Here is a 65723-nt window from a genome sequence, read left to right as displayed (position 1 = left end):
CAGTCCGACCTCAGGGGCGATTTGACAGACATCTTTGCGGGTTCATGCACAGATGTCTATACAAATCGCCCCCCCTGAAGTCGCCAAAAGCAGTACAGGAACTACTTTTAGGCATCGGTGCAGCGCCTTACCGTTTTGGACGATGCCGTTGATGGCAATAGCTGCCGATTTGGCATGTGATTTGACATGCCAAATCGGACCAATATGAACCTAGGCAGAAGTCCATGGTCCTCAAGTTGCACGAAAGTCGGACCAAAGTAGTGCATGAACTACTTTGAAGTTGCTGCAACTTTAAGGCGCCTATATGAATGGTTATCATTGGAAAACATAGGGAATGACTTTTGATGTCCAAAGTTGCATGACAAGTCGCACAAGTGTGAATGGAATCCTAAGTGTAATTTCTGTCTGCTGCCTCATTCCACTGCTATCAGCACGAGTCACTTCTGACAAGTTTTCCTGACATAACAAAAAAGTCAGTGATACTACCCATACATCACATAGAAAGCAGAGATCCCGGGTGCTCAATCCACAGTCACTGGCTGAGTAGGGAAATGAGGAAAAGATGATCCGCACTCTGGTTTTCCTGACACCAGGAGAAAAATGGTGACAGGGGAGGGACCTCCAGCAGATTGACAGCCTCAGCCTTGTTCCTGTGTGGAGGTTGGGGGGGAGGGGAGGGTATCCCTTCCCTCCAATCAGTTTTCGGCCCCTCTTTTTTTCCTGAATTCTCAGACAAGCTTTATAATTCAGCACTATGAATGGACATAGAGAAGACTGCAGATAAACAGGTACAACTTATGTAGGAGGATTTGTTTCATCTCTGTGTATCACCTGAGGCCGGTCGCTTCACTGGGTATATTTGAGGGTGTACAAGCACTTTAACTTTTGACTTGAAAAATTTCATGGTCACCTAGGGGAAAATCCTCCTCACTTTGTATCTGCCACCAGGGTCAGGAAGTGAGCAAATTCTCATAAATTAGGGCGTAGCCTTTAATAAAAGGAGGAAGGGTTAGATATTCAGTTGGATTTTTCATTGTTGTGCCCCTATGGGCAGATTTCCCTTCCAGCTGGGGTTCCACTTTAAAGATGTTCTCTACTTTAATCAAACCACAGGGCCCCTTATTGTACCTCTTCTTGCTTACAGTTGATTAAAAAAAAAAACTGCTGGTGTCATTATAAACATGGTGCAGTCTGAGCACAGCTGCTGCAGAGAGCACTGGATGATGAAGAAACAAAAACTTTTCAAGAGCATTTTGTAAAATCCCTTGCAGACTTCCTTCACTTCCTGTCCCATAGCTAAAACAGGAAGTGTGAGAAAATCCTGCTAATTAAGGGGATTTCTTGGGGCCTCCTAGGTCACCAGAACTCGTGTTCCCATCAGTACATTTCCCCATTAGAAAACAGGACAAATAGAGAGGGGGGATCTCCATAACTGGGACACAGGCAGCAATAAAACCTGACAGGGGTTCTCACCCCTCTCCACTTTATCCAAAACTAGGAAAAAAAAAAAAGGGGGTTTTACCTTAAGCCCTCGTTCACATTGAAGCGACTTGTCATGTGAGCGGGCAGGTCAAATCGTATCGTCAAGTCGCACCCTATTGGCAGCAATCGCACTGGTCAAATTGGTGCCGCCTCGATGTGAAGTAGTGCCTGCAACTACTTTTGGAGATGTCAGGGGGCGACTCGCATAGACGTCTGTGGATGAAGCCACACAGATGTCTGCCAAGTCACACTGACATGCGGCTTTGAAATAGCGCGATTTCAAAGCCGCAGTCAATGTGAAGGAGGGCTTAGTTACACTTTAACCACTTGCCCTCTGGAAGATTTACCCCCCCTTTCATGACCAGGCCATTTTTTGCTTTTTGGCATTGTTACATTAAATGACAATTGCGGGATCATGCAACGCCGTACTCAAATGAAATTTATGTTCCCCCCCCCCCCCAAATAGAGCTTCTTCTGGTGGCATTTGACCACCTCTGCATTTTTAATGTTTTGCGCTATAAACAAAAAAAAATCCCAATTAGGATATATTTACTGTATACTGCGCCGATGATGTCATGGGTGCCTGCGCTCTGAAGGAATGGCCGCCTGTGCCACTCCTTCAGGCGTCTGTGCCGTGACCGGCAGATCCTGGCGCAGGAGTGACATCACATGGCTCCGGCCAATCACACAGCCGGAGTCCACGGCCCCAGAGGAAAGACGGTTGAAGATAGATGCGGCCTGCAGCGGGCTTCGTTTGCAGGTGTCACATAATGTGCTAGTATGCGATGCATACTAGCACATTATGCCTTTACTTTGCAGAGAAGAAAAAAGGAAGAAAAACCCACCAGGGTTTACTTCCTTTTTAAGACGGCTCTCATTGCCTAAAATGGGATATCACATGTTACGCGACTTGGGGTTGCACAAGTCAGATCCAGAGTCACAGCAGTGGGAACCGAGCCCAATACAGTGATCAGTGCTAAAAATGTGCGCTGTCACTGTACTATTGACACTGGCTGGGAAGGGGGTTAACATCAGGGACGATCAAAGGTTTAAATGTGTACCTCGCCAGTGGTTTTGTACTGTGTGGGAGGTGCTTTTACTAGGGAAAGACCTGGATCCAGGTCACTGCTTTGCAGGAACAGAGGATCCATGCCTTCCCTACTGACAGAACGGCGATCTGCCCTGTTTACTTGGCAGACTGCTGTTCTGCCTCTGTACTGAATGATTGACAGGTGCCAGCGGACATGAAGTGATTATACACAGCTGGAGCGAGCCACCGGCGGTGCACATTTGCGCCTGCTAACCGGAAGAGCCGGATCCGGCACACAGCTGCCACCCAGCAGCAGTAAAACTATCAGGCGGACAGCAAGTGGTTAAGGTTCCTACATACACACAAGGTAGATGGAGGAATCCCTCCCTGTCAGGCTATTGTACTCCTCCCACTTTGTGTCTGCAGCTACTGATCAACAAGTTTTCTAACGATCAACTTCTATCAAACAGCCACATGCAGATCGAAATGTAGCCACTCCCTGCTTAACCCGGCACAATTCGAGTTCATTATGCCCAGCTTTAGTGGGATGTGAAAGGTGGAGAGCTCAAAGCAAACAAAGTTAGCAAAGCAGCAAGCGAACAATAACGTATACACTGCATTAAGAGGAGGTGAGTGGGGAAAAAAAAAAAAAAAGTGTTAAGTACAAATTTTTGAATTTAAAGGGACATTGTCCCTCCATAACAAACTGCCAGTGTCTGCACACAACCTAACCCTCCACACTCTCTCACCGCCACATTGCCAGTGCCTCAGCTAACACCGCGGGACTTCTGAGTATGGGTGAGCACATGATCTCTCAGACGACAGGGTTCTGGCTTTAGCAGCCAATCACCAGGGTGAAGGAATGGGGTGCCATGACTCTGTTCCCTTGTCTATGTTCTGACACCACCAACACTTACGCTTAGGCCTGGTTCACACCTATGCAGTTTGCTTTTGATCTGTTTCCGCAGTGCTTCTTGCACACAAGTGTTTGACGCATTTTTAATGTGATTTGCAATTTTCCTGCACTATTTTGGAGCAGATGCGATTTGAGCCATACAAAATGTATGGCTCAGATCACACTGCATTCCTGTGCACATCACATGCGAGGTCTGTGCGGTGCGATTTGAGCCATACATTTTGCATGGCTCAAATCACATCTGCGCCAAAAAACAAAAAATTCCTGTGTGAATCACATGCACATGTGTTCCGCACACACTAGTGTGAACCCAGGCTGAAGTCTGTTGAACCAAAAACGCACCATTTTGCTTTTAAAAAAGAACCTTCCCAAAAACGCAGTGGCTAAAAAAAAAAAAAAAGCATAGATGTGAATATGTCCTATAGGAAACTATGTTAAATGGACTGTAGTGCGTTTCTGAAAAAATGCATAGGTGTGAACCAAGACTTAAGCCTCGTACACGCGATCGGACTTTAAACAAACATTTCTGTCCAAAGGGCGTTGGCCGCGAACTTGTATTGCATACACACGGCAGGACTTTTTAGGCAACAAACACAAACGTAGCGACGTTTCAACGTACTGACGACACTTCAAAAGAGGAGGTTCAGTTCTCCGGCGCCACCCTTTGGTCAACTTCTGTATTGTTGTCCGATCTTTTGCATCGGTTCTGAGCATGCATATTTGTACTTTGGACTAAAGTCTAATGGCTCTGTGTACACACACGATCGGACTTGCCGATGTAGGACTTTTGTTGCCGCCGAGTTTGTCTGTTCGCACAGCCAACATTTCTCCGATGAAAACTGAAAAAGTTTGTTGGATGGAGCGTACACACGGTCGGATGTTGCCTTAAAACAGCTAATTTGCATGTTTGTTGTCAAAAAGTCCGATCGTGTGTATGGGCCTTAAGAAAGGAGAGGATACTGCAACAGGTAGGTGAGGGGGGGGAGCCTGGCTGAGGAATGGGGATATATCAGACACTGTCCTGGTGCCCGATCTCTTTGGTGGTATTACCCCCTCTGGAGCCAAGAACCACAACTGTACTTCCTATGTTCTGTGCCACTGCCATGTCCATTTCACACAGCAATGGCCGAAGAAAAGATAAAGGCTGAAAAAAGACCGGCACATTGGTGAAACTATACCATGGCGAGAAAGGGAAAAAAAAAAAAAAAAAAAAAAAAAAGCAGGGAAGGTACAGCACTAGGATCTCTGCAATTAATCTGCTGATGTAGGTAAAAGGGAATTAGAGGATTTTGACCAGAAAAATGTCAGATTTGAAATACAGAAAACTTGCAAAGGTGTTTCAATAAAGTCACAGCAATGGCATAAAAAGCATAAAACTTCACAGCAACCAATCAGATTTCACTTTCATGAAGGTGGATTGTTTTTATTGGTTGCTGTGGGTTACTACGCCCTGCATTGCTGACCACGTACCAACCTTATATCCTCAATTTTTATATAGCTTTATACCAGAAGATAATTTGGACCCATCATCCTTCCACTAAAGAAAAAAAAAAAAAAAAAAGTAAAAAATTGTAACCATGAAATGTATATATGACGACTATAAACTGTGACCTTCTAGTGCTGATTTAATGAATATGATGGGAGCAACTCTATTACCCCAACATATGTAAAAATTATAAATAACAGCCATTCCAAACTAGTCTGAGACTTGAGGCAGCCGTGTCCTGTTCCTACCAATTAAAGCTAAATTCCGGGAATTCAACAACTTTGCAAAAAGTGCAGGCACACTATGGGGGTTGATTTACTAAAGGCAAATCCACTCTGCACTACAAGTGCACATTAAAGTGCACTTGGAAGTGCAGTCACTGTAGATCGCTGTAGATCTGAGGGAAGCTCTGAAACGAGGGGGGAAGCTCTGCTGATTTTATCATCCAATCATGTGCAAGCAAAAATGCAGGTTTTTTTTTCCTTGCATGTCCCCCTCAGATCTACAGCGACTGCACCTCCAAGTGCACTTACAGTGCAAAGTGGATTTGCCTTTAGTAAATAACCCCCTATGACTCCAATTTGGTGCATGTCACCTCCAAGACTTATCTCTATTGCACCCCCATCCGGCTGTGAAGAGACAAGCACACAGAGCAGCTATACCCACCCCTCCCCCTCCTGCTGCCCATTCACAGAAGCCTTTGTATATTGAGAATGAGTTCGCATAATACAAAGGCTTCTGTGAATGGGCAGAAGGAGGGGAGGGACGTTCATAGCAGTTCCAGCAACACTGCGCTATAAGGAACTGAGACCACAGTGAGCAGCCTCAGAGCTCCAGAAGTTATCTTCCTATAGCACAATAAACCTGTTAAATGTGAATAATAGAGGCAAGCATCTTGTTTTCTTTGCAAAGTAGCTGAATTCTGCTTTAATGCAAAGTGTAATGCTAGTGGACCATTGATACTGACATACAACTTGAGTTTATGTAATAAAACACCATTTACAAAGATTTCATATTAGCATAATTTCTGGAATTCTAGACTTTCTAGTAAAGTGGAACTTAAACTGATGGTTCAAAATTTGCTCCTGTATTGCAGCATTGACATTCTGTATCTCTTCTGCAGTAAAGCATTCTTACTTACAATCTTCTTTCAATGCACAGCTCAGTAGACAATTTTAGCACCTGCTGGGATGAATGAACTGCAGTGCATGCGCAGGAGCTGCGTCATCCAAGCACAGCCAATCAAGACAGCCTAAGATCCTGAACGAGGCCTGGGTGTAAATTTCATAACTGGTGAGGGAGCTTGTGGAAGTTATTTTATTGGAGTGGAATATAGTTCAGTTTTAAAACCACTATAGTTGCCATCGTAAGTTGGCTGCTCTCCTCCAGGTACATGTATGATTTGATAATAGAAGTGTGCATACATGTTTAAGCAACAATTGTTGTCACAGTCGGTGGAAACCCCCCCCCCCACTCTCAGAGCCGACCACCATCTACAGTCTATGGCCAGCTGTACAGATGTGGTTTCAGGTATTCTCACACAGCATCCAGCAAATAAAATGAGATGACATGACATGCCTCTGGAGTGTGATTTTCATATGCACTTCCTTTTATAGATTTTAGGGTACCTCTAAACCAGGGATTTGCAATTAGCGGACCTCCAGCTGTTGCAAAACTACAAGTCCCATCATGCCTCTGCCTCTGGGTGCCATGCTTGTGGCTGTCAAAGTCTTGCTATGCCTCATGGTACTTGTAGTTCTGCAACAGCTGGAGGTCCGCTAATTGCATATCCCTGCTCTAAACCAATGCACTAAAAAGTATGTGCATTTTTACCCACTTACCCCAAACCGCCGTAGCTGTGCGTCGGTACTTTTGACGCAGAATACCGGGGTTATGGCAGCAGATAGCTGCCATAGCCCTGATATTTTCTGCAACGGCGGGCAGTCCTATTTGAGATAAAAGTGGTCTCTGCAGCGGATTCACCACAAGATCACTTTCATTGGCAATTCCTCTTTCTACCGGAGCCGCGGAGACGATCTGATGCTGTCCCCTTAGTAGCATGGAGCCGAAGGAGGGAAAAGATTCCCCCCATTCAGCTCCATAACATTGGATGACAGAAGCAACATCAAATGCCACTTCCGCTCAATGGTCTTAAAGGGGAACTTTTTTTTTTTTTTTTAAAGACATTTTTTAATTGCATTTAAGTGTAAATGTGAGATCTGAGGTTTTTGCTACAGTATCCAACATTTGCACTCCTCTTTAAGGCTGCTATGTTGCAGACAGAAGCATTTGTTGTTGGCATTAAATAGGACAGGCATGCCTATTTTCTATTTTGCCAATGCAAATTCAAGCTAATTCTATTGTAGATTTATCACGGTGTGCCTGAATGAGTAACTCAAGGGACATCTACAATAAATGTATTGTTGTGCCTGAACTCCATTTCACTGGGGCTCAAATGTGCAATAGCATAGTCAAACTAGGGAATGTATAATCTTTTTAAAGACATAGAGCAGCTCAGGCAGGTGGACCACCTCCAATGACTTTTACCAGTGTCTGCAAGTGGGGATAATATGATAAACTATATTAAAAAACAAAAAAAAAAAACAACGAATGAGCAGAAAGTCATTGATCCACAGATATACATCTCTTAGGACAGGAACTTCATCTCCCTCATCTTGCATTTCAATAAACATTTTTACATATTTTTGTAAATGTCAATTTGTTCTTTTGCATAACCCCAAGCTGTAAAAAAAGGTGTTTACAGGTCCATTAAAAAAAAAAATACCAACATCCAAGTAATCTTTCAGTTTGAACTAGCTAAATACATTTTAGATGCATCAAAACAAAAAAAAAAGTGTGCGAAGGCTTGTAAGTTTGCTTTAAAAAGCAGGCAAAGCCCGAGTAGAGAAGCCTGTCCCCCTGCCAGAATTCTGTACTAAAAGACCCTTGCTTTGTGTGGAAGGAGTGGTCTCTCTGCAGAGGTCCAACAACCCCCCTTCTAAATCAGAGATAGAGCTCTCCAATCAGCAGGGAAACATGAGCTTTGCCGATTGGAAACTCTAGTGCCGCGTACACACGGGCGGACTTTTCGACCAGACTGGTCCGACGGACTTTCCAACGAACGGACTTGCCTACACACGATCAACCAAAGTCCGACAGATTTGTACGTGATGACGTACGACCGGACTAAAAAAAGGAAGTTGATAGCCAGTAGCCAATAGCTGCCCTAGCGTTGGTTTAAGTCTGTTGGACTAGCATACAGACGAGCGGATTTTTTGACTGAACTCGAGTCCGTCGGAAAGATTTGAAACATGTTTTATTTCTAGGTCCGTCGGACTTTTGGTGGAAACAAAAAAGTCAGCTGGAGCCTGCACACGATCGAATTGTCCGCCGGAGTCCGGTCCGCTGGAAAGTATGCTCGTGTGTACGCGGCATAGCTCTAACTCAGCAGGGGTGGTCAAGCCTCTGCAGAGAGACCACCGCTTCCACACCAAAAGGAAGGGTTCTTCTCTGCAGCATGTTGGTAGGGGACAGGCCTCTATTCATTCTGCATTCTTAACATAAGAAACATCACTAAACAAAAAAAAAAAAAAAAAAAAAAGGAAGCTTTTTATAAACTTGCCCAGGTGGGATTTTTTGTTCTTGTTAATATCACCCATACACATGTGCATCTCTTTTTTTTTTTTTTTAAATAAACCCTAAATGAAAATTTAACATGCAACATAAAGTGCGCTGACCTCCAATTTGCACTGCTGCTATTTAGCAAAATACTAAACGCCATATGCTTCATCCTGAAATATTAATTCCTATTTCAGTTACATCATATAAGAATAGAGAGAAGTGTGTGAATACAGAAATTGGTGAAATAACTAGCATAAAATACAATCTATCGTAGTTTACTTTGCGGCATCGTACAACGACCATCCATCCTGACTACTGCAAGTTTCGTCAAGAGGGGGGCCGAACTCTCCACGTTGGCTAACCTGGAACAAGTAAGGTTTTCAGCCTGCCCAAGCTTGTGTCTGCACCGATAGAGGTCTTAATCTTCAAGGAATCGGACAGAGGAGTCTCAGATTCGTGGCGTTGTTCAGGATATTTTATAGTGCAAGAATTTGGGCAGTTGGAACAGACTAGCGGGTCAGGGAAGCTGTAGAGATCCAGTCCGGGAAAGGCACGAATGAATGGCTGGTTGGAAGTGCAGCGCGTGGCGTTTTTTTGAGCGCTGGGTGGTTTTGGTTTGGAGCAGTATGGGCAGTACCGGCCAGGGGGTTGTAATTCCTCGTCGTCGGCGCCGCCGGAGTCCTTGTAGGTAAGTGCGGTCAGCACAGAGCCCCAGAGATACAGCGCAGTAGCCGTAACACTTGACTTTCTCTCTGTGCACTCCTCTTCTAAGGAACATGGAAGAACAGTGGTAGGGGGAGCAGGGATTTCTTCAGCTGGAGCCGGAAAAAACAGAGGCACCGACAAATCTGGGGTTGGCTCTGTAATGGAAGGAAGCAGCCTTGTCCCGTTTATCTCCCAGGAAGCCTTGTGCAGGACGGCAACTGAAGCAAATAAAGTGGCAACTCCGGTTAAGTAGACCAAGCCAAGTATACAAGCCAACTGGAAAGGGAAAGAGAAAAAGAAAAAGGAGCTTTTATTCAACAATAGTTCAATTCTATAAAAGCATCTAAAAATGTCCTTTTTTAATTTTATTTATTACAGGTACTTGTATAGCACTGTCAATATACGCAGCGCTTTACACCAGGGGTCTCAAACTAGCGGCCCTTCAGCTGTTGTGAAACTACAAGTCCCATCATGCCTCTGCCTGTGTGAGTCATGCTTGTAACGGTTAGCCTTGCAATGCCTCATGGGACTTGTAGTTTCGCAACAGCTGGAGGACCGCCAGTTTGAGGCCCCCCTGCTTTACACATATGTATTGTACATTCACATCAGTCCCTGCCCTCAAGGTGGTTATAATCTAAGGTCCCCAACTCACATTCCGGGGTCAATTTATACAGCCAATTTTTTTTTTTTTTTTAGCATCAAACCCATTTCCAGATAGGGGAAGTTTACAGAGGTCAAGGTCACCAAGACATCAATATGTATGGCAGTAGATTTTTATTATGTATGGCAAATAATTGAAATTGGAGGTAGGACTAAAGACAAAACGGTTTCACTTTGGACAGGTAAGGAAGGGTTATACTCTCCATGAGGTTTTTTTTTTGTGCTCCCCCCCCCCATTGGGGAGATTTTCCTTCACTTCCTGTAACTTAGCCAAAACAGGAATTCAAAAGAAATCCAAAGTGGGGGAATCTCTTGGTGTCACCAAAACCAGTATTTCCAGTGGAAGATTTCCCCTCTATTCCTGTTCTGGCGACAACCCAAAATTTGTAATTTTCTTTCACTCTCTGCAAAAATAGTAAACAGGACAAATAGAGGTACATTTTAGGGACAAAGACACCAATAAAAACCTCACAGGTGTTCTAATCCCACCCCATCTAAAACTAAAGAGTTTTGCCTTTATGGGAGAAGTATAGACAAAGCTCATTTGGCTGTACTTGTCCTGTGGATCACAGGAGTGCAGTTCGTTCTGCACTTCTGTGACCCGTTTTCAGCAGAAGCTTAAGCCTTCTGTCGGCGACGTCACAGAGCCGGTCCAGGCTGGGGAAAGATCACGACAGTATGGTCAGGAAAAAAATCCCAAGCAAGAGACCATTCACACCTCTACTTGTTACTGCATCTAAAGCAATGGTCCTCAACCTCAGTCCTCAAGTACCTCCAACGGGCCATGTTTTCCTTTACTTTGCACATCTGCTTTAAATCAATATCAATGACATGGTATTGATCAGAGCTATTTTATCTAAGGGAAGTTCCCAAAACATGGCCTGTTGGGAGGACTGAGGTTGAGAACCACTGATCTAAAGCACATGTTGGATACTGTAGCAGAATTCTTTTCCATGATAATTTTTCTGAGTTAAAGGAGAAGTACAGCCACAGCTCTGTGGGTCACAGGGGGTGCAGTTCGTTTTGCACACTTGTGACTCCTTTTTTAAGAAGAAGCTGAAGCCTGCTGTTGGCTGACGTCACAGAGCCAGTCCAGGTTGGGGAAAGATTGTAACAATATGGTCGGGATCTGCTCCCAACAACCCTGGACCGGCACCTGGCTCAGCCTCTCAGCGAGCTACTGAGAGCCAGAGCCAGCCGCTCCCACTCTCTCCACAGCCCAGCACTGCAGTGATTCTATTCTGTTAATATCTTACAGAGATTTTAGTATGTTCACCTTGATAGGGATCAGCATATGATGGTGCAGTTAACCATTAGGCTTAAATCATATTAAGTTTAGCTATGGGGTGGTTTAGACTGTGGCATTTGAAGGTGTCCGAGGTTCAAAACAGGAACCAACCTGACCACGTGTGAAGCAAAGAGTCTATTCCATCAAGGTCTCCAGCCATCAGGCCCCCCCCATTGATCATGCATGGTTGTTGCCCAAGTGGTCAAAACCACCTACACATTCTTAAAAAGTGTATGTAAAACCTTTCTTAGAATCTTGACATGACATTGCACTGTTCCTTAAGAACAGCATACTGGTTACTTGTATTATTGGAAGACATCGAATCCACCCTAAAAACCTGGTAAATCCCCATAAGTATGATGCGCTCTGACCACTCGGCACAAGCACAGCACATCCATCCTTGAGTGGTCAGTTTGCTCCCCAGCTTCCTCTAATGGGATCTAAGGTAAAGAGAACCCATCATTCTCTAAACATTTGGTGCCCAACTTGATGCCAACACGCAGCTCACCAGCACTCAGCATGTAGCCTGTAATTACCGTAGGTCTGGAGTACAGCAGACTGCATGTGGAATAACAGAGGCTCCGTCAGGACTTAGTACTGTCAGTAACAGCTGGGGTTCAGCTTTAAGCACAGCAGCTCGATCAGCTTCTGGGCTTCTGCTACAAAAGCACTCCACAGAAGCACCCTGTAAGCAGAGCACTGTAAACACAACGCATTTGCACCGAGTATACACAAAAGTGATCAGAGCCATGGGTGAGGCATCCAATACTGGCTCTGTCACCGACAAGATTGTCTGCAAGTGGGTGATCTGTAGCTTGATCTGTGCAGTGTATGTGTGACTGCATTGCTGTCGGCCTCTTTCACACGGGGGATCCGTATGTCCGTTTTTCATCCTTCCATTTTCGGATGAAAAACAGACATACATGTATCCCTATGGAGCGTCGGATGTCAGCGGTGACATGTCCGCTGACATCCGACCTGCTCCAATCCAAAAAGTGTAACGAAGGAAAACCCTACTTTTCCATCCGTTTTCGGATCGGATCGGGTGACGACGGACACTACGGTCCGTCATCATCCGATCCCCCATAGGGGAGAGCAGCGCTCTGACAGGTCCGTCGCTGCACAGTGTGCAGCGATGGACCTGTCATCTTCCTGCTCAGCAGGGATCGGCGGAGTGATCCCCGCTGAGCAAGCGGGTGTTCACGGGGCGGATCATCACTGATCCGCCCCGTGTGAAAGAGCCCTTCCTCTCAGATATGAACTCTCCTCTCTTGTTGGCAGAAGAAGTGCTATGCAATATTACCTATTCCTTCATCGTGGGACGTGCTCTGTGTGATGATGGCTCCTGGCAAGACAGGGCTACTGTTAATCATATGTCTTTATCACGCAGAGCACAAACAGTGGAAGATTGGTTAATGAATGGCACTGCTCCAGCTAGTGAGGGGAGCTCAAGTCCACAGACTGCCAGCTTTAATATTACATACTGTATAATAGTGACATCTAGTGGTCAATTACCAAATCCTCCACTAAATACACTTGTATGGCAAATCTATGTAGATGCAATCACAATAAAATTACAAGGATTATAAAAAAAAAAAAAAAAAATCTATGTTAAAAATATATACTTTTAAGAAACCATTAAATGTATCCCTAAGTTTATAAATTACAGAGCAAACTATTTAAATCTAACCACATACTGAGACTAGGATATCGAGGAACTGGAGAAAGTGCAGAGAAGGGCAACCAAACTGATGAGGCATAGAGGAGCTCAGCTATGAGGAAATATTAGAGGAACTGAATTTATTCTCTCTTGAAAAGAGGAGGAGATTAAAGGGAGGATATGATCAACATGTACAAATACATAAGTGGTCCATATAGTGAAAATGGTGTTGTTATTTACTTTAAGGACAGAGGACAAGGGGGCAACTCTTTACGTCTGGAGGAAGAGATTTCATCTCCAAATACGGAAAGGTTTCTTCACAGTAAGAGCTGTGAAAATGTGGAATATACTCCCTCAAAAGCTGGTTCTGGCCAGCTCAGTAGATTGCTTTAAAAAAAAAAAGGCCTGGATTCTTTCCTAGGTGTACAGAATATAACTGGGTACTGACATTTATAGGTAAAGTTGATCCAGGGAAAATCAGATTGCCTCTCGGGGGATCAAGAAGGATTTTTCTTTTTTCACCTGCTGGATTCATGGTTTGCTGGGGATTTTTTGCCTTCCACTGGATCATCTGTGGGTATAGGATTGTGTATATGGCATTATATGATTTTTTTTTTTTTTTCTCCCCCTTTTATTGGTTGAACTAGATGGACCTGTGTCTTTTTTCAACTTGACTAGGTTAGGGTGAGGAGCTTCTAATTTTTTAAATCCAACATGTCTCATTTCTTAGAGAGATTGGCATCTCTCCAATTGTGCATGACCCTATCGATTCCACAAAATGTAGGTCTCTGTTATGGACTTGTCCAAGGTGCAAAGATAAACTAGGGGTTTTTAGACCCTTTTTATTTTTATTATTAGTATAGTATTATATAGTACAGGCATACCCCACTTATAAGTACACAATGGGGTTTATTTACTAAAGCTGGAAAGTGCAAAATCAGGCTCACTGAGCTTCCAGGTTTTATTACCAAAGCTTAATTGAACAATCTGGGGTTAGAAGCTCTTTGGTTTCTATGCAGAAGTGAGCCTGATTTTGCACCAGCTTTACTAAATAAACCCCATTGTGTACTTAAAAGTGGGGTATGCCTGTATATATTATTCAGTCTTATTCTGAGCGTTGCTGCGTGGACACCTGTGGATGTTAGGCTGTTTAAAAGTACCCAATTGAGTGAACGAATACTATAGGGGGACAGAGGGAGCGATCTGCACCATTTGAATCACCATCCCTATTGTGGTCATCTGCAAGCTTAGAGACCTAGGCTGGGTTATAGCCATCTGCCTTTTAAGCTTGCCGTCTGGTAAACAGAATCTACAGCTACGGTGGTCGGGCACCTTTTTACATTTGTGTGTGAGCACTGCGGTGATATTAAGAATACAAAACATTTTAAAGGATCTTTCTTGTTCACATATCATTTTTGTGGACATATACAGCCAATATCCTAGCGCAGCTTTTTTAATTTTATTGGACTTTGTGTTATCCGCACTGTATGCTGCTGCTTGTCTATAAGTCTATCCATTCGATTGATTTCTTTCTAGCGCGGTGCCCTCCTTTGCATATTATTATTAGTAATGTGCCCCCAGATGAACCCTGATTAGAGGTTTATCAGACAGTAGCAGAACTGCACTACATCAGATGAATTCAGGCGGAAATGTTGAAGACTCATTTTATGGAAAAAGAGTTACCATGAGGAGAGAATTAATAAAGAGGAAGTGGCCTGTATGGAGAGAAGTGAGTTGATGGAATATAAAATAAAAATTCTGATTCATTCAAATTTGAAAATACAATAAATTTCAGGATTCACTATTCAGTTTAAAATAATCAAGGGTTTCTTTAGCACTTGCTGACCCCCGAAATGTACATCTACATCCTGTCAGCAAGTGGTTATAACAAGCTTATGGCCATAGCTGCAGCCATGAGCTTGGGGTACCTATTTTATTTTTTTAGCTGTTGATCGGCTGTTTAACCACTTGCCGACCGGCGCACGCCGATTTTCGTCCAAACTTTGGCGGCGGATATCTTTGTTATGGCAGCAGCTAGCTGCCATAACCCCGGTATCCCCGTTTTCGTGCGGCGGTTGGCTTTAAGAGAAAAGTGGTCTCTGCGGAGGATTCGCCGCAAGATCACTTTGATCTGTGGCGGGAGAGGGGACCCCCCCCTCCCTCCGCGATCCAGTGCCCTCCGCCGCTTACTGGAGCCATCGGTAGCGGCGGAGGTGATCGCGTTTGTCTCCTTCTGTGCCTGGAGACGAGTGAGGCTAAGATGGCGCCCACTCGTCTCCATGACACTGCTGGGTGGAAGCGACGTCAAAACGTCACTTCCGCCCATGCGTCTTAAAAGGCATATTTTTTTCAATGTAATTTTTTTTAAATTACTTTTTTTTTTTTATTGCATTTTAGTGTAAATATGGGATCTGAGGTCTTTTTGACCCCAGATCTCATATTTGAGAGGTCCTGTCATGCTTTTTTTTCCTATTACAAGGGATGTTTACATTCGTTGTAATAGGAATAAAAGTGACACAATTTTTTTTTAAACGGTGTAAAAATAAATGAAATCATGTAAAATAAATAATAAAAAAAAACATTTTTTGAAACCCCCCCCCGTCCCGACAAGCTCGCGCGCAGAAGCGAACGCATACGTGAGTAGCGCCCACATGTGAAAACGGTGGTCAAACCACACATGTGAGGTATCGCCGCGACCGGTAGAGAGCAATAATTCTAGCCCTAGACCTCCTCTAATGCAAAACATGCAACCTGTAGAATTTTTTAAACATCGCCTATGGAGATTTTTGAGGGTAAAAGTTTGACGCTATTCCACGAGCGATCGTAATTTTGAAGCGTGACATGTTGGGTATCAATTTACTCGGCGTAACATTATATTTCACAATATAAAAAAAAATTGGGCTAACTTTACTGTTGTCTTATTTTTTTTATTCAAAAAAGTGAATTTTTTCCAAAAAAAGTGTGATTATAAGACTGCTGCGCAAATACGGTGCAAAAAAAAAAAAAAAAAAAAAAAGTATTGCATTGACTGCCATTTTATTCTCTAGGGTGTTAGAAAAAAAAAACCAATGTATAATGTTTTGGGGGTTCTAAGTAATTTTCTAGCAAACAAACCTGTTTTAAACATGTAAACACCTAAAATCCAAAACGAGGCTGGTCCTTAAGTGGTTAAAAAAAAAAAAAATTATCACTCTTATGCCCTGTACACACGGTCGGATTTTCCTATGGAAAAAGTGCGATCGGACTGTGTTGTCAGAAATTCCGATCATGTGTGGGCTCCATCGGACTTTTTCCGTCGGAATTTCCGACACACAAAGTTTGAGAGCAGGATATAAAATTTTCTGACAACAAAATCCGATTGCGTGTGTACACAAATCCGACGCACAAAGTGCCACGCATGCTCAGAATAAAATTAAGAGACGAAAGCTATTGGCTACTGCCCCGTTTATAGTCCCGACGTACGTGTTTTACGTCACCTCGTTCAGAACGATTGGATTTTCTGACAACTTTGTGCGACCGTGTGTATGCAAGACAAGTTTGGCCCAAAAATCCGTCTGAAAAAATCTGATGGATTTTGTTGTCGGAATGTCCGATCAATGTCCGATCGTGTGTACAGGGCATTACAGTACTATAAAAGGGTTTGATAGGCTATTTGATTTGCCACAACTCTCACTGCACATGGTGAGATGCTCCGTGTGCAATGAAATCCAAGTACAGAAGAACCTGTACAACCGTAGGACTGAAAGTAAGGCTCCATGCACACAGAAGCTCATAAAAACGGCCGTTTTTGGGAGTTTGGGCATTTTTTTTTTAACAGCCCATAAGCTCCCCTCTATGTTATCCTATGTGTCCATGCACAGGTGGACACTTTTGGACATTTATTAGCAGTGGAGTTTTTGGGCTGTTTTCTGAACGTCATAAAATCGCGTTGTTTTTCTGACCACAAAAAAACACCAAACGCTCATAAACGCTGATAAACGTAGATAAACGCTCAAAAATGTGGCTCACCAGCGTTTCACGTTTTTGATCCATTGGGAAAAAAAAAAAAAAAAAAGCAAAGCTAAAAACACTAACACGGAAGTGACGCTCAAAGGATCGCAATCGTTCGCTGGCGAGATTCAGTTCACCTATGCTGTGTCCGCCGAGACCACATTACACCAGTACTTGCTGCTGCAAGTGGATGCCTCTAGGCTTCATTGATTTGAGCTTATGTGAGTGCAATGTTTGAAGCCGTTTTAATAGAATAAACTTTTTACAACGATACTGCACTATTGGAGCACTTTGTCTTATTATATATGGAGAGTCCATAATATCGGGTGTCACGTCTGGATATCGGTGGATATTTAACCCTATGAGGGTTGATGCTGTTTTGCCGAGCTTGAGAGTGCAAGGCATCGCCATTCGGTGAGTGTTTAACCAAAGGGTTTATTTATTTAAACTGTTTAGCGCTAATATTTACTTTCGTTTATACTGTAAGGCCTCTTTCACACGAATGATCCATTCAGGTGCGCCTGTCAGTTTTTTTAGGCGGACCTGAACGGACCCTCCATAGACCTCTATGGAGCGTCGGATGTCAGCGGTGACATGTCCGCTGACATCTGACCCGTTCCGATCCGAAAAAGTGTAACGGAGGAAAAACCTACTTTTCCATCCGTTTTCTGGTCGGATGACGGCGGACTCTACGATCCGTCGTCATCCGATCCCCCATAGAGGAGAGCGGCGCTCTGACAGGTCCGTCGTGCACATTGTGCAGAGACGGACCCTGTCATCTGCCTGCTCAGCGGGGATCCACGGAGCAATCCCCGCTGAGCAAGCGGATGTTCATGGGGCGGATCATCACGGACCAGTCCCGTGTGAAAGAACCCTAAGGCTCCATGCACACTGGGCGTTAAAATAACTTTATAAAAAACGCCAGCAGCTTTGCATCGAGTCTTTCAACGTTTTTTAACATTTTTGCAATAGTGTTTTATTAGCGAGTTATTTATACTGTTTAGCGCTACTATTAACTTTAGTTTATACTGTAAATGCTTATTTACCTTTATGGACACATCAGAGGTCTGTTAGACTCCTAATGTCTCCCATGACTGATCCAGACTTGCCATTTGCTTGGTCCCAGCCAGCCGGGATCCGAAAGTTCTGAATTTGAATTCTTCACAGAACTGTTCCCGGATGACTGCTACAAGGTTAACTGTACACAGGCAGGCTGCAGAATTCGAGTTCCTCAATTTACCTCAGTTCTCCATCTTCAGGCAGTTTTTGATGGTCAGACACCCAGGAGAGACGGGCAAGCCTGGGGACTGCGTGCGATTTGGGGAAAAAAAAAAAGTGAAACTATTCCCGAGTAGCTAAGGCTCTTGTGTGTGTTTAGGTTCATTGCTGGAAGGTGAACCTCCAACCTCAATTTTAGGTCTCTTACAAACTGAAAACATGTCCTGTAGACATTATACCACTTCTACAATCCAACACATTCCTCACCTTGGTGACTTGCAGGCAGAGATCGTTGAAGACTTTCTGCCACAGGTCCTGTTCCAGAAGCACTGAGAGGTCTGTGTAAGTGAACCAGCCCCGCTTCATACCTTGCTGCTCTGCAACCCTGGGATGGCGAGACAAAGAACCAGATTACACTTCCTGCAGTATAAAGTGCTCAGCAGTTTTGTAACTGGCATTATGGCTTTCAAACACAAGGTGACAGAAATATAAGAATAAACATACAGGCCTTTACTTACAGCTCAATTGAAACAAATTGTACTTGTTGCATAACATTTAGCACTCTATTCTTATAAAGGTGCATTGTTTCTTTTAAACACTTCCTTGTCCTGGGCACACAACAATCTGAATTTTTTGCTTCATAATTACTTAGAACCTCCAAACAATTATATGTTTTCTAAAAGCCCTGGAGAATAAAATGGTGGCTGTTGTAATATTTGGTGTCACACGATAGTTGTGCCGCCATTTATTGAACACAAATTGTCAAGAAAAAGAAAATGCACTAAAAATAATAGTTTTAGTCCACACAAAACACAATAAAACATACCCAATTTTTTTTGGTAAATGATAAAAAGACGGGGTTGCGTCACGTAAAAAAACAAAACATGTCAAGAATTTAAATTGCTCGAACTCATGAAAAAGGAGACAAACTACAAAACCTAAAACTTATTTAGGTGATGCTTTAAAACCACTTCGTCCCTGGAAGGATTTACCCCTTTAATGGCCAGGCCATTTTTTGCGATACGGCACTGCGTTACGTTAACTGACAATTGCACGGTCGTGCGTCACTGTACCTAAACAAAATTGATGTCCTATTTTACCCCCACAAACAGAGCTTTCTTTTGGTGGTATTTGATCACCTCTGCGGTTTTTATTTTTTGCGCTATAAACAAAAAAAAGAGCGACAATTTTGAAAAAAAAAAAAAATCAATATTTTTTACTTTCTGCTATAAAACATATCCAATAAAAATATGTAAAAAAAAAATATTGAATTTCGTCAATAGGCCAATTTGTGTTCCGCTACATATTTTTGGTAAAAAAAAAAAAAAAAATCCCAATTAGCGTATATTGACTGGCTTGCTCAAAAGTTATCACATCTACAAACTATGGGATAGATTTAGGGACTTTTTCTTTTAACTAGTAATGCTGGCGATCAGTGATTTTAGGCGGGACTGCGACATTGCGACGGACACCAAGTGACACTTTTTGGGAACCAGTGACACCAATACAGTGATCAGTGCTTAAAAAAATGCACTGACACCGTATAAAGGACACTGGCAGGGAAAGGATTATCAGGGGCAATCAATCAAAGGGTTAAATGTTCCCTGTGTGTGCTTTCTGTGTGGGGGATGCTGACACTAGACAAGAGAGAGAGATCCGTGTTTCTGAATAGTAGGAATCACAGATCTCTCTCTTCCTCTGTGACAGAATGACGGTCTGCCTTGTTTACACAGGCAGACCGGTGTTCTATCATTCCCCCGAACGATCGCAGCTGGCGCGCTGATTGTTTCCCACTGCCTCTGATCACAGGAGGAGCGGGTCGCCGCACACGTGCGCCCAAGACCAGGAAGCGCAAACGTACAGGTACGTTGTTTCGCGCAGCCGGGCCGCCCTGCCGCAGTATATGTGCGGTCTGCAAGTAGTTCAAAGCCTTTACAGGCTATCAGCATACAGTTCATTGTGAATGATTATTGTTATTGTTCTCACGTTCGTGGCAATACCTCACACGTGCGGTGCAATCAATGTTTTCATATACGGTATGAGTGCGGGACCTATGTGTACATTTACAATGAATAAAGGTGTTGGCACTTACAATAATCATACATATAGTGAACAAGTGATGTAACAGGTGCCATACATATTACACATTGAGAGTCAAATGGTTGAATATATCTGAAAAAAATGCAAACTAAAGTCAAACGTTACAAAACCAACACCAATTGCAAAACTTAGAAAACACGAAAATTTCTTTAAAAAAGTGCTTCTGGATAAATGTGTCTTCAAAAGGCATTTTGACCTGCTATAAAAAGCGGTCAAACACCTCTGGTGAGTTGCCATCTACCTCATGGGCACTCATGGTGAAGTCTTTTGAAGACACATTTATCCAGAAGCACTTTTTTCATGTTTTATAAGTTTTGCAGTTGGTGTTGTGTTTTGTCACATTGGACTTTTTAGTTTGCATTTTTTCATATATATTCAACCATTTGACACTCAATGTGTAATATGTATGGCACGTGTTCCATCACTTGTTCACTCTATGTATGATGATTGTAAGCGCCAACACCTTTATTCGTTGTTAATTTCTAATTTAGGAGTGATTATTTCACTTTTTAAAAGGGGCAGCTACACCATTTCATTTCACATTCAGGGCGCCATCACCAGTGTAGTTAATATTCTGTGTGTACATTTGCATCTCTGTTGATTTAATTTGTGATACTATGGGCAGGTTAACAGGTACACCTTATGGAGATATCAGGGGGCTATATTAGACCCTACCCTCCAAAGCAACTAATCAAGCACAGGGACCGGCCTGTCTCACTTTATTAAAAAAGTGATCGGGTGGCTGAAGAACCGCCCAGATCACTAACCTGAAAAACTGATTATAGTTGTTTTAAAAAAATGACACTAAGCCGCAGAGCTGCTTATAACCACTTACACTGGTCAGCAAGTGGTTTATTAAAGTGATTGTAAAAGGTAATTTTTTTTTTAATAACAAACATATACTTGCCGCCACTGTGCAGCTCATTTTGCACAGAGTGGCCCCGAACCTGCTCTTCTGGGGTCCCCCGGCGGCTCTTATGGCTCCTCCCCACATCTGATAACCCCCTCGGAGAAGCGCTTCCCTGGGGGGGTTACCTTGCGGGCGCGCTCCCGAGTCCAGCATTTGGCGTCCAAAGAGGCCGAATGCAGGACTCGGCCCTGCCCCCCGCGTCATTGGATTTGATTGACAGCAGGAGGCAATGGCTGCGCTATTAATCTATCCAATCAAGAGCCGAGGAACCCGGGGCAGAGAGACAGCGCATCCCCGCCGGGTCAAGTTCGAGGGTTCAGGTAATTAAAAACGGGGGGCGGGGGGGGGGGGCTATTGGTCACTGACAGGTGTTTTTTTACCCTAATGCATATGATGCATTAAGGTGAAAAAACACGAAGGTTTACAACCCCTTTAAGCCTTATTATAAGCTTACATGCAGGTATAAATCAAAAAGCAGACTTTACTACCAAAAAAAAAAATTCCTGCCTGTTTGCACTCTTCTGCAGGAATGTACACTTTCCAGCATGGTGCCGAGCTCTGTGGGTGTGCTGGGATGAACGACACCCCCCCCCAAACATGCACGGGCGTGATGCCATCCCATGCCAGGCAATAAAGATGTCTGAAGACCACCATCCAAAAGAAGCCGGGGAGAAAATGCCGCCTAGGGACGGTGGGAGCAGAGGTAAGTATTCCTTGCTTTAGTTCTGCTTTAATACAAACACAAAGGGAACCCAAGACACACAGGTAGTGGGGAACAACCTGGGCAATACAGACAGCACAGCAATAAAAACCCCAACAAAAAGTTTTGTCTAGAGTTCCTCATAGATAAAAGAATAAGATACCGACCTGCCCTCCAGCCATCGCAGCACTTCAAAGAACTCCCCTGGATGTGTGTAGAGTCCCCAGTCCTGTATTCCCGTATAAAGAAAATTTTTTACAAACACTCACACTAAAACAAGATTATACATTTTCGTGATTTATTCTTTAATACAAAAAAGAATCAGGCAGTTTATTACTATCATACAAATAGCTACAAATGTACTATTCAGGAGATGAAAGTATCATTTAACACATTCTAACATTCAAGGTAATTTTAAATAGCAGCAGTGTTATGCATCCCCCCCCCCCCCCTAAACTTGATGGGGCAAAGCCACAGCCAGGCAGTGGGTGATACAGATTATCACACACCACATTGCATGATACATTGTTAGAGGTATGGCTTTTCTCCCACTATCAGTCTGTGCACATTAAAAATTAAAAGGCTTTTTTTTTTTCTGGATAGAGTGAAGAGGGATTAGAACATCTGTCAGTTTTTTTTTTTGCTTGTCTATGCTTCCATTGGGGAGATTCACCAGAAAAGTAATAAGAGTAAAAATTTTCCACACTAGTTCTGGTGACCCCCAATGGATTCCCTTATTTTGCAGGGATTTCCTCTCACTTCTTGTTTGGCTATAGGACAGGTAGTGAAGGGAAATCTCCCCAATGGGACTCAGAAGGCAAAAAAAAAAAAAAAAATCTGACAAGGGCTATAATCCTCCCTTGCTCTATCCAAAATGGAAAAAATATATATATATATAAAAAATAAGTTTTGCCTATAGTTCTACTTTAAAAGCGGAGTTTCCACTCCTTTTATAAGTTTATTAAAAGTCAGCAGCTACAAAAGTGTAGCTGCTGACTTTTAATAAGCAGGCACTCAGCGGTGATGCGGCCGCCCAAAGCCTCGCTCCTTTCCGAGGCGCCATCGTTGCAAGTGTGGGCACCCACCTGTAACAGCTTGCATGTCCCAGAAGATTGCAGAGAGGGAGGGGGAGAGGAGTCGTTGCCTAGGCGGCGAGGAGACGAGAGCCGGAAGTGGAAGCTGGGTACCTGTCAAAACTAGGTACCCGCTCCCCCACAAAAAAAAAATGACAAGCTAAATGTGGCATGTAAGGGGGTGAAGAGTGCTTAAAGCGGAAGGTCCACTTTTTAAAGAAGCTCCTGGGAGACCCACTTTAGGCTTAATGTACACTTGGCCATAATGTACTGTGGCCAAACAGCAAAATCGTGGCGTGGTTTTGCATTTTTCACGTGACTGGCGGTCAAAGTGTTCCTATCCTGAGCACGATTCTCCCGCGTTCAGAAGAGGAAGGTTAAACCTAACCTAGCCACAGCAGCTCCTAAACTCTGCTAAAAGCCTACCTGTACACGGACACAGGCTTTTATGGAGTTGAGTTTAGGAGCTTTGGGAGCAAAAAAAAAAAAAACAGCAAACACTCCTAAAGTCAGGTTAAGGAGCATGTAGTATACATGAAGCCCTAAAGTACTAGACACAAGAACTGTTTGTGTTTTTTATGTTGACAGGCTTGCTTTGTCCACATTCTGTACTGCATAAAAAAAAATATATAGATATCTTCTTTCACTCGGGTAAATACAAACTATTAAATCTGATTTTCTATTTTTGCATGCTGCCAGTACTTTCACCTCCTTTTTGCATTTTCCTGCCTCTCTTTAGCGCCTCTATTGAACTAAAACCTGGTTACAGAGCTCAATAGCTACTACTAACTACATCATGACTTTGATTAATGAGATCCTTCATAGATCCCTTTAAAATCTAGTGTAACAAAGCAAGACATAGAATATCAGAAGTGGAAGAAGCAACTTACGATGGCCCGGAGGAAATTCATCTCCATGGTGTTCACCATCTGGACGTCCAGTTTCCCAGCTGCTGCCCATTCGTCATTAAAAACCTCTTCCTCTTCACCTTCATCGTACAGATACTTACTGGCAACCATCTGTAACCAGACATGTCATATATGATAACCGTGAGCCATATTCACCGAACGACAGGGTGGATAGAAATCAATGATTTAAAAATAAAATAGAAATCACTTTTTTTGACTTTTATCAAATTTATTTTAAATAAAATGCTTTTGGTGTAAAAATAAAGATAAAGATAGCTTTCTATTTAGGAAACATTAATAATTGAGTTTATTCAGCATGAAATTGAGCTTGGTTATGTAGCAAGAGGCTGTATATTCTGCAATATTTACACTTTTAGTAAACTCATTCAATGAATCCAAGCTCTGCAAGATGAGATAACATGCACTGCATTGATGCATTTACACAATTTCACAGTAACCATGAGGATAAAACAAAGTTCAGGAATATTCCTTTATCCCATTGTTTTGCAAATCTATGTACACTACAAACTGTACGATTCAGAATCGGTTCTGATATCCCTGTTTTTCTAACCTGACAGCTTATTATTCTAAATAGAAAACCTTCATTTTGTTTGCAAATATTAAAGATTCTAACTACCAGCAAGAATGAGTCCTTACATTTAAAGAGCACCTGTCATTTCGGATCCATCATGGCAGCGCCTGTTAACGGGCATCTACTCACCCGCTGCCACCACATCCCTCACCTTGTTGTGTCACCTCCGCATCACCAGCTGTCCCATTAAAGTGAATGAGACTGTCGGTGAGTCAACAGCGGGTCAGAGGAGGAGCCGCAAAGGCACAGAGATGAGAGTTGCTCCGATTTAAATCAAGCCTTTTTACTAGCGATTTAAATCATGATTTAATCCAACCTGCAGAATGATGAGCAGTCGCCCATACAGCACTGACCTCTTCTCTGCAGCACCACAAGGAATGCCACAGGAAAAGCTGGTTCTCTTCGCAGCAGTTCAAATTCTCATGCGACTCTCACTCACTCCTTACAGAGCGGAGCTCACCCATTTAACTTTGTTGTTAATCTTTATCCAGTAGATACCAACCGCACCATGACACCACTCTCGTAAGACAGTCAATTAGGCATGGGAACTACCCTCAAACACCTACCCTTCCACCATTCACCCTGAAATCCAACCACTTCTTTTCTCTCCTCCGCATCCTCACCTATTCACTACAACAGAAAAAAAAAGAGTGACCTCCACCATATCAGAAGTAGAGTATGGTGGTCCCATCCCTGGTACAACGGAACAAGAAAAAAAATTCACTACCCCAGCATCCAACCCACCCATCCCCCTCTCTCCCCTCCTCCTAATATCGCACAGTCCTATTTCCTCATATAGCCTCAAACGCACTTTCTATGATACCCATATACTGGTAATGCACACCCTGTGATAGTACAACTAGGAGAGCACTATCGGTAGGGTACATACCAGATTTACGTAGGTTACTTAAAGCGGAACTTCAATCAATTAACATAGATTATTTTTAATCCTTATGCGGTTAGCATTAGCAAATAGATCGGAAAGTATAAATTTTTTTCTCAAAAGGATTTTTATTGATATAAACCAAAAAACATACGATTCAAAATTGCTGATTACAGATACAACATAGTCATTCACTATCAGACAGAAGAACATCAGCCACCATTGAAACAATTATTAGTATATTAGGATTCCATCCTCCCTGCCCAGAGCGCCTTCAAATAGAGGTGTTATATCCCCCCCCCAGCACCCAACACACTTGCATCCTGAGTGAGATCAATTCCCGTGTTACATGAATAGTCGATCAAGAACTAGGTCAACAGGGGCAAGTCCAGGAGTATCTAACCAAGGAGACCAGAGGGTATCGAATTTTCCAGGAAGACCCCTATGCTCGAAAAGGTATTTCTCCAACCTCAAGGTGTCCCCCATTTGAGCAATTCATTCCTGTAGGACAGGAGGTTCCGATGCTTTCCAGTGCCAGAGGATGAGCTTACGTGTCTGGAAAAGAGCTCTACCTATAGCCTGCTTGAGGACATCCTCAATAGAAAGGTCATCTAAGATACCTAGTAGGCAGGGCTTGAGGTCCCTTGTAACATAAACCTGAAATACCCCGTTTATGGTATTATTAACTCCCATCCAGTACAGATGTAACTTGAGGCAACGCCACAAAAGGTGAATAAGGTTTCCATGGTCCCTAGAGCATCGAGTACACTCAGAACTCTCCTTGACCCCCCATTCTATAAAGCCTTTCGGGTGGGAGGGGGGAGGTGTACCCGCAATACAATATACAACAGGGACAACCTTTATGCCCCATTGAGAGAACAACTGCACTGCCTGCAGGGCCTCCTCCCACTGCTCCTCAAATTTGCCCACATCTCTTTCTCAATTGGCAGCCACCTTTAACCCCCCTGGCGGTTTTCCCGAGTGTGGCTCGGGGTTAAAATTCAGTACCATTAGCGGTAACCCCGAGCCACACTCGGAATCGCATTGCAGGATCCTGGGGCGGCGTTACTTACCTTGTCCCCGGGATCCTGCGATGTCCCCCGCTGTGTCTGCGGGCTCCGTCCTCTGCCCGAAGCCTCTCCGTGCCAGGCTCCGTTCCCTGTGAGCGTCACGACGCACGGGGGCGGAGCCTGGCGGCAAATTCAAAAAACTGTAAAAAAGCATAACACATACAGTACTGTAATCTTACAGATTACAGTACTGTATGAAATCATTTCACATCCCTTTTGTCCCCAGTGCTTTGTCCTATGCCCTGCATGCAGTTTTATATTATATATACTGTTCTTTCTGCCTGGAAACTGGAGATTGTCCATAGCAACCAAAAAGTGTCCCTTTACGTCAAAAATGGTTTTAGACCAGCTAGAAAACAGCGATAGTAAATTAGAACACTTGCAGAATTGAGCGATAGTGAATCGTGGGGAAATTTATTTTATTATTATTTTATTTTTATTTTTTTTAATTATTTATTATATTATAATTTATGTTTTTGTGTTTCAAACTTTATCATACCCGGGATATCTACTAGACTCTTGTTTGGACAGATTTAAGTGTGTTATTGTTAAGAATTACAGACCTACAATATAAAACGCCAAAATTCCATGCAAAATAATTGTACCGCTTTCAGCACCTAAAATCCGAAATAATCATACCGCCAGGGAGGTTAAGGAAAAACCAGTCCAATTTTTAGACAAAAGCATAACATTGGGATATAAACCCCTTGCATTGAGAGATCTCGGTCATCAGAAAGTTTATTTTATTTGTTTTAACCCTTTTTCACAATCCTTCAGTTACTGGCCTACGCAAATGAGGTCATACATCCCAGGAGTCTTCAGGAGGGATTTTCTCAGCTAAGCACACCCCTCCTTGCCTGCATGCCTGAGCTAAGGGCAGATGTATTCCCGAAAGTAAATGCAAGATAAATCATCTACCCTTACTCAAGATGGCCACGACCAGAAATGTTGGGGGGGTGTTTTTGAAAGTGATTTAAAATAAAGCATGGAGACATAAATGGATTTGGGGGGGGGGGGGGGGGGGGGGGGAGTGTGCTTTGAATATTAAAAATGAAATAAATAGCATCTTTGGTTTGTGGTGCTCAGATGCAGCGTACTTCTGCTTTAACTCCAAGTCTTGCTGTGATGTTAACTCACTATTCTCCACAATATGTACCCTTCTAGGGCAGGGGTAGGCAACCCTGGCCCTCCGGCTGTTTTAAAACTACAAGTCCCATGAGACATTGCAAGGCCCTGACAATCACAGGCATGACTCCTAGAGGCAGAGGCATGATGGGATTTGTAGTTTCATCACAGCTGGAGGGCCGAGGTTGCCTACCTCTGGCTCTAGGGTTTGTTCACATTAATTATCACGTCATATTATAGTTATCTGTGGCAATACTGCTTTGCCAGTATTGAAAATGCTAAGATAAATAAAAATAAAAAACTACAATGCATTTGCATTTTGTGGCCAATTAAAATGCAAAAATCGTTTATGGAAAGTTACAAGTTCATAAAAAAATTTTTTTTTAAAATAGTGTGGCATCATATTATGGGGGGACGGACGAAGACGTCTACTGGCTGAAGGGTAATCAAATTGTTTCATCCATCAACACGTATTTAGCCAGGAACACTTCCAAACCTGCCAGCCACAATATACTGGGCTGGAAAAAAAAATAAAATAAAACAAAAAAAAACATCCTACTCAACACATAGCAATCTGCTCAGTTCCAGATGACTATTGTTTTTTTTTTTTTTTTAACAGCTGCCATCACACACTTGGTCACATGCATCATACTCTCTGCTGTATGTGTCACCCGCAAGGCATTTCCAGCAAGCAAACTGGAAAAGCAGGTTTGCTGTGCAATCCCCAGTGTGAGAGAAAAGCCGGAGGACAAAGATCACATGACTGGGCCTCGCTACTCACCATGGATATGAGAAACAGATCGGATGACGAAATTTGCTGCAAATATTCCGGGTTCCTGTGGCGAAGTCTTTCTATGTAAACCAAAGCCAGCATCATGGAGCAGGGGGAGATACAAGCTTCCCTACAAAACACAGAGAGAACCAGCTATCAGGAACATGGTCAATCATGTCTGTCAGGATTTAAAGGGACCTCTCAACAGATTTTCATTTCCGAAACATTCCTCCCATATAATTACATAAAGGGCTTAATTGTATGCATGTTATTTACCTGTAAGAGCCTTCCTGTGTGCAGACATCCAAAAGCCCCAAGACTGTTGTTGGGTGCCATCATCAGTCAGCAGTCCCAGCAGACTCAGATGTCACTTAAAGTGATTGTAAAAGGTAATTTTTTTTTTTTTTTTTTTAATAACAGACATATCATACTTACCTCCACTGTGCAGCTTATTTTGCACAGTGTGGCCCCGAACCTCCCCTTCTAGGGTCCCCAGGCGGCTCCTCCCCACATCAGAGATGCGCTTCCCCCGAAGGGGTTTACCTTGTGGGCGCAGCTCCTGAGTCCAGCATTCGGCGTCCATAGAGGCTGAATGCAGGACTTGGCCCCGCCCCCCGCGTCATTGGATTTGATTGACAGCAGCAGGAGCCAATGGCTGCGCTGCTATCAATCTATCCAATCAAGAGCCGAGAACCCCGGGCAGAGAGACAGCACATCCCCAAGTTCGGAGGTTCAGGTAAGTAAAACGGGGAGGGGGGGCGACTACCAGGTGTTTTTTCCCCTAATGCATAGGATGCATTAAGGTGAAAAAACACGAAGGTTTACAACCCCTTTAAGTGGTAGTCACCTAATATCACACCTCTCTGTATGGCACCGCATGTCACTTGTGGTTGTGCAGTGACACCAATGAAGTGTCACTTTGTGTACGTCACATAAAGTTCACACAAATAAAGAAAAATAAAAAGGGACCTGTGTGATGTGATAAAACGTTCATCACACCTCCCCTGCCAAACATCTCTGCAGTCTAACGTTGATTGCTGCTGGCACACAACATGCTCCATGTGCTTTAGTGTGTGGGCAAGTGTGAACAGACCCCTTAACCGCTTCCCGACCGCCTCACGCAGATATACTGCGGCAGAATAAAATCGCAGATTGCCGCCAGTACTAGTAAAAAAGAAAAAAAATTAATAAAAATGCCATAAATCTATCCCCTATTTTGTAGACGCTATAACTTTTGCGCAAACCAATGAATATACGCTTATTGCGATTTTTTTTTTACCTAAAATATGTAGAATACATATCGGCCTAAACTGAGGGGAAAAAAATGTTTTTTTTTTTTTATATATTTTTTGGGGATATTTATTACAGCAAAAAGTAAAAAAATATGGCTATTTTTTTCAAAATTGTCGCTCTTTTTTGTTTATAGCGCAAAAAATAAAAACCGCAGAGGTGATCAAATACCACCAAAAGAAAGCTCTATTTGTGGGAAAAAAAGGACTTTTTCTTAGGAGCCACGTCACATGAGCGTGCAATTGTCAGTTAAAGCGACGCAGTGCCGAATCGCAAAAAGTGCTCTGGTCTTTGGCCAGCCAAACGGTCCGGGGCTTAAATGGTTAAAGTGCTCTTTTCCTTTAAGGGAAAACCTATTAAGATCAAGAGATCATGCACAGACGATATTTTAAGGGTAGATCACCCCAGTAAAAGCATCGACACTATTTAACCAGTTCCCACCTGGCCTATAGCTAAATGACGGCCGGGCTTTTCGCCAATCTAGGTGGACGTTACACGATGTCCTCCCGGGGGCCAAACTGCGCCGCGATGGACACAGCCGGTGATTGATCAGTGTACCGGCCCACTGCTGGTACCATGTGACTGCTGTGACCAATCACAGCAGGTCATGTGACAATTGTAAACAATGGAAGGCTTCCTTTCATGCCATTCATGGTGTACAATTGTGTTACTAGCTGTGATTGGTCACAGTGATCACATGGTACAGACAGGGCCAATCACAACAAAACATGGTTTCCATTCAGCAAAAATGGTTGCTTAGAACTGTGAAATTCACTGGTATAAACAATCATAATGTTAGGAAAAAAAATTCTGATCACGTCCCAATAGTACATTGTTACTATAGTAACACTGTATTGCTCTGGTCACAGTGTTTTTAAAAAATAAAAAAATGTTATGCAATTATTTTTTATTACTTGAGATCGGCCGTCAGTACTTTAGGATTGATCGATTTTCAGATATATACCAAAGTTTGTGGAAGCTATAACTTTCCTACAAACTAAATAATATACACTGATTTGAGTTATTTTCACCCCAAAAAAGTAGCAGAATACAGTTTGGCCTAAATTTATGAAGATTATTTATTTGCAACATAAAGAAACGCAGAAAAAAAAAAAAAAAAAGCAGAAACGAAGAAAAGCTCAATTCTTTTTTGTTTATTTAGGAAGAAAAAACCCAGTGGTGATTAAATACCACCAAAAGAAAGCTTAATTTGTGTGAAAAAAAAAAGGGTACCGCGTTGCATGACCGTGCAATTCATTCAAAGTGTGACAGCGCTGAAAGCTGGCCTGGGCAGGAAAGGGGTAAAAGTGCCCTGTAGGCAAGTGGTTAAGCATATGCAATTCTCACCTGGATACATGAACGGCATACTTCTTCTGCAGGCGACGAATGGGGTTGGGAGCAGCTTTCTGAAGTAACTCCACGGCGATGTCTTGCATAGCGAGAGAACAAATAAAAAAAAAAAGAAGAAAAAATACCGTAAGTAACTGCAAAAGGTGTAACTCAACTCTAGTAAGAAACAGGTATAGACACATACACTCCACAGATGAGGATTACTATTAGTGTTCCTATTGGAGAGATTGATCCACACTCCCTGAACGTTTTTAGTACTGTAGGCAAGTTTTTTTTCTTTTTTTTGCCTCTGACAGAATTGACCACACCTACCTTTTCTTGGTCGGGCATCACAGGGGCAGGAAGTGAGAGAAAATCTGCCCCATGGAGTAAAAGGCAGAGAAAAACCCGACATGAGTTTTAAAGTGTCTACTAAAGCAGACAGCTATTTATGGGAGACGAAACATGTAAGTTCTCTTCTGCAATAACAAACACTTTCCTTACTAATGCTGATTCTTCGGGTGACTAGGTAACACTTTGATAAGTAATTATCGGTATATATTGTTGTACAACTCTACATTTATGCTTCATTAGAGAGAGCCTTTCCTGACACATATGATATGGGAGAGTGCGTATTTTCATAAATTCCCGAGTTTAGCTCTGTAGGATGTTAGAGAGGGAGAGTGGCCAATAAGAATCCTAATATTTCAGCCTACGCGAGCGGTTAGAACGTACTAATTTTTTCATAGTTTAATGCCCTGTACACACGATCGGACATTGATCGTACATTCCGACAACAAAATCCATGGATTTTTTCCGACCTATGTTGGCCCAAACTTGTCTTGCATACACACGGTCGCACAAAGTTGTCGGAAGCTCCGATCGTTCTGAACGCGGTGACGTAAAACACGTACGTCGGGACTATAAACGGGGCAGTAGCCAAAAGCTTTCGTCTCTTAATTTATTCTGAGCATGCGTGGCACTTTGTGGGATTTTGTTGTCGGAAAATTTTATAGCAAGGGCTCAAACTTTGTGTGTTGGAAATTCCGACGGAAAAAGCCCCATGGAGCCCACACACGATCGGAATTTCGGACAACACAATCCGATCGCACTTTTTCCGTCTGAAAATCCGACCGTGTGTACAGGGCATAAGAGTGCCTTGAATTTAGCTAGGTTGTTTATATTGTGATTTTATTGTGCTTTTGTTTTTTGCTATGCAATTGAGCCTGGGTATGTCCAATAGGCTCTGTTATGTACTTGTTAACTTCGAAACCTGCAATAAAAATACATTTTCAAAAAACAAAACACTTTACTGCCTACTTGCAGTTTACTCAGCGTGCATTTCCCCCACACTCCGGCTCTACCAGAATGACTGACTCCCATACGCAGGATGACGTCATTTCACCAACAGCCTAGAGGCCAAAAACCTGGCACCTGGTAGTAGTCGGGGAGGAGAGGTCAGTGGTCAGCAAGGGAAGTAACAACCACAAGGTGGAGGCAAGTTTCCCCACCCATTTCAGATCTCAAACAAATGACTGGTGATTGGCTTGAATTATTTGCTGCAAAGTCACTGATGTTTGTAGTAATCTCATGACACCATCTCTTGTACAACAGGAAATTGCATGACACCCTCAACAGTCATCAATAAAGGGTCATGCCAGTGTATCATAATTTTTCCAGTATTACTTCCTTCACATGTCAGAGACAAATCAATAGAGTGATTGGTAAAAAAAAATAAAAATGTAAAAATGATCTCTTGAAAATCAAGTAAGGGCAATTTCCATGACAATTGTAAAAAAATGACTTTGGTGATCAGGTCACAGCTATTTTGAAGGTGCTGCATGCAATCGCTGATTCTCTCTCATTCTGCTGAATAAGCAGCACAGGCAACATGCTATCTGGTGAGCCGCTCCACTTCATGGCAGGAAACAAGCCAGCATCTTCTTTCAATGACGTTGAGCTGCAATCTATTCCCAACCCCCCTACGCCAATCCCCAACCCTGGGGGGCCAGGGACTCCTCACCCAACTCCTCATATACTGGGCTGCTCTCACAACTTATGCCCCGTACACACGGTCGGATTCTCCGACGGAAAATGTTCGATGGGAGCTTGTTGTCGGAAATTCCTTTCGCGTGTGGGCTCCATCAGACAGTTTCCATCGGAATTTCCGTCTCACAAAATTCGAGATCTGGTTCTCAAATTTTCCGGCAACAAAATCCATCGTAAATTCCGATTGTGTGTACACAATTCCGACGCACAAAGTTCCCGGCATGCTCGGAATCAAGCAGAAGAGCCGCACTAGCTATTGAACTTCATTTTTCTCGGCTCGTCGTACGTGTTGTACGTCACCGCGTTCTTGACGTTCGGAATTTCCGACCAACTTTGTGTGACCGTGTGTATGCAAGACAAGTTTGAGAGAAAAATATTCCGTCAGAAAAAAAACATGGATTTTTTTGTCGGAATGTCCGATTGTGTGTACGAGGCATAACTGCTAGGGATGCCTCAGCCTGTGGCAGGTATGAGGATGATCTACTTGCTGGCTGGAGCTGTAGACTGCAGCGTGTTCCTCCTGTCTGCTCATCTGTGCCTAGGGCTTCACTGTAAAGCAGAGTTGTCAAACAAAAGGACCCGCGGGACATTTCATGAGGCCCTCGCACCTCTCCTGCAGCTTCAGCACCCCGCTCAGCTCCGCCTCCACCTTGTTTTAGCAGTAGAGGAGGACAGAACTCCTACAGATCCTGCGCCTCTGTGCAGCCGCAGCACACTCTTGTCTCCGCCTCTCATGGTCTTAGTATTCAGCAGACTCCGAGCAGCTGACTCCAGCCCTCCTCCAGACCCAGTACTTTCCAATTCCCAGCGCTGCCTCCAGCTTGTTCCCATCAGAAGCACTGTGATGTAAGGGAGGGTGAGGGACTCTTGACTTTTGATGGTGGGCCCTTTGAGAGCAACCATAATGCTGATGCCAACCGTGATGAAATTTGTTCACACCACATGCAGTCCAGTGCGGTTTTTTTTTTTTGGAAAGTAGGTTATATGGTTTCCAATGGCATTATTCACATCAGTGCGGTCAGTTCCAGGGTGTTCCAGAAAAAAAAGAAAAAGTAGAACATGCTGCATTTTTCCTGAACTAGACTGTACTTGGACACATCAAAAATGCACTGGATCGCAGTACAGTTAAAAAAAATAAACAAAAAAGCATCTGGAATGCATTCAGAAAGGCATTAATAAAAAAAAAAAAAAAAAAAAAAAAAAAAAAAACACATCAAAAATGCACCGGAATGCGCCAAAAACATGCATGCAGAAACGTATCCGGAACAGATCTGGAGTGTGTTTTTGTAGTGTGAACCACCCCTGAGCAGCATCAGAAAGAAAACTAAAAATAAAGGCTGTAGTGTATTTGTTTCTAATACCATTTTATTTTAAACCAGGCCCTGGGCAAAGCTGAGAAGGCAGGAGGAAAAAACGAAGTCGGACATACGTGTAAGACAACCGTGTAAAAAAAAAGAAAAAAAAAAAAAAAAAAAGAAATTCACAAACATGACATATTGGGATTGATTTACTAAAACAGTAGAGTGCAAAATCTGGTATAGCTGTGCATGGTAGCCAATCAGCTTCTAACTTCAGCTTGTTCAATTAAGCTTTGACCTAAAAAAAATAAAACAAAAACCTGGAAGCTGATTGGTTACAATGCACATCTGCACCAGATTTTGCACTCTCCAGTTTTAGTAAATCTCCCCTATATTGAAACCACTGTCCATGTGTTGTCTGAATATTGTAACGTTTGTGCATTTGTTGCGCAGACATCACAAGCAGCTATTCTCCACCCATGCATTGCAAAAGTTGCCAATATTCTGCGTGCATATTGTAATAGCTGGATGATTGTCATACTACATAACTGAACATTGTGGCCCATGTATTGTCAGGTTAGACATTTTGGGCATTAAAGAGGAAGTAAGCTTCGATGTTTTTTTTCGCATCGCATACTAGCACATTATGTGACACTTACCTGCAAGCGAAGCCTGCGCCATCCCCGCTACAGGCCGCATCCATACAAAGTATGAACAGCGATCTGTCATCTCCCCTTCAGTTAGAACACAAACTAGGACACACTTAACCACTTCACTGCCCCCTAGTGTTAACCCCTTCACTGCCAGTGACATTTTTACAGTAATCAGCGCATTTTATAGCATTGATCGCTGTATTAATGCCAATGGTCCCAAAAATGTGTCAAAATTGTCCGATGTGTCCGCCATAATGTCGCAGTCCCAATAAAAATCGCAGATCGCTGCCATTACTAGTAAAAAAAAATAAATAATAATAATAAAAATGCTATAAATCTATCCCCTATATTGTAGACACTATAACTTTTGCGCAAATCAATCAATATACGCAATTTTTATTACCAAAAATATGTAGAAGAATAAAGATCGGCCTAAACTAAGAAAAAAAATTGCTTAAAAAAAAAAAATGGGGATATTCATTATAGCAAAAAGTACAAAATATTGTGTTTTTTTCAAAATTGTCGCTCTTCTTTTGTTTATAGCGCAAAAAATAAAAACCGCAGAGGTGATCAAATACCACCAAAAGAAAGCTGTTTGTGGGAAAAAAAGGACGTCAATTTTGTTTGGGTGCAACGTCTCACGACTGCGCAATTGTCAGTTAAAGCGAAGCAGTGCCGAATCGCAAAAAATGCTCTGGTTTAGGAAGGGGGTAAAATCTTCCGGGGCTGAAGCTTTTTTTTTTTTTTTTTTTTTAAGCTCAGTTGTTGCTCATTGACTATTTTTAATCTTATTAAAGTGCACACAGCTCAGCACACTGACTCTACTGGTGTCTAACATGGCCACGTCACCAGTGCCTTCCAGGGAAATCTCATGCATGCACTGTACAAGTTGTGAGTGTTTATTAACTGCTTCACAGCTCATACTGATCAACAATGCAGCCAATGAAGTCATTTTTTGGCATGGTTTCCAATCTGCCAGGTTTGGGAGGCACTGACTATGGTGCCTGCATTGCATAGAAGAAAGATCCCAGTAATTATATGTAAAGTTCTTGCAATTCCCTAAAAGTTTGCATTGCTGTTTTAAGGTAAATTAAAGTAATAATAGTTTTGCACAGAGCAACCCTGATCTGCCTCTTCTTGGGTTTCCTGACAGCGCTCCTGCCCTTATCCCCCCCCCCCCTTGCCAAGTAGCAAGTCCCTTACTATGGGGGCACTTGTACCTCTTCGCTCCTGAGCCCTGCTCTCCATAAGACTAAGATCAGGGCTCAGCCCCCGCCCACTCTGTCCTCACTGGCTGTGAATCACAGCATTGAGAGCCAATGGCTCCCTGCTGCTTCAACTCAGCCATTAGGGGGCGCTAAGGGGGGAGCTGCACACTGCTGGTTTTTACCTTCATGCATTCATGAGGCTCTCATGCCCTGCGCTGGAGGAAGATAGGGCTCAGTCAGGCATTGGGGGGGCTGCTGTGGAGGTTTTTTTAGCTTCATGCATAGAATGCATGAAGGTAAAAAAAAAACCTTGAGCCTTTAGAACCACTTTAACCACTTGACCTTGAGAAGATTTACCCCCCTTCCTGACCAGGTAATTTTTTGTGTTATGGCCCTGCGTAACTTTTACTGACAATTGCGCGGTAGTGCGATGCTGTACCCAAATAAAATTGATGTTCTTTCTTTCCCCACAAATAGAGCTTTCTTTTGGTGGTATTTGATGACCTTCGTGTTTTGTTTTTACACTATAAACAAATAAAGACCGTCAATTAAAAAAAAAAAAAAAAAAAAAAAATTTATTTTTACTGCAATAAAACATATCCAATAAAAAAAAAAAAAAAAAAAAAAAAAAAATCTAATTTCTTCATCAATTTATACCAATATGTATTCTGCTAAAGACAAAAAAATGAATCACAATCGCCATTCTGGCTCTCTGCCTAATGAACGGCCAGAGCCCGCGGTACCCCCAGATGAGCTCCCGCTGTGATTATAGCGGGTCGCCGGCGGCGCACACACGCGCCCCAGAAGTGCAGGATCACGTACTAGGCGCATGACCCTTGCCGCTGTATATGCATGTTATATAATCGGCAAGCGGTTATTGAATAAAAGTAAAGCCTCACGAGGAAACTCAAAGCATTTAACTTTTAAATTCCTCACGTTCATTGCATTCCAATCATTTCCTAGATGAGCGAGACCTTAACCATTTCCTGCCCGGCCTATAGCAAAATGACAACCGGGCAGTGGTTCAGTTATCCTGACTGGGATATCCTCATATGACGTCCAGCAAGATAACAAGGGGGCGCGCAGCGCGGCGATTATTGTTGTGGCGTGTCAGTCTGATCTAGGTAGAGTCTGACTGAGACTCTTTACCACGTGATCAGCCGTGTCCAATCACAGCTGATCACGATGTAAATAGGAAGAGCCGCTTATCGGCTTTCCCTCACTCGCGTCTGACATACAGAGTACAGGAGAGCCGATCGGCTGCTCTCCTGACAAGGGAGGGGGGGGGGGGGGGTCTGAGCTCATTAACAGCGCCCCCCCGAGGATGCCCACATGGGACCACCAGGGATGCCACCACTGATGACCACCAGAGATGCCACATAGTGCCCACAAAGAATGCCAATTAGTGCCATCTATCAGTGCCCCCCATGGCGCTTATTAGTGCCCATCAGTGCCACCTATGAGTGGCAATCAGTGCCGCATATTAGTGCCCATTATCAGTGTAACCTCATCGGTGCTCATCAGTGAAGGAGAAAACGTACTTATTGTCAAAATTTTGTAACACAAAGAAACTTTTTTTTTTTTTCAAAATTTTCGGTCTTTTTTTTATTTGTTTAGCAAAAAATAAAAACCGCGGGGGTAATCAAATACCACCAAAAGAAAACTCTATTTGTGGGGAAAAAATGCTAAAACTTTCGTTTGGGTACAGTGTTGTATGACCGCGCAATCGTCATTTAAAAAGTGACAGCACTGAAAGCTGAAAATTGGCCTGGGGAGGAAGGGGGGAAAGTGCCCGGTATTGAAGTGGCCTAGGGCTGAAACAACGAATCGATTAATCGGCAACTAATCGATTATGAAAATAATCGATTACTATTTTCATAATTGATTAATCGGCCAGTAACATAATGGGGTTAAAAAAAACTAAAATGAGCCCTTTATAGTACAAAAAGAGCAGATAATCGCGACTGTAAATATTGCCTTCACAGTTCTACAGTAAAAAAAATGAACCCCTTACATTAGTGATTATCTGCTTTTTTTGTACTATAAAGGGCTCATTTTAGTTTTTTTTAACCCCATTATTTTACTAAACGTCTTACACCTGGTTCACATCTATGTGTGTTTTTTGGTGCTTTTTGCAGAAACGCACTACAGTTCATTTACATAGTTTCCTATGGGACACGTTCACATCTATGCTTTTTTCAGCCACTGCGTATTTGGAAAGGGTCAGGGACTTTTTTTTTTTTTAACGCAAAACTGTGCTTTTTTGGTTCAATATACTTCAACGGAGAAGCTGCAGAAAAGCATATAATGCGTTTTTGCTGCAATTTGTGTTTTTTAATCTGCCCAACAACAAATCGGCCAAGACAATGCAAAAACGCAAATTGCAGCAAAATCAATTTGACCTCGCTAACAATTAGAAAATCGAAAAGGAACGCTCTTTACATTTTTTTTTTTTGAAGGAAGACATTGTTTGTTTTTTTTTTTTAATACAAAAATTTGATCTCCGAGTCTGATATTTACCAGATTTACTCTTTAATAGTATATACAGTATATCTCCTCTAATAGTATATACAGTATATCTCTTCTGTCTGTTATTCTCAGAGTGGATTAGAGATTTTGCTCCCTAACCATATAGTTGGTTATTTATATTTACAACTGCATAGAGATATTTAAGAATAAATTGCCTTTTTTTAAAAAAAACTTTACATATTAACTCAATTATACACCACACTTATTTTTTGATGTTATTAACCGATTAATCGAAACAATAATCGGCCAACTAATCGATTATGAAAATAATCGTTAGTTGCAGCCCTAGTTAAAAGAAGAACAAAAGTCCGGGAAATTGCATCATGTGTGAGTCTCTACAACAACAAGGTCAAAGCAGTGATGTCCCCAATTGCAAAAAACGATTGTTTTCATTTCCTCCTCTGCAGTTCTAGCCAGTGAGATCCCAGCTGCGCTCTTTCACCTGTAAAGGGACACTATCTGCATTTTTTTTTTTTTTTTAATCAGTCCCAATATATTAAAGCAGAACTCCAGCCAAAAATAAGAGAATAGAATAAGGTAAAATAACAGAAGCAGCATTTGCTTTAAAGTTCTCCTTCAATCCAGAGAATTTCCCCACTGTACTTAAAGTAGAGTTGCACCCCAAAAAAAAAGAAATTTCATTAATGTGCATGAAAAAAAAAAAAATCTGGAAAATTTTTTTTTTTTACTTACCTTTTTATGCCTGTTGCTATGTGGTCCCTCGTAATCTGCCTTCTTCGGTGCCTGGGCTCCTTACGTCACTTCCCCTTGGCGCAGGAAGGGAGCTCACCTCTCCTCCCTCCCTCCCTCCAGGCAATCATCTGGGACACATGACGGGTCCCAGATGATTGCACGGCCAGTCATGGCGCGGCTCAAGCATGCGCAGTGGGTGCCCGGCTGTGAAGCCACAGCTGGGCGCCCACAGCTAAAATGCCGGTGCCGCAGAGCGGAGGGGGAGACAAGCGGGGCTTCGATCCCCCGCATCGCTGGATCCCTGGGCAGGTAAGTGTCTGATTACTAAAAGTCAGCAGCTGCAGTATTTGTAGCTGCTGACTTTTTAATTTTCTTTTTTAAGTGGAACTCCGCTTTAATCCCTCTCATTTGGCATACATATAGTCTTATGACCAGCATTCACCATTCAACCCACTTCCTCCCAGAGAAGCAACTGATGAGCTCATCTCTCTGTCACTCTGCTTTATACTTCCATCAGCATCTTCCTTCTAAGCATATGAACTGATTGGCTTCTTGTGCTGCTTCTTCCTCTCACACTTCGGCCCTGCTGTACAGGGAATGCTAGCGGCTGGTAACAGGTCACATTCAGGTCCTTACATGGCTTGTATTATAATTTACACTTATTGATGTATATTAATAATCACAGAGCTGCACTCATTTTTGCCTTTAATCCGCCTGGAGTTGCCCCCCCCCTCCCTCCCTCCTCCTCTCCATTCCTGCAGCCTCTGTTGGATTCTTTAGCCAGTGACCCTTCTGGAAGCATTGACTATCCGTCTCCCCCCAAATGTCATACGTGTCCCCCAAATGTCATAAGTGTCCAATTCAGCTGGGAGGAGTTCTCCCTTAAACCTTCTCTGACACAAGTACAGGTATAGAGATGGGACTCACCGGCCACGGGACTGGACAGGTTCTCCATGGGGCACTCCACCTCCCAGCCATAGTACAGACGCTTTCTTACCCTCTCCGTCAGCTGGGGGTGTCCGGGCAAAAACTGCAGGAAAAACAAGAAAAGGGTCACTGCTAAAGACATAGATCCAGATGTGAGAAACACAGAGACTATATATATATATATATATATACACACACACACACACACACACACACAGTATACGGGCAGCAGAGAGGGGGAGGGGGGTATATACGGACAGGTGAGGGAACTACACACATACACACAGGTGGTGGGGAATATCTATGGACAGCTGGGGGTATATACAGGCAGTGTATAGGTTCAGTATACAAGGGAGGGATCAGGTATATAGGGGCAGTGGGAATGTATACAAGAAAGTGTGGGGTGCATACATGGGCAGGATGAGGTATACAGGGAGGAGGGTGAGGTATATAGGGATCGGGTGAAGTATATAGGGAATCGGGGTGAAGTATATAGGAGGGTGAGGTATATAGGGAGCAGTATATAGGGATCGGGTGAGGTATATAGGGATTGGGGTGAAGTATAGGGAGCAGTATATAAGGATCAGGGTGAAGTATATAGGAGGGTGAGGTATATAGGGATCGGGATGAGGTATATAGGGAGCAGTATATAGGCATCGGAGTGAAGTATATAGGCATCGGGGTGAAGTATATAGGGATCAGGATGAGGTATATAGGGAGCAGTATATAAGGATCGGGGTGAAGTATATAGGAGGGTGAGGTATATAGGGATCAGGGGTGAGGTATATAGGGAGCAGTATATAGGGATCGGGGTGAGGTATATAGGGATCAGGTATATAGGAGGGTGAGGTATATAGGGATCGGGGGGGGGGGGTGTATAGGGATCAGGATGAGGTATATAGGAAGCAGGATATAGAGATCGGGGTGAAGTATATAGGAGGGGGATGAGGTATATAGGGAGCATTATATAGGGATCGGGGTGAGATATATAGGAGGAGGTGAGGTATATAGGGATCGGGGCGAGGTATATAGGGATCAGGATGAGGTATATAGGAGGAGGTGAGGTATATAGGGATGAGGTATATAGGGATCAGGATGAGGTGTATATATACGGGGTTGTATACGGGGCGGTGTCCGGGCTCACTGATAACACACAGAACGGATGATGAGGACTCACCGGGAAGTCTATGAAGGGGGTGGCCGGCCGGGGGATGGCGCTCTCCTCCCGCTGGGCTCCCCGCACAGCTCCGGCCTTCCTCCGCTCCATGTCTTCTCTCTCTCCCGCCCTCTGTAGGCCTCAGCTGGCTGTCCGGACTTCCGGGATGTCACCGGAGGGGAGGGGAGTAGGAGGAGTCGGATAATATGTCACCTCTGGACCCCGCCCTCCCCTCTCCCGGTTGGATGTTGTCATTCTCTCACGCAGATCTGTCCTATCGGCAGTGCGCGGATTGTGTGATGGAAAGTTGTCAAAACTGGAGCGTCTGCGCATGTCAACCAATCAGCTTCTTTCTTACATGTGTAATGCTTAAATAGACCCGCTGAATAGAGAAGTTAATTGGTCGCTCTTGTTCTGATAAATTCAACCCCCCCACTGTGATTGGCTGATCGTATAGTGGAAGTTTGGGGAAACGTTCTGGGAATTGGATGTGAAAATATTTGATCTGCAGGAAGGCTTTATAGGAAGTGATAAGGCTCCATTCACAGTGTTACATAGTTGGCAACATTGTAAAAAAAATTTTAGGGACACTTTTTTTTTGGCTGTAGGCGGAGTCGCATTATAATTAGGGGCAGGGCATTCATTAGTAGGCGTGGCATATGGGGAAAATGCGACGTGCGCTGTGCCAAAAATGGGCGTGATTTACGTGATATAGTGGGCATGGCTTGAAGGGGCATGACTCGAAGGGGGTGTGGTTAGACTCTGAGATGAACGAGGGATGGTGGGAGAAACAAAGGGAGAAAGAAAGACAAAGAAAGGGATGGAGGGACAGCAGGCTCAGATCCTACACCACAATAGAAATGTGTGTATTTCAGAAAGTTTAACAATCAGCAGATAAAGATACTCCAAACACCTGATGTTAGCGCTTTAATCATCCCGGCATTGTAAGATTGTAAGCTCCTTTAGGGTAGGGACTTATGTGAATGTACAATGTATATGTAAAGCGCTGCGTAAATTGACGGCGCTATATAAGTAACTGAAATAAATTGAAATTAAATAGTTCAACTCACCATAATGCAGAACCAGTGGGAGCCCCAAGTGTGTCACTTGTCACGTCGCCTGCCACCAGATGCCATCAGGTGTCCCCAGTAGAGTCCCACCTTACATCTCAGGTGTCCATAGCGGAGTGCTTCCTTACATCTCAGGTCGGTCAGTATGCAGTGTAGGGGTCCCTCTATGATAGGAGGTAGGTGAGTGTGGGGGTCCCTCTATGACAGGGGGTAGGTCAGTGTGGAGTGTAGTGGTCCCTCTATGACAGGGGGTAGGTCAGTGTGGAGTGTAGGGGTCCCTCTATGACAGGTGGTAGGTCAGTGTGGAGTTTAGGGGTCCCTCTATGACAGAGGGTAGGTCCCAGAGGGACCCCTTCACTCCACACTGCCATACCCCCTGTCATAGAGGGACCCCTACACTCCACACTGACCTACCCCCTGTCATAGAGCCTCTATGACAGGGGGTAGGTCAAGAAACATCCAAACTGGTGCACTCACTCACAAGGCTGCTGTTAGGCTGTACGGGGTCCCAATAATTTCTATCTCATAGGGCCCCCACCCCCTGAGGAGGGAAAGAGGGAGGTGAGAGAGAGAGGCAGTAGTGGGGGGGGGGGGGAGAAAGGGGGGAGGAGAGAGAGAGAGATGAAAGAGGGGGGTCTGACAGAAGAGGGGGGTCTGACAATACAGGAGGACTATATGTCCCACCCTTTCATGTCCCACAATACAGGAGGACTATCAGTCCCAGCCTACCATGCCCCCCAATACAGGAGGACTATAAGTACAACTCCCAGCCTCTCATGTCCCAGCTACTAGGAGGACTACAAGTCCCAGCCTCTCATGTCTCAGCTACGAGGAGAACTACAAGTCCCAACCTCCCATGTCTCAGCTACAAGGAGAACTACAAGTTCTAGCCTCCCATGCCTCAGCTACGAGGAGAACTACAAGTCCCAGCCTCTCATGTCCCAGCTACGAGGAGAACTACAAGTCCCAGCCTCTCATGTCCCAGATACGAGGAGAACTACTAGTCCCAGCCTCTCATGTCTCAGCTACCAGGAGAACTACAAGTCCCAGCCTTTCATGTCTCAACTACCAGGAGAACTACAAGTCCCAGCCTCCCATGCCTCAGCTACTAGGAGGACTACAAGTCCCAGCCTCTCATGTCCCAGCTACAAGGTGAACTACAAGTCCCAGCCTCCCATGCCTCAGCTACTAGGAGGACTACAAGTCCCAGCCTCTTATGTCCCAGCCTCCTATGCCTCAGCTACTAGGAGGACTACAAGTCCCAGCCTCTCATGTCCCAGCTATGAGGTGAACTACAAGTCTCAGCCTACCATGCCTCAGCTACGAGGAGGACTACAAGTCCCAGCCTCTCACTTCCCAGCTACTTGTAGTCCTCCTGTATATAGGAACATGGAAGGCTGGGAAGAGGGGGGTCTGACAGAGAGGAGGGGGGGGGCAGCTGACAGAGCAGATGAGAGAGACCGACCTCAGGAGACAGAGACAAACAGCACGAGTTAGGACTCCGGGAGCATGCAGGGCTGGCATGATTACCCACAGACACAGTCCAGCCCTGCATCCACATGTGACCAGCTCCCTCATGTCCTCCGTCCGTCCTGCACATGACCTGCTCGACCAATCACAAGACACCCGCCGCTGCCCAATGCTGAGCCTGAGCTCGGCTCAAACACAGAGCGCATCGATGTTTAGGCAGCAGTGTGAACATTAATAGCAGGCACGGGATGATCATGCACCCCTCCGGGGGCGGGGGGTGGGCGGCGCCGCAGCTCCATTGTAGCCTTGTCTGGTCTTCTGGAAAATGGCAGCCGGCGGAGACAATATCTCCGCCGGCCGCGGACCTCTAGCGGCTGCAAAAAAAATTGTGAAAAAAAAGATTTCCTGGGACATTTCCCGGGAAACACTAAAATCGGGAAAAGGGTCTAAATCCCGGGAATGTCCTGGGAAATTCGGGACTATTGGCAACTATGGTGTTATCATAGGAATAACAATCTTTATTTCAGCCATGGGACTTTAAGGGTTAAATCTCATTCACAATAACATGTTTTTCCAGGAGCCGTATCCCTATTAGATCCGTATACTGATCCTACAGGCTGAATTCAAAAACAAGGACAAGGCTCCTTTAAGAAAAATCTGCAGTTTTTTTTTTTTTTTGTTGAGAGATTTAAAAAAAAAATGTCACATGACACTGCACTATGATGTCATCAGCTAAGCAAATATAAACAGTTGCAGGGAAAGCTGTCAGCAAAAGATGAGTGTTCACTGACCAGTAAAGACATGCTTTTTATCTCTCCTGAGATTTTTCTTGCGATTTTATTGGATTTGATCTCATTCGATTCAATTTCATTGTGATTTCATTGTTGTATGTTTAAAGCGGGTTTCTTTATTCTTAATAATGAACCAGTTTAAATGTAATCAGCTTCTTTCTCTGAAAAACACCAAAGAGAAACCCACTAAAGGAACCTCAGCTATGGAAGGAGGTATCAGTGACCAGCCTGCAGATAACCCAATCAAAAGGCCTCCCAAAATGAAGAGGGTTCAGGCTTTTGTGCGTGGCTGCTTCAGAACCGTTGTTCGATGTGCTGGTTTTGGCTGTAAAGCCAATGGAACGCCCCGGGATAGAGACACTGAGATTGGAGAGTATTATGGATAGTGATAGATACAAGATAAAACCCTTTCATTGGATCCTTCTTTCCCATTGATAAGGGATAACACCCCCCATATGTACACATGTATAGGTATTGCCATGGACATTCATGGCAGCCCCCCATATGTACACATATATAGGGATGGCCATGGACATTGCTGAGGGGTCACCCCATCATATGTACACATGTATAGGGATTGCCATGGACATTGATGAGAGCCACCCCATATATATACATGTATAGGGAGTGCCATGGACATTGATGGCAGCCCCCCCCCATATGTACACATGTATAGGAAGAGCCATGGACATTGCTGAAGGGTAAGGGTCACCCCCCATGTGTACACATGTGTAGGGATTGCCATGGACATTGCTGAGGGGTCACCCCCATATGTACACATGTATAAGGATGGCCATGGATATTGCTGAAGGGTCACCCCCCATGTGTACACATGTAGAGGGATTGCCATGGACATTGATGGCAGCCCCCCATATGTGCACATGTATAGGGATGGCCATGGACATTGCTGAGGGGTCACCCCCGCATATGTACACATTTAAAGGGACTGCCATGGCCATTGATGAGGGGTCCCCCCATATATACACATGTATAGGGATTGCCATGGAAATTGATGAGGGGTCCCCCCCATATGTACACATGTATAGGGATATCCATGGACATTGCTGAGGGGTCACCCCCATATGTACACATGTGTAGGGATTGCCATGGACATTGCTGAGGGGTCACCCCCCCATATGTACACATGTATAAGGATGGCCATGGATATTGCTGAAGGGTCACCCCCCATGTGTACACATGTAGAGGGATTGCCATGGACATTGATGGCAGCCCCCCATATGTACACATGCATAGGGATAGCCATGGACATTGCTGAGGGGTCACCCCTCATATGTAGACATGTACAGGGATGGCCATGGACATTTCTGAGGGGTCACCCCCCATATGTACACATGTATAGGGATAACCATGGACATTAATGAGGGGTCCCCCTCCATATGTACACATATATAGGGATTGCCATGGACATTGCTGAGGGGTCACCCCCCATATGTAAACATGTATAGGGATAGCCATGGACATTGCTGAGGGGTCGCCCCCCTATATGTACACATGTGTGAGGATTGCCATGGACATTGCTGAGGGGTCACCCCCCAATATGTACACATGTATAGGGATTGCCATGGACATTGATGAGGGGTCACCCCCTTATATATACACATGTATAGGGATGGACATTGCTGAGGGGTCACCCCCCAAATATGTACACATGTATAGGGATGGCCATGGACATTGCTGAGGGGTCACCCCCATATGTACACATGTATAGGGATTGCCATGGACATTGCTGAGAGCATCACCCCCCATATGTACACATGTATAGGGAGTGCCAGGGACATTGGTGAAGGGTCCCCCCATATGTGCACATGTGTAGGGATTGCCATGGACATTGCTGAGGGGGTCACCCACCATATGTACACATGTATAGGGAGTGCCAGGGACATTGCTGAAGGGTCCCCCCATATGTACACATGTGTAGGGATGGCCATGGACATTGCTGAGGGGTCACCCCTCATATGTACACATGTATAAGGATGGCCATGGACATTTCTGAAGGGTCAACCCCCCAAATGTACACATGTGTAGGGATTTCCATGGACATTGCTGAGGGGTCACCCCCATATGTACACATGTATGGGGATGGCCATGGACATCGCCGAAGGATCATCCCCCATTTCTACACATGTATAGGGATTGCCATGGACATTGCTGTCTTTTGTCTTGTAAATCAAAAGTAGCAAACAGTAATGTGTACAGGGAGCCAAGTCACCCCCACCTCCCTCTCCATGACCTCTCACCTCTCTGAGGAGCTCAGTGCCAACCAGAAAGATTGGCAGTGCCAACCAGCTGCCAGAAATGTCCAACATGGAAATAAAAGAGAACCCTGCATACATGTTTAACCCTTTGCTGCCCACATAACACGTATGCATAGTTGCCAACATTTAAAAAAACACTTTCCAACTTTGTATTGCTGTGCAAATTTTCTCTCTATAATTTGATTTTGTATAAAAAAATATATTTAATGTAGGTGAAGGTGCTAAATCTGATTCTTCTTTTTTATTGCAGCAGTATGCAGTATTTACTGCAGACATAGCTCACAAGGCAGGACTGCCCCAGTGACTCCACATTGAGACACCACGAGCATGCAATGTTCACACGAAGACTCCGCCAGCATGTGACATTCACACTGAGACACCACCAGTATGTGACGTTCACATGGAGACACCACCAGTATGTGACATTCACACAGAGCTACCACCAGTATGTGATGTTCACACGAAGACACCACCAATATGTGACGTTCACACAGAGACACCACCAGTATGCGACGTTCACACGGAGACACCACCAGCATGTGACGTTCACATGGAGACACCACCAGCATGTGACGTTCACACGGAGACACCACCAGCATGTGACATTCACATGGAGACACCACCAGCATGTGACATTGACATGGAGACTCCACCAGCATGTGACATTCACATTGAGACTCCACCAGCATGTAACATTCACATTGAGACTCCTCCAGAATTTCACAATCACAATGAGTCCCCTCCAGAATTTCACAATCACAATGAGTCCCCTCTAGAATGTGAAGTTCACAATAAGACTCCACTAGCATGTGACATTGACACAGAGACTCCACTAGCATATGACGTTGACACGGAGACTCTACCAGCATGTGACGTTGACACAGAGACTCCACAAGCATGTGATGTTTACATTGAGACTCCACCAGCATGTGATGTTTACATTGAGACTCCACCAGCATGTGACATTCACATGGAGACTCCACCAGCATGTGAAGTTCATATGGAGATTCCACCAGCATGTGATGTTCATATGCAGACTTCACCAGCATGTGACGTTCAGATGGAGACTCCACCAGAATGTGACATTCACATTGATACACCAAAATGCCAGGGGAATGTCTCCAGTGAAGATGGGGACAAGGTTACAAGAAAGGATAGGCACAAACTAGTGGTAGGGGATTCAGTTATTGGAAAGATACAGAGGGCAATCTGTCACAAAAAACGTTATCGCCAAACAGTATGTTGCTTACCTGGTGCTCAGGTTCGGAACATTGCAGATTGCATGGACAGATTGTTGGATGGAGCTGGAGAGGACCCAGCTGTCACGGTATATATTGGTACCAATGACAAAGTTAGAGAAAGATGGAGTGCCCTACAAAATTATTTTAGAGACTTAGGGGCTGTGTTGAAGAAAAGGTCCCCCAAGGCAATATTTTCAGAAATTCTGCCTGTACCACGAGCCACACCAGAGAGGCAGCAGGAGCTTAGGGTACTTAACAAGTGGCCGAGGAACTGGTGCAGGGAGGAGGGGTTTGGCTTCATGGCGAACTGGGATGACTTTTCAGGTGGTTACCATTATAGTAGTGATGGATTGCACTTAAATGGGAGGCGTGCAGTTTTTTTTTTTGGGATTGAAGATGGCCAAAATGTTGGAAGAAATTTTAAACTAGGTGATGAGGAGGAGGGATTAGAGAATGATTTGCTAGTGAATATGAGGGAGAGGATCTTCAATTCAAGCCATCATCACCGGAATCTGCTACGTGATCACTCTCTTAAAAGATTCTCATCAGCATCTGTCTTCAAGAGCAATACCACCAGCTTTTCAACAGGAGTGCCACAGTACCTTTTCTGCATAGTCCAAGTTTTGTGTGTGGGGATAGAGTGTTATAAGACTCAGTGAAAAGCCTGAGGGACACTCCCAGGGACCAGGTATGGCTGTACCAACACAGGTCTCTACACTGGTGGCGGCTGCCACTCCAGTAACTGGAGTGTCTTCCCATCAGCCCTCTATTTCCCTTTCTGCAGCTTCTGAATCAGCAACTATCATTGTAGTTGGACAAGCAAGACAATTGGCTGTTCCTAGAAGAAGACTCAAAAAAAAGAACCCTCCCAGGGACCAGGGACCAGGTACGGCTGTACCAACACATGTCCCTACACTGGTGGCGGCTACCACTCCAGTAACCGGAGGGTCTTCCCATCAGACCTTAATTTATTTACCTTTCTGCAGCTTCTAAATCACCAACTATCAATGTAGTTGGAAAAACAAGACAATTGGCTGTTCTTAGAAGAAGACTAAACAAAAAGTCAGAGGAACCCTCCCAGGGACCAGGTACGGCTCAAAGAAACATTCATGACCTATTGGCATATGCCATCTCAGCTATCTGGAGGTATGGCTGTACCAACACAGGTCCCTACACTGGTGGCGGCTGCCACTCCAGTAACCAGAGGGTCTTCCCATCAGTACTCTATTTCCCTCTCTCCAGCTTCTGAATCACCAACTATCAATATAGTTGGACAAACCAGACAATTGGCCTGCGTACCACTCGGACCTCTCTATGGCTCCCCAATGCCCCTATTAGAGACATCTACCTAATTTTAACGGTAAAACCCATTATCATGATTTATTTAATGTGATTCTTTTTTTGAAAACATCCACAATTCTGAATATTTGTATTACTTTATAGATTCAGATGTGCCCCCTGAAGAGACCACATATAGGTCGAAACGCGTCGGGGCTTCAGCATTTTTACTACACTATGTAATGTAATGATGTGATATGCATTTTTACCGCTTTATAGATTATAAATGTATTTTTGCCATTTTATGGAATATGAATTTATCATTGGACCTGATTCTACATGAATATATGATACTGGACACTTTGTCAATAAACTGTCTTATTAATGATTTTTTGTAATGGTGTACCTTGCTGCTTTAAAGCCCCACTGGGGAATCCTTAATTCTTTAATCAATTTCGGGGTGCGCAGCTCTTTTGTTCTCTCCTATGTATGTCTCCCCCTAGTTGCCAATTTTTCTCAGGTGGTTAAACACCCCCTCCCCGCCTTGACATACCAGAGATCAAAACAGGAAGCAGTGTGTCTCATGCCACCTTCAGATTCCTGCATTTGCCAATTTTAGTATATACATAACCTTTGAACATATTTGAATTGTCTCGATTAAGGGGAATCGGATTGAGATCCAATCCCTTCCCTTCCCATGCACCAGGAGGAACAGACCCCTGCATTGCATGATACTCAAATGCCTCACATGGTAGTTTGTGATTAGACTTTATTGGATTCCATGCAGGAGTCCGGAGTTATGGCTTTGGCACTCTGCTCCTGTCTATAATACTTCACACCTATTGTTTTTTTTGGTACATCTCATGACCATGTAAAATGTTATTTCAAATGTGGTTTTTATGCTTGGGGGATCGTTGTAGGTCCCAGTGGGTGCAGTTTCATTTTCCCCCCTCCCTCTGGGTGGAGCCTGACTCCCTTGGGACTTCCCGGCAGGGTGGGGGCGTATGGACATTCCGTACTGGTGGGGATGGCCTGCGTACCACTCAGACCTCTCTATGGCTCCCCAATGCCCCTATTAGAGACATCTACCTCATTTTAACGGTAAAACCCATTATCATGATTTATTTAATGTGATTCTTTTTTTGAAAACATCCACAATTCTGAATATTTGTATTACTTTATAGATTCAGAAGTGCCCCCTGAAGAGACCGCATATAGGACGAAACGCGTCAGGGCTTCGGCATTTTTACTACACTATGTAATGTAATGATGTGATATGCATTTTTACCGCTTTATGGATTATAAATGTATTTTTGCCATTTTATGGAATATGAATTTATCATTGGACCTGATTCTACATGAATATATGATACTGGACACTTTGTCAATAAACTGTCTTATTAATGATTTTTTGTAATGGCGTACCTTGCTGCTTTAAAGCCCCACTGGGGAATCCTTAATTCTTTAGACTTGAAGAAACATTCATAAACTATTGGCATATGCCATCTCAGCTATCTGGAGGAAATGTTACTCTGCCCTCCCAGGGACCAGGTACGGCTGTACCAAGACAGGTCTTTGCACCAACGCTTCATCTACTAAGATCACCTAAAAAGGTATTTCCAATTTTTCAGTCACATTTTTTACACCTAGTTTATATTTGTTACATGTTCCCATCCACGTAGCATAGCTGTAAGAAAATTGTAAAAATTGCTGCTCACCATTAAAGGCAGAACCCCATTGTAAAAAACATAAACATGGCCACCCAAAACCCATACCAGACCCCTCCTGAGCACGCATCCTGGCAGGCCAGGAAAGGGGGGAGGGGGTGAGCATGCACCGCCCTCTTCTCCTCACCCATACCAAGTACCAAGCCACATGCCCCCGACATGGGGAGGTGCCCTGTCAGGGGGGAGGGGGGTCCCCCTTTGCAAGGTCCACTCCTCATGTTGGGGGCATTATAGCTCAGGCGTGGAGGGGGGTGTGACGAACGTGGGTGTCAGATCCCCACCCTCCTCGCTAACTTGCAACGAAGGACCGGCCAACCTCACACCACGCTGTCACTTACGTAACAATGCCACTCTCAGCTGCGCCCAGCACAAAGATTTTCCAGCTTGCGGGACCACAATCTAGGTGCGAGCAACCTGAGAGTGATTGTCACTGGGCTAATTACACAATTAACCCTTTAACTGCCACCACCCCCGTTTAAAAGACAGAGCCGGGGGAGACTCGTAATTTTAGCAATACCAATTATAATTTTAGAATAAGCGTCGGCCACACACACTGCCACCACAGACAGGTCTGCTCAGAGTCTTACTCTACAGCAGTAGCGCCCTTCAAGAGGCAGGTTCGTTTATAGCTTGTATTAAGAGCTTTAGAGACAAGGTTAACACTTTTCAACATAAGGGTTTATTATGAAAAGGTCAAAGTTGATGCAAATAAAACATTTACAGAAAAAAGATGTTTCAAAAGATAAAGACAATATACAGCCACAAAGCAATAAGGTAGAATTGGGAAGAAAGAATACTTCCAATTAATGTCCGAGGGTTGATCAGAGTTCGATCGATGAGCTAGGTAATCGGTTCACGACTTGGCAGATGTTTCTTCTTGGATGGTAAAAGGAGAACTGCCCATTGTCTTGGCATCTCCTCTTTTCTGTCAAATCAAAGGGGGTGTTGACAGCGACCAGTAACCAATCATCTGGTCAGCTTGTTTAGGGGTTGGTTGCTGGGAGGTGTCTACACTCATGACCACGTCCCAGGTAGATTTTGTAATACATATTCATATATCTGCATCTATAGTGTTTACAGACTCCAAATATCCATATTATTATTCAACTTGAGATTTCCTTCAAAACAAGTCTAAACATGCCATCTCTATAACGTATAGCCTGCTTTGGAGGAATAAGTGGTCCCAGGGGTTTCCCATATGACCTGACATAGGGGTGTCTGGACTTGAAACGTTCCATATTATCTGAGGAAACTAAATATGTCCAGATTATGGCTGTGCTATTACTAAGTCAGAAGTTATGAAACATACTGAAATTTCATACTTATTCTACTGAGGTGTAGTCAGACAATTTACAACCGAGGCCTGTTAGGTCTCTGAATGGGGAGGGTGACAGTTTTACGACAGGCCTGAACACTGCCCTTACAACAAATGTTTTCTACTGACCTAACCTGGTTCTGTTTTCTCTGTTGAGATAACCTTTTCTGTTGAACTTAAAAAGCTTTGAATTCCTAAGACGAGGAAGGAGGGAGTTCAGAGTTTTCTGTAAGGTTACATGGTTAGCCAAACTGTCATGGCTACTTCCACACAAGATGGCAGCTAGCTACAGCTTTTCATGTCCCGTACGTGATATCGTTACAGGGGGTGCATGTTCATCTCCCCCTTTTCTGGTCTGCCAGCCTGCATGCTCGGCTGGGATTCTGGTATCAGATTTGTGGGGGCCATGTGTTTTTTTTGTTTTGTTTTTTTGCATGCGATTCCCTCTTTAAAGGTGAGCAGCAAACTTTATAAATGTTTTAAGTTTTACTCTGTGAATGAGAACATGTAACAGATGTAAAGTAGGTGTCATCCCAATATGGGTGCAAAAGGGGAAATACCTTTTAGGTGAACGTTAAAAAAGTAGTGCTGGTGCCCCATTCAAGTGGTCACCATTCAGACACCCATAAAACAGCAGAGACCGGCCAGCAGACCTGGGCACGGTAGGTGGAGCTCCACAGACAATCATAGATAATGATGGTGGACTAGGGCATCCTTGTTGCCCAATCCATCATACTGGGAATGGACTCTCTACCATCTATGAAGAGCCAGGCTTCCACATTCAAGTGAGTTGTCCTGTCCCTGCCTGTCTACATTTAAGGTCAAACCCATGGCTAGCTCATGTCCTCTTACATAAGACAGAGCTTATCCATGGAGTAGAGACACTATACAGACCAGAAGACATGTATTTGTATAAGTGACCACTGAAGCCTACAACAGCTGAATGACTCTGTAGCACCAGGTCACTCTACAAAAAGGATCTGCATCCCTAGGTCACTTAAGAATATGATGACCCCAAAAATGTAGGGGAGATATGAAGGGCTCATGGGTAGGGTGAGTGGAATGAGAACCGTTCATAGAATTTCATGAACATGGGGGAGGCATGGACAGTTCATCTGTAATGTTGGTGGAATGAGAACAGTTCATACAAATTTCCCCTACAGGACAGGATATGAAAGATTCATAACTCTAGAATATGGACCTGTATCTCCAGGTCCTTTAGGAAATTTAATGCCAAAGGAAGAAGAGGAGGAAAAGCAGAACTTCCCTTTAGGGCTGTTACTGATTAAAATTTTCGTGTTTGATTAATCGATTTTTTTTAAAATCGATGAATCGACTAATTTCAATTAATTATAACGCACATACAAATCCAACTACTTTTAGCTGATCTCCTTACATTGCAACTCTGCATTAGTCAGCGGTAAATGTGGTATACACTATATACAATCACTCGACACTAGTTAGTTTCCACAATCCATGACTTAACACTTTTAAAAAAAAACTTTTTAAAAAATTTTAAGGAGTCTTTTAATGTTAAATGTGTTTTTAGGGTGGACTTCCACTTTAACAAGACATTTTCAAACTTGTAGCTCAATTGCTTGCTATCTGGGTAATGCCTCCAATGGGTATACCAGTCCTGTTGACAACCATCTAAAATGGGAATGCCATTTAACTTCCCATTGTGTCTCTGGGACAGGAAGTGAAATGAAAGCTCCACACTGGGATGCACAAGGCAAAGCCTAAACCGAGAGGTGTTTTCTCTCTGCATGACCTAATCTAAAACTAAAATACAGATTCAAGTTGTATATATACTTTAAATCACCATGATTCCTCCTCCACAATTGACCTGTCTAGTACAGACAACACGCTCACCTTCATAATGCCTTCCAATGCTTGTTTATTCCCAGCAAGGGTCACGTATCATCAGCATGGGGCGTGTCCAGCCAATCACAAAACTGGCTTGCAGCCACACCTCTGCAATTCGCGGACACGCCCACTCGGTCGAAGCCTTTTAGGCCATGATTGGATCGGTCAGGGGCCTGCTATATTCCATTACTTTACCATTGTCCATCGTGGGCACCGTCATGACTGGGGAAGGAGGGAGGAGTCCGGTGACGTCATTGTCCGTGACGTCACCGGATCTCCGAACGAACTCCCTGAAGACCCGTAAGCCGGTGGAGAGGTGAATACCGATCAAAAGAATTTTGATCGATCAAAAAAATGAACGATTAATCGAGGAATTAATCGTTAATTTCCGCAGCCCTACTTCCCTTTATAGGTGAAGTTCTGCTTTAAGATAGGGCAGCACAGAGGATTAGTAGTTAGCACTTCTGCCTTGCAGAACTGTGGTTTTTGGTTCGTATCCTGACTAGGACACTATCTGCCTGGAGTCTGCATGTTCTCCCTGTGCTTGCATGGATTTCTTCCCACAGCCCAAAGACATGCTGGTAGGTTAAATGGGTCCATTCATTGTGCCCAAGATGGCTGCTTCACCTCCTAAGCGCTTTGAGTGGACATCACTGATTTACCCCACTCAGTGGGGACAGGCCTTAGATAACAGAGGCTGCATATGGGCAGCACAGAGGCTTAGTGGTTAGCCTTGCAGCACTGGGGTCCTTGATTTAAATCCTGACCAGGACACTATCTGCATGGAGTTTGCATGTTCTCCCTGTGCTTGCGTGGGTTTCCTCCGGGTACTCCGGTTTCCTCCCACACTCCAAAGACCTCTCATAGGAGCCATGTGACTTTAATTGTGTGAGGAGGGAACCAGTGGTGGACGCTCCATCTAAAATTTTGAATGACATAGTGGGAGACTTTAATATGCATGACATAGCTGTGAAGGTGGAAGGAAGGAACACAACATATACTTACCTGTCTGATAGGGCAGGGATCAAAATTTAAAGTCCTGAGCTACTAGCCAGGTCTCAAGGGTTACTCGCCACCAATTGCCCCACCCAACCCTTACCCTGCCCGGCCCTTAATCATGCCATCATAAATTATCTCATGAAATGACACTTAAATGTTTTATGCAGAATTAAGTTACAAAAATAGATATTAACAACAACTGTATCAGTTCCCCTCAGCACAGCCTCACCAGTGCCCATCAATGCAGGCTCACCTGTGTCCATCATTGCAGCGTGACCTGTGCCCATCATTGCAGCGTAACCTGTGCCCATCATTGCAGCCTCAACGTGCCCACCACTGCAGCCTCACCGTGCATTGCAGCCTCACCGTGCCCAACATTGCAGCCTCACTGTGCCCCCATTTCAGCCTCACCGTGCCCCACATTGCAGCCTCACCGTGCCCACATTGCAGCCTCACTGTGCCACAAATTGCAGCCTCACTGTGCTACAAATTGCAGCCTCACTGTGCCCCAAATGTCAGCCTCACTGTGCCCCCATTGCAGCCTCACTGTGCCCCAAATAGCAGCCTCACTGTGCCCCGAATTGCAGCCTCACTGTGCCCCAAATAGCAGCCTCACTGTGCCCCGAATTGCAGCCTCACTGTGCCCCGAATTGCAGCCTCACTGTGCCCTGAATTGCAGCCTCACTGTGCCCCAAATTGCAGCATCACTGTGCCCCAAATTGCAGTATTGCTGTGCCCCAAATAGCAGCCTTACAGTGCCCCCATTGCAGCCTTGCCAGGGCAGACGGATCATGACGAGTTAGAGGAGAGCCAGGGTCGCAGAGCGGTAAAACACACTGTAACAGCTAACATTGAAACTGTCTCCGCTCTGCTCATTCTCGCACAGCCCCACCTCCTCCTATCCACGCCTGTGATAGACAGAATGCATCCCCGCATTGGACCTGCCTTCTGTCTATCACAGGTGCGGGGTTAGGAGGAGGCGGGGTTGTGCGAGAATGACCACAGCGGAGACAGTTTCAATGTCAGCTGTTACAGCGTGTTTTACCGATCGGTGATTCCGCGGCTCACCTCTAGGGGAGAGACATACAAGGTGTACCCAATGTTATTTTCTGATCATTCTTTAATTTGTTGTTCTTTTAAGTTGGAGGTGGGGGTGGAGGTTGGGAGAGGCATGTTGATGATGAATTGCCTGTTGCTGGAAGATGACCAGATCTCTAGGCATTTTGCCTCTTTCTTCCGGACTCTGGAAGATAAGAAAAATGATTTTGAGGACTTGTTGACATGGTGGGATTGGCTAAAAAAACAGGTGGCGTTTTTTTTTATAAGAAGGTGGGGGCTGAGAAAGCCAGAGAAAGAGAGGCAGGGAAGAGGATGTTGGAGGGGATACATTTTTTGTATCGGTGTAAGAACAAGGAAGAGTGGGATCAAGGGGACAGTGGCTGATGTTGGCCCGATCATGATCCCACCCTGGAAAAGACTGGACTATATCGGTACAGATAAATAACAATGAACAGTTGAGTAAAAGGATTTATTACAAAAGAAAGAAATTACATAGTGTACTTGTTAAAATTGCAAAAACAGAGGCTCAGAGTTGCCCAAGAGGCATCTGTTGTTACAGGGTATAGAATGGTCTGGTTCTCGACTAGTTTCGCGGTATTACCGCTTCCTCAGGAGGACCAATCTATGAGAAAGATAGTACATAATAATGCAGACAATATGCATACAAAAATATAATACAGCATGTAGAAGAAACATCATAAGAGGTAAATAAGGAAGTGGCTTACCCTATATCTAGGTGAATAAGTGCGGCACCCAGCTGCCCAAACATAACTCCCCCGCGGCGGACAAGGGGGATTGTGCGAACTTCCCTGAATGGATAACAAAATGGCAATTGAGGGGTCTGATATGTTAGCTGGTTGGGGGTAAAAGAGGGGGAGGATAGTCATTGGTATAAAAGGGGGGAGGATAATTAGGGACAAGAGGGGGGTAAGATGGGGGAAGGAAAATAGGGAAGGGAAATTGGGATGGGGGGGAGGAAAGAAGAGGGGGGAGGAGAAAAGAGGGGAGAAGGGGGAGGGGAACAACAGGGAAGGGGGGGGGAGAGGGGAAGGGACAAGAGGGTAGTAGGGAGGGAGAATGGACGGGGGGGGGCAGGGGAGGGGAGGGAAACCAGGGGAGGGGAGGGAACAGGAGGTATGGGGGGGGGGGGGAGAGGGGGGAGAGGGGAGGAAGGGCGGGGAAGGATCAGGAAAGAGGAAACGGGAGGGGGGAGAGGAGGGGGGGGGGGAAAAGGAAACAAGATGGGACAGACAGGGCATAGAACCAGGGGAGGAAAAGGAGGGGTAAAGTTGCCCGCACCCTCGCTATGACCATTGAGGCATACGTTGTAGCTTACCATGGTAAGGGGTGATAAAGTACCAAGCCACATACAGGCTTCTTGATAGCGCAGGGGTCGGATGGCCCGTAGGGAGCAAGAGCACCCACTATGTCCACCTGATGGGGCATCAAAGGGGGGACACGGGTGTGGGAGCCCAACAGTGTAAGGGGATATCCACAGGGTAATATGGAAGTCTGTCAATAAAAACGTATCGCATATAACATGAGATACAGGGTAGTATCCGTGAGACGGTATCAATAATAGATAACGTGGGGTAAGGATAGTATCCGAGGGTAAAATTAAGGACAAACATACCCAAAAGGATCCCCGGTAGGACAACGGAGGCATCCCTTCCATCCAAACCCACGTGTGCAACTTTGAGTGGGGAGAGCCGCACTGCTCACCCAGAAGGCCCGAGGGCCCATTAAGTGAGCTCCCCAACCCGGAAACGCCACGACGCCGCCGTCCGGCGGCGTCTGACGTCACCATCTGGCGGCGCCTGACGTTGCCGGGTCAGGTTTCTCCGCACTGCGCAGGTGCGCGACCAGCGCTACTGCGCAAGCGCGTTCAAGGCGAGCCAATGGGCGGAGAGCCAGGGCTCGACGAGAGCAAGCAGGGAATAAACGATTGACGTCATCCCTGCCAGGAGAGACACAAGTCCGCCGCAAGGGGAGGCATAGGCAGCCAGGAACCACATCAGGCACCCAGGGAACGCCACAAAAGTACAACAACAATCAAATAATGAAAAAAAGAAAATAATGTAAACAATTACAGATAAAATTGGGTATAAGTGGCAGTGTAAATGCCACAATAACAATTACGGTGTTTGGTAAACACTGAGGAAATTGACACTCCATAAACGGCTCAGATAACAAGGGGAAACCCCACTAACGGGGGCCATTGTGTAAGGTGAAGGGGGTAGTGCACTAGGAATGGTAATTAGTAGATAAAAAAGTGAGGAACCGCAGCCAAGGATGATCACTGGACTGTGATCATCCTTGGCTGCGGTTCCTCACTTTTTTATCTACTAATTACCATTCCTAGTGCACTACCCCCTTCACCTTACACAATGGCCCCCGTTAGTGGGTTCCCCTTGTTATCTGAGCCGTTTATGGAGTGTCAATTTCCTCAGTGTTTACCAAACACCGTAATTGTTATTGTGGCATTTACACTGCCACTTATACCCAATTTTATCTGTAATTGTTTACATTATTTTCTTTTTTTCATTATTTGATTGTTGTTGTACTTTTGTGGCGTTCCCTGGGTGCCTGATGTGGTTCCTGGCTGCCTATGCCTCCCCTTGCGGCGGACTTGTGTCTCTCCTGGCAGGGATGACGTCAATCGTTTATTCCCTGCTTGCTCTCGTCGAGCCCTGGGCTCTCCGCCCATTGGCTCGCCTTGAACGCGCTTGCGCAGTAGCGCTGGTCGCGCACCTGCGCAGTGCGAGAGAAACTGACCCGGCAACGTCAGGCGCCGCCAGATGGTGACGTCAGGACGCCGCCGCGGACGGCGGCGTCGTGGCGTTTCCGGTTGGGGAGCTCACTTAATGGGCCCTCGGGCCTTCTGGGTGAGCAGTGCGGCTCTCCCCACTCAAAGTTGCACACGTGGGGTTTGGATGGAAGGGATGCCTCCGTTGTCCTACCGGGGATCCTTTTGGGTATGTTTGTCCTTAATTTTTACCCTCGGATACTATCCTTACCCAACGTTATCTATTATTGATACCGTCTCACGGATACTACCCTGTATCTCATGTTATATGCGATACGTTTTTATTGACAGACTTCCATATTACCCTGTGGATATCCCCTTACACTGTTGGGCTCCCACACCCGTGTCCCCCCTTTGATGCCCCATCAGGTGGACATAGTGGGTGCTCTTGCTCCCTACGGGCCATCCGACCCCTGCGCTATCAAGAAGCCTGTATGTGGCTTGGTACTTTATCACCCCTTACCATGGTAAGCCTACAACGTATGCCTCAATGTCATAGCGAGGGTGCGGGCAACTTTACCCCTCCCTTTCCTCCCCTGGTTCTATGCCCTGTCTGTCCCATCTTGTTTCCTTTTCCCCCCCCCCTCCTCTCCCCCCCTCCCCGTTTCCTCTTTCCTGATCCTTCCCGCCCTTCCCTCCCCTCGTCCCCCCTCTTCCCCCCCCCCCCCCCATACCTCCTGTTCCCTCCCCTCCCCCTGGTTTCCCTCCCCTCCCCCTGCCCCCCCCCCCGTCCATTCTCCCTCCCTACTACCCTCTTGTCCCTTCCCCTCTCCCCCCCCCCTTCCCTGTTGTTCCCCCTCCCCCTTCTCCCCTCTTTTCTCCTCCCCCCTCTTCTTTCCTCCCCCCCATCCCAATTTCCCTTCCCTATTTTCCTTCCCCCATCTTACCCCCCTCCTCTTTCCTTATCCTTGTTCCTTTTTTTCCCTCTTGTCCCTAATTATCCTCCCCCCCTTTTATACCAATGACTATCCTCCCCCTCTTTTACCCCCAACCAGCTAACATATCAGACCCCTCAATTGCCATTTTGTTATCCATTCAGGGAAGTTCGCACAATCCCCCTTGTCCGCCGCGGGGGAGTTATGTTTGGGCAGCTGGGTGCCGCACTTATTCACCTAGATATAGGGTAAGCCACTTCCTTATTTACCTCTTATGATGTTTCTTCTACATGCTGTATTATATTTTTGTATGCATATTGTCTGCATTATTATGTACTATCTTTCTCATAGATTGGTCCTCCTGAGGAAGCGGTAATACCGCGAAACTAGTCGAGAACCAGACCATTCTATACCCTGTAACAACAGATGCCTCTTGGGCAACTCTGAGCCTCTGTTTTTGCAATTTTAACAAGTACACTATGTAATTTCTTTCTTTTGTAATAAATCCTTTTACTCAACTGTTCATTGTTATTTATCTGTACCGATATAGTCCAGTCTTTTCCAGGGTGGGATCATGATCGGGCCAACATCAGCCACTGTCCCCTTGATCCCACTCTTCCTTGTTCTTGTATAATTAATTTGGATGATGGTACGTTCTTAACAAATTATTATTTTCGATTACATGAGGCTATACTCAAAATTTGTGCATATCGGTGTAAGAAGTTGGGGATGGAATTGGAGGAGGAACTGAAGGAAGCGAGAGGAGGATGATTAAGGAAAAAGGGAAGAGGATAGCTTTTTAATCAAAAATCCAGGCTATGGAGGAAGATGAAAAAATGCTCAAGGTTTTTCTTTAAGAAGGCCTTTAGCCCAAAGAAGGTGATGAGGATGATGTTGGATGGACAAGAGGATGTTGGAGGAAAGAGGATGAGGGAGGTTTGTAAGGAGCTTCTACACAGACCTGTATGGAGGTGAAGACAATGCTACAATGGAAGAAGTGGAAGAATATTGCAGTGTGCTATCAGGAGCTGTGAAGAAGGAAAAAGGGGCCTTTTTGGCAAAAGTGGGGAGGCAGAGGTGGAGAAGACCTTAGGAATATGGCTAGGAACAAAACCCCAGGAGGGGATGGTATCCTAGTGGAGTTTTTATCTTAAGGTTTTGGACAATTCTTAAACCCCACTTTGTAGAGGTAATGAGGTAAGCATGACAGGGAAAAGATTGTCCGCCTCTAAGAAGGAAAGGGGGTGATTGTATTGATCTATAAGAAAGGGGATGAGGGAGAGAGCTCCACCGAGATCCATGGCTTTAACCTCTCCTCCGGCCTCGTACGGCCACTGCACTGCGGACGCGGATATCCACATGAGACACCGCTCCTCCCGGGCTTCAAAAGGAAGGGGTAAGCAGATTAACTTGCCAGCAATCCTCCCCGGTCCGTGGGGTGACCGCGTGGAGACACGCACATGCTCCACAGCAAGCATGGTGTCCCAGACGGAGCAAGCAGAGCATCCCCCACCATCCCCGCCAGGCCTGGCAGAAGTACTAGCAGCCATTAACAACTGTCACACCTCCATAACGAACCTGACTACAAAGGTAGATGCGGTTCAACTAGATGTGGGGCTCATTAGACTGGATATGGACAAAATAAGGTTCAGGATGTCCACTGCGGAGCAACGATTGGGCCAGGTGGAGAGTCATAATGCTGACCTCCGCACCTTACATACTAAGATCAGGGCTCTAGAATATAAAGCTGAAGACGATGAGAATCGCAACAGGAGGAACAACCTCCGCATAATGAGCCTGGCAGAGGGGGTGGAGGGCCCGCACCCAACTGATTTTGTGGAGAAATTACTGCGTACCCTCCTGTCGGCAGCCCAGTTCTCACCCTTTTATGCGGTGGAAAGGGCTCACCGCATTCCATCCAAGCCCAGACCGCAGGGAGCTCCACCACGCACCTATATACAGTGGAACCTTGGATTACGAGCATAATCCATTCCAGGAGAATGCTCGTAATCCAAAGTACTCGCATATCAAAGCGAGTTTCCCCATTAAAGTCAATGGAAACTAAAATAATTTGTTCCGCATTGACTTCAATGCCATGCAATACCATATGCGGCCAGAGGTGGCGGGGAGACCGCGTGGAGACCCGCACACGCCCAGACGGAGCAAGCAGAGCATCCCCCACCATCCCCGCCTGGCCTGGCAGAAGTACTAGCAGCCATTAACAACTGTCACACCTCCATAACGAACCTGACTACAAAGGTAGATGCGGTTCAGCTAGATGTGGGGCTCATTAGACTGGATATGGACAAAATAAGGTTCAGGATGTCCACTGCGGAGCAACGATTGGGCCAGGTGGAGAGTCATAATGCTGACCTCCGCACCTTACATACTAAGATCAGACTTCAATGCCATGCAATACCACATGCGGTCAGAGGTGGGGGGGCACCAGAGAGCCTCAGAAAGGGCAGGAAAGGCCAGAGTCAGCCGAGCTGTCCTCGGGCCTTGCGGCTGCGATCGGTGCCGCTCGGCTCCGGCGCCCCCACCTCAGGCCAAAACACGGTACTGCACACGCTTTGGCCTGAATCATGCTCATGTTACAAGACAACACTAGCAAACCGAGTTACGATTTTTAAAAATACAGTGCTCGTATTGCGAAATGCTCGTTAACCAGGTTACTCGCAATCCGAGGTTCCACTGTACTTAAATTTCTGAACTTCAGGGACAGAGATGAGGTGCTTTGGGCAGCTAGGATGCAGGGAGAGCTTGCATTCCAGAACAACAAACTCCTCATATTCCCTGATTACTCTGTGGAAACGCAGAAACTGAGGTGCTCATTTGACCAGGTAAAAGCAGAAATGCGAGTTGAGGGCATCAAATACAGTGTCCTTTTCCCAGCACGTCTGCGAGTTCAAGATGGCGAAACCACCAGATCCTTTACCCCTCCCAGGGATGCCTCTGCATGGCTGGAATCTTTACCCCCTCATCGCTGACGGGCGATGTCCTGGCTGCTCTGGGCTCTGGCCCTGCTCTTTATTACGCTTTTCCCTCCTTGGCTGACTGACACCCCTGTAGTCTGTTATATTGCTACACAGGGGCCACTGGAGGGCTGGGAAATTCTTCTACAATAAGTTATACCATTGCACCTGTTGTGCCTATTATAGACTGCTTATTGTGAAACACCTACGTCACAGCGGGCACTGAAAATTGACCAATGTGTCTTGAACTGTACAATGCAAGTCTAATACCCCCATTGCCTGTTTTATTGTGGAGTCAATCTGACAGTATCTTTATTGAATCCATTATCCAGCCACTAGTGGACTCTAGTGGCCAGTTTTAGGCGATGCATGTCCGGACAACAATGTCTTAAACCGTAGTTGCTACGGCAGAACTTCCTCCTTGCACATCCTCCTTATAATCCAAGTAAGGGGTCTCCGCTGCGTTACTGTATAATTACTATCTGGCTCCCCTTCAGTGTGAATGTCCTCTATGCTTCTTTACAATGCATCCCTGATGGTGGTGAAGCCTTATGCTTATTCGCAAGTTCTCATACCTCCCAACATTTTGAGATGGGAATGAGGGACACCTACTAGCAAATGTATGTAGGCATAGGACACGCCCCCTGTCACACCCCCCTTAAAGGAGAATTAACCAAGAAAAAGATTAATTAAATCTACAAGGCCTTTTTTTTACCACTACTATTCTTTTATATTGGCTTTTAAAATTTACAAATGCAGCAATTTAGAATTTGGATGAAAGGTTTAGCACTGGGAAACACGTTCTGAAAGATAAAAAGTGCATTTTATATACAGCTATATAGATCAGATCAAAATGAGGGACAAATGAGGAGGAAAGGGGGACAGAGGGACATTGCTCCAAATCAGGGACAGTCCCTCGAAATCAGGGACAGTTGGGAGCTATGCTCATTGCGGTGGAGCCTCTCCTGTTTTTTGGTACGGACAGACTGGTCCCATTACGCATAGCTCCCAACTGTCCCTGATTTGGAGGGACTGCCCCTGATTTGGAGAAATGTCCCTCTGTCCCTGATTCCACCTCATTTGTCCCCTGGTGCTTCGTTTTCCCTCCAGAAACAAAACCCACAGATTTGCATTCTGCAGGAGACGCACATCCAGGGACAGAAAACCATCTGTCTTAAAAAAGCATGGGTAGGCTTGAACTACCACACCACCTACTCCACCTATGCTCGTGGGGTCAGTAACCTTGTTTGTAAATCCCTGCCATTCCAGACTACAGAGGTTAAAACTGACAAGGAGGGTAGATACATTATTATACATGCTACTATCCATGATAGGGACATTGTATTGGTTGGGCTATATGTTCCACCGCCGGCCTCGGCCCAGGTCCTGCACGAGATCATGCAAACCGTGGTTCAAATGGATGCCTGTCTGGTTTTCCTTATGGGAGATTTTAACATGGTTCCATCCGCGGTCTTGGACAGGCTGAGTACTTTGGCTCGTGAATCTCCTGAGCTCCGTCAATGGGCTGATACTTTTGCCCTTACGGATGTCTGGAGGTACATGTACCTAACAACGCGAGAGTATACCTGCCATTCCGCCACCTATAAGACCCTGTCCAGGATTGACTTAGCCTTTGCCTCTGGCCCTGCCTTAAATTGTGTTCAGGGTGTATCTGTGCTTCCCAGGGGAATCCCTGGCCACGCACCCCTCTGCCTTTCCTTAGAGCTGACCACTCCTCCTGAGTCCTGACTCTGGAGACTGTCCAGGTTCTGGGCTAATGATGAGCAGCTACAGGAACCCATTACGGCCTCTATGTGTAATTTCTGGACTGTCAATACTGACACAGCCTCCCCTACCATCCTTTGGGACTACTTTAAATCATGTGCTAGGGTGGAATATATATCTAGGATTTCGCGCATTAAGAGGGAGCAGTCCAGATCATTGGAGGAGCTGGAGGAGAGGGGCACCAAATTGGAGGCTGCTTTTGTTTCCAAACCGGATGCAGACCACTATCAGAAGTGGCAGCAGGTGCTGCAGTCTTTGTCCGCTGCCATGATTGACCAAACTGATAAGGCACTTTTGTTTACGGCCCAATGGGTTTTTTAATTTTGGGGGAAATGGGAAGCTCTTGGCATGGTTGGCTAGGGGCAATGTTCTATCCACACCTATTGGCTCTATAAGAGACGAACAAAACTGCTTACTCACAACACCCTCTAGAATTAATAACTGCTTCAGGGAATTTTTCAGGGAACTGTACACCTCCCGGGTGGAATACTCGGATTCAGACCTCTCCTCCTACCTAGACCCTATATCCTTTCCAGTTTTAATTGAGGACAGGGAGATACTGGAGGCTGATGTTACCCTGGAGGAGGTGCAGATGGCCATGGGAGGTCTTAAGGGTGGGAAGGCCCCTGGAGCGGATGGTCTGCCAACAGAATTCTACACAAATTTTATGGAAATTCTAGCACCTAAATTGCCAAAACTACTGTCAGATCACGAATGCCTGGAGGCCCTACCCGACTTTATGAACGAGGCTGTTATTGTGTTGGTCCCCAAGCCTGGCAAGGATCCACAGGACTGTTCTTCCTACAGACCTATATCCCTACTGAATGTGGATGCTAAGATCTTTGCAAAGATCCTGGCTAACCGGTTGA

At 44.8% G+C, this 65723-nt stretch overlaps 1 protein-coding gene across 2 annotated transcripts; it reads right to left on the bottom strand.

Annotated features, from left to right (window-relative positions):
- Positions 1–5033: 5033 nt before the first annotated feature.
- CNPPD1 (cyclin Pas1/PHO80 domain containing 1) lies at positions 5034–41526 on the bottom strand. 2 transcript variants are annotated; one of them, XM_073634303.1, is made up of 9 exons: positions 41343–41526; positions 40166–40268; positions 30827–30908; positions 28199–28319; positions 23730–23858; positions 21934–21995; positions 18324–18441; positions 13297–13419; positions 5034–9516 (listed from the first exon to the last, which is right to left on the bottom strand). In XM_073634303.1, the coding sequence occupies exons 1-9, from the start codon at positions 41430–41432 to the stop codon at positions 8893–8895; spliced, it is 1452 nt and encodes a 483-aa protein (XP_073490404.1). In that variant the 5' UTR covers positions 41433–41526; the 3' UTR covers positions 5034–8892. The 2 variants fall into 2 exon arrangements, with proteins under 2 accessions (XP_073490404.1, XP_073490405.1); XM_073634304.1 differs by lacking the exon at positions 13297–13419 and having other exon boundaries at positions 41343–41525.
- Positions 41527–65723: the final 24197 nt, after the last annotated feature.

Source organism: Aquarana catesbeiana, linkage group LG06, assembly GCF_042186555.1.
Source record: "Aquarana catesbeiana isolate 2022-GZ linkage group LG06, ASM4218655v1, whole genome shotgun sequence".
Classification (NCBI taxonomy): domain Eukaryota; kingdom Metazoa; phylum Chordata; class Amphibia; order Anura; family Ranidae; genus Aquarana; species Aquarana catesbeiana.
The sequence above is the reverse complement of the archived record's forward strand: the minus strand, read 5'-3'. Positions and strand labels throughout refer to the sequence as shown.

What these genes read in the sequence shown, in the direction of transcription:
- CNPPD1 (XM_073634303.1), bottom strand. Translation starts at nt 41,432, where the DNA reads ATGGAGCGGAGGAAGGCCGGAGCTGTGCGGGGAGCCCAGCGGGAGGAG. An exon ending in CCCCCTTCATAGACTTCCCG is followed by an intron (nt 40,269 to 41,342) that starts GTGAGTCCTCAT and finishes TTTTTCCTGCAG; the next exon opens with TTTTTGCCCGGACACCCCCA. An exon ending in CTGCGATGGCTGGAGGGCAG is followed by an intron (nt 18,442 to 21,933) that starts GTCGGTATCTTA and finishes TCGCCATCCCAG; the next exon opens with GGTTGCAGAGCAGCAAGGTA.